Source organism: Periplaneta americana, unplaced genomic scaffold (assembly GCF_040183065.1).
Source record: "Periplaneta americana isolate PAMFEO1 unplaced genomic scaffold, P.americana_PAMFEO1_priV1 scaffold_20, whole genome shotgun sequence".
Taxonomy (NCBI): Eukaryota; Metazoa; Arthropoda; class Insecta; order Blattodea; family Blattidae; genus Periplaneta; species Periplaneta americana.
In genome coordinates, this window is record NW_027185501.1 from 1,971,622 (window position 1) to 2,043,710 (window position 72,089).

At 35.9% G+C, this 72,089-nt stretch overlaps 1 long non-coding RNA gene across 1 annotated transcript; it reads left to right on the plus strand.

The window, feature by feature from the left end:
- Positions 1-14,405: 14,405 nt before the first annotated feature.
- On the plus strand, positions 14,406-56,670 carry LOC138693743 (uncharacterized). The gene is made up of 3 exons (XR_011330431.1): positions 14,406-14,462; positions 39,466-39,513; positions 56,616-56,670. It is a non-coding gene; the product is annotated as an uncharacterized lncRNA (long non-coding RNA).
- The last annotated feature ends 15,419 nt before the right edge of the window (positions 56,671-72,089 follow it).

Consider the following 72,089-nt stretch of genomic DNA (forward strand, 5'->3'; position numbering starts at 1 on the left):
CAGAAAATAATTGAGCGGCAAATAACGTCTTCGTGTGCTTTCTGCGAACGCCAACGAAAGAGCCAAAATGGCGGGCGATTATATTAAGTATTTATCGAGACTTAAGAAATGAATAACGTCTTCATAAGCGAATCACAAGACGCACACGTTTAAATGTAGCCGATCTGCAACGTGATTGGCTGCCGGAAATTAGAGCGACGGGACTATAGAAGTTGAACATAAATTTGTTTAGACACGTTATTCCCACAGATGTAAATAACTGCAGTTCGACAAGTAGTGCGATTTTACTTATCGCTAGAGATGCTATATTTACCAAACTATTTGACAAAAATTTATGATGGGGCCTTTCGTGTTTACTGTAAAAGAAAATAGAATTTATCTAAAGGCCCCTTTTTTACTCAAACTTGCCTAAGATATCGTATGCTAAATGTTTTACCTTTCATCGTGAATCACCCTGTATAACCTCCTTCAATAAAAGTGTCAACTGAAAATTTGCTCTTTAACACTAACGAGGAAATTACACAACTTAAAAAAGCCCTGAAAATTTACTTACGCTTTGAGCCTAACTTCATTACGGAATAATTTATAGTATTAAACCCAAAACGTGACAATTAAAAATGTACATTTGTGACGTCGTTTGATTAAAGAAGAATGTTATAACTAAGCCTCGTATTCCAGCTACCTAATGACTGAAGTTAAAGACACATCAGGTATAGAGTGCGCCGAACACAGGTAATGCAACGGATAAGGATGTAAACAAACAGGTCGTCGCTGCGTGTTCGTGAGTACAGTCAACTCCAGACATTCTGAAGCTATGCTAGTAAACACAGCGGGTATCAGCTGAATGGTACATCGGTGCCACAATGAACACTTGTAAATACCTAGATATATATTTAAGTAACAAACTGGGTTGGGAGGAACAAGTCACTAATACCACAAGGAAAGCCTGGAAAGCACTACATTTCTCTACGCGTATTCTGAAGAAATCTAACCGAAAGTCAAAAGAATTAGCGTGCAAAACCCTTGTTCGCCCAATTATGGAATAGGGAGCAGTAGGTTGGGATCCGTACAGACAAAACCAAATCGATTCAATAGAAAAGGTCCAACGCAAGGCAGCAAAATATATCAAAATGGGAAGGGACATGGTGAGGAGATAGTAAAAGACTTAGGGTGGGAACTTCTCAAGTCAAGGCGACGAAAAACCAGACTCGCCGCATTGTTCAAGGCACAAATAGGACACAAAGCATGGACCGATATCAATGCTAGATTAGCAACACCATCATACTTAGGAAGGGCTGATCATATTAGGAAGTTTATATGTAGAAAACAAAGAACGGACGTGGCAAAATTTTCCTTTGTTAACCGCATAATAGTAGACTGGAACAGCTTACCTGCGGAAATCTTTCAGGGTGGTGCTCTTAAAATCAATACATTTAAGGAAAGGTTGAGAAGATTAGACTGAAAATGTAATTGGAGGTGCAGTGTAATTATTTAAGCTGTGTCATGTACTTAATTGAATTGATATATAATTAACTGAGTTGATATGTAATTATTAAGTTGATATGTAAAATAATTAAGTTGATATATAATTAATTAAGATGATATATGTAAATAAATTAAGGTGATATGTAATTAATTAAGATGATATGTAATTAAGTTCGTATGTAATTAATTATGGTGATATGTAATTATTTACATTGGTAATAGTTGGGTGAAATAGAAGCACTTATAAGTTAGATTTACTTTTGCTTATCGTAGGCATTATTATAGAATAGTTATTAATTATAGTCCTAGGTTTATTGCATCTACTATTTACAGATTTACGTTTATTTTATTTTATTTCATGTAATTGTAATTATTGTATATTATATATCACTGCCACTGGGTGTATACCCAATTGTAGTGTTAATGCATGCATACATACATACATACATACATACATACATACATACATACATACATACATACATACATACATACATACATACACGCGTCAGCAGTGATGTTCATTTTCGTCATGATCTTTGCAGTGAATAATAATGTGCATTCGTAAATTACGGAACTTGAAATGATTTTATATTGTAAGAAATTCTTTCAATGGCACATGACGTTATTGGTGCATGATATAGTACAAGATATTTATATTTTCTGATATTTTTTCGTGTTTTACAAGGATACTGCATGTCGCTCGTCACTGAAAACCCACTAATTTTCTATGTATTTCTCTAGAAATTCTCTAAAATGTAGATTATTTAATTTATTAATTGGATTTTGGCATTGAACATCATGGGAGCCTACACTGAACGTCGAGTTATTATCTTCATAACTTTGAGATGTGATGGTATTGGTCCTTTTGATTACGTTCAACGCACTTTCTGTGTTCTGTATAGCATTGTCTTTCAGTGCACTATTTTTGTCACTTTGACGTTCATTTTACACAATTTATATATAATGTTATCTACGTATTGACAGTGAAAATATTAGTTCAAATATCCTCAACTATGCCCTGCAATATTCCACGCTTGAACATCTCACTTAAGGCATTTTACCTCTACAATGAACCTTGAATCAGCCACAAAGATGTAGTTATTTAAAGAAGTGTTCGATAAGATTGCTCACTATGATTGCGTCCCGATTTTGACTTTCTAGAGGAAGAGGGCAGAGGATGCGTAACCATTTTGTATACGAACGTGCCTGTACCTACGCTGTGACGTCATATATACTTCGAATTAGGCAACGTCTTTCCAGTTTATAGGTAGCTGAAATACGAAGCCTAGTTATAACAAAAATAATACTAAGAACAGAAGGAGATTAGCTATATTTAATCTTAGCAATCAAAAGGTCGCTTTTTACTTATGATTACTACGAACGCAAAAGGCTGCTCATTTCCACAGAAAATAACGTCACAATCTAAAAAGTGTCATTTATTCGGCACAGGATCAGTCTCTGCGAACTCAGACGGCACTTTCCCATAGTCGCGGCGTGCAAATCATGTCAAACAGAAAAGTGACGCAATAGTGTTCTCTATCGGTAAGTTGGAAATATAAATGTGTCGTTTTCTCCATTGTGCTTCATAATCTTCTGCATCCTTCAACAATATTAGCTCAATATTATCGTGTTTTTAGTTGTGTCACTTTTCTATGTCATGTGCGGTACCGTCGGCTTCGAACTCGAGGTAACTTCGATACATTCAGAGGCTCTGGTGTAGTTTCGAAGTGTGTTGAGGTTAGGATCACTGATTCTACTAGTTTTAAATGATGTACTTTGTTGCAGTGTATTGATGTATTACAAATCCATTGTTATTGTGAAATGTGCACTATTGTTTAAAACAACAGGATAGAAACTTTTTGAACTCGAGCTTCTTATATTAATAATAATACTTTAAAAGCTAATTACTTTTTAACACTTCTTTCTGACCATTTTCACTTCATGTTTTGAAAGAAATTGGACCATTTATTGATTTTTATTTCATGTGGGGTGACTTTGATTCCATTGCTGGGGTGGCTTTGATACAACTGCAGGTAATTAATTTTCATGTTGTGTTTGTTTCTTGGGTGACAGAATTGGATGTCTCATGTTTGGTTCTGCTCGTTACGATGCAATTAGTCTGTTAAGTTAGCAAAGTGAATTATGTCATATACATCTGCACCGAAGCCAGGTTCTCGTAGTTACAGTAGTGATGATCTGGAGGATGCTATTAAAAATAAGCGAACATAAATAATCTATCAAACAAGCATCTAAAAGATACAAAATAGTACATGGCACACTCCGTAACAAACTTCATGGCAGGCATATTCGTAAGCCAGGAGGCCACTCAGTACTGTCTGAGACAGAAGAAAAGTGTGTCTAGTCAGGACAATGAAATTGTCAAGTGTGGCGATTGGGTTTCTCTTTGCCGGTGGTTGATGTGCAGACGTTCACAAAATCTTATCTAGATAAAAAGCGAGTAAATATATCAAAATTCAGTAGCAATGCACCAGGCACTGACCGAACCCGAGGCTTCATCAAACGCCACAAGCCCTGATTGCTCAAAGAGTTTCACAGATTATTTCGCATGCTAGGGCAAATGTTTCCGAAGATTCTATCAGGGAATATTTCGCCAAACTGACGCAAACACTTGAAAATGTGCCTTCAACACATATTTTTAACTACGGTGAGAGTAACTTAAATGATGATTCTGGAAAGAAGTTAACTCTACAGGATAGGAATAAAGTACCTGGAAAAAGTGACGAACCACAGCAAATCTTCAACCACCATGTGGTATGTGGTTCATTTTGCAGAACCAAAAGCCGAACAAAGTGGTGATAGATTTAAAGGCAATTTGAAAATAAAATTGATGTGAGAGAAAACTAAACTTCAATCTGAGACTTGGCAGCATAGAAGTATTAAAATTTATGTTATTGTTAAGGTTCAGAGTGCTAATTCTCCATAAAACAAATTCTGTTTATATAAACTTGTTTATATTCACATACGAAGTCACCCCACAGATCTAACATGCTACAGTGTGAGAATGGCCTGTACTGTGGGGCGGGACTGACACATTGGCTATTAAGTGGCTATCAAAGTGGGGTGAATTTGATTTACCATAAATTATTTTTTCTAAGATTTTCTTACATTTTATTGAAATTTCAACAGGTTATAGAGAATCTAGACCAGACGTCTCCAAAAGCGTACTCGCGAGTAAGCCCCTGAACGGAACCGAAACCAGTACGTAATGAGCGCTCTCCGCCTCACCCATCCCCACCTGTACTGTACTCAATGTTTATGCGTAAACGAAGAGCAGTGGCGGACTGCCATTATCATTGTGTTGGTCGGCGTGTTCCACCTTTTCACAATGACTTCTAATCATGGACGTAGTACATTGAAGGATGAATAGGAAGAGAATTTTTTTTTTTTTTTTGAGTTAGTGGGGAGAATGTGAAATGCTTAATTTGTTCGAAAATTCTTAAGGGTGTGTTAAAATTCAACATGCGCCGGCAATACTCGACTCTTCACAAAGAATACCATACAATTACAGGCATGTTGGACATGTGAAAATAATTTATTTTGGGGCTATCTGTACGACTGTTGGTTATACATAATAATCAATATATTACAATACGTTTATACTCAGCTCCGCATGACAAACATATGTTTTTCGTTTCATTTTGGGTGAAATGCGTAGGCCCACAAATATGTTGATACATATAAAACAAGAAAATACAAACACAAATCACACACGTGTCCTCAGTCTTAAACAGAAAAAGCTTCTTGCTAGCTGTGTTCTAGCTTGGAATATTGGAAATCAATAAAGCCCTTTACAGAAGCAGGATTTGTAAAATAGTGCATACAGGACGTTACTAAAATAAAAAAGTCAAAGTTGAAGAAAATTAAAATGTTTCCAATTACGGCTACAGATCAGAGAAGGAATTTCAAGATTGCAGATGTAATTGAATCTGAAGTCGAAACCACAATTAACAGTTTGTAGCTTACTCACTTGCATTGGACGAAAGCACAGATAGAAATGACAAAGCTCACCTAGCCAATTTCATCCGAGGAGTTAATGAACATTTTACTGTCTGAATGTCTTCTACATGTAATTACAAAACACAACTGGAGAAGATCTTTTCAGACACTGAAAGGCACCATAGAACAGAAGAGGTTGAATTTGCAATGGCTTGTGTCAATAGCAACAGAAGGGGCTCCAGCTTCCTAGTATACCAAAATAATACACAAACGTATGATATTTCTTATTCTTTTGATATTATTTGTAAACTTAAACAGACCGTTGGCGTGATCCCCCACTGATAGCTCCCTTCTGTTGAGGTACGAGTCTCTCCCCCTTCCCTAGCCTTACAGCACACTGTGTTCGGCAGGTAGCATCGAGAGCTTTTTGGAGACCTGTGATCTAGACAATCACTTCGCTGTGTTGGAATTTTTTTTTTATCATTTTATAACACAATTTTCTTTTAAACTGCATCACATTAAAGAAAAAAAAAAGCCTATCAAAGTCACCCCAGTTTATGGTAATTGCTATATGCCTAAGATTTAATTTTTCATAGTGTTCTGCTCAAGGGCAGATCTTTGACTGCAAACCCAGCATTCTTGAGTGTTTCCTATTTTCAGCTTTCTCTTAGTGAGCACAAAATGTATTATGATCCATGTATCTTAATGTTATCATGTTTAAGATATACGCGCTTTGTAAATTCGTAAACCATGTTCACTTTTCCACCTTCAAAACAATTTCATAATTATCATCATGTTCAACAACGTCACGTACTTCAAATCATCATTGTCATCATCATCATCATCATCATCATCCATCATTCTGGAGAAAGTGGTGCGTGTTATACAGTATGTTAAAACTTTTGCATGACATAGTTTACGCCTTTTCCGAGGTGAATGGTCAATTATGTATGCGATTAATTTTTATTGTTTCAAAAAAGATTGTTACTCGTAAAACTCGTCCCACTCCCATTCTTCGAGGATTTTTCCGGTGGACTTTCATAATATAAACGTATACAATGTCTGACAACTTGTGTATTGGTGCATTATCTTTTCGTTAATTTGATAGGAATAAGTTGCAATAAAAATCTGCAGCTCCATGTATGCAAGAATATATGTTAATGTATTTAAGAAAGTTGTATTTAATTAATTTAGTAATATAAATATGTCACATAGACTAATTATAGGCGGTATGCTACAAATTTTGGATTGTAACTGTTGGAAACGAAAATAATACGTTTATATGATTTATATTGGAATGCTGAAAAGGAAAATGTAGAATAATGTTACTAATTGGATCCAATTAAAAGTTTCTCTTCCACATATAATTATCATTTTATTTCAATATTAGCCATACCCGTGCGCTTCGCTGCACGTCGTTATAAATAAATATCATTGACTTAACTCTGCTACATTTCCAAATACAGCTCTGTTATTATTAATGAATAGGCCTGATTAGCTTATTATTATTATTATTATTATTATTATTATTATTATTATTATTATTATTATAAGTTATACGTCGTTTGCTCCTGAAGTAATTTCAAAGTTGTGTTTAGAAGTATGATTGAAACTGTTATTGCCATGCAACACACTCTGGAGTTGTTCAATTAATTCTATTTTTAAGCTTGGTATTACGACCTATCAGCGTCTGAAACAATATATTTGTAAGAGCAGAGGATTGTTCTCTCAACTGGAAAAGGGCTTTGTTACCAAGGTGTTGCAATGCCTTATATTATTTAAAACGTGTGTTGATAACGGATGGGCTATTCCATCTCAAATCGACCGAAATATAGAGAAAATTGACCTTGCAATATTTAAATACAATGAAACTTTTTCTGTCCGTTGACAACTGTGATACAACGCTTTGTGCAAAGTTTGAGGCATCAGAACTTCATAGTGTTTAAATTAAAAATATTTAAATTTATCGTATTTTCATAAAACTAGCAAATTTAAACTGTTGCGGCTCCGAAACCCTTTCACTCAATGATCAAAATCATGGTTTATTTTGATGCTGAGAAGTTAAAGTTTATATCGACATGTAAACAGTTTTTTCTTACTTTTTTTTATGGAAATGGAGAAATTTAGGTTTTTCTTCATTAAGACGCCTTTGCCGACGAAAAAATATTTTTAAAATATATGGTTAGATTCCGCATTGAAAGTACAAATAAACACATATTTTTTACTGGTGCAACGTTGATAAGAAGGTATTGAAAATATCAAATAAAGAAAATAAATAGTACGCGCGTGAGCTAACCAGCCGACTGTGAGGCGGGAGCTAGCCGAGGGAAGCAAGGTCAGGAGACAAACACGTGAAGTGTCTAGCAGCGCATAGCTGGGCTAGTTTTATCACAGGTTTTCATAAACACAGGAGTAAAATGACGAAAGAAAGAAGACTGCATCCAAACATTTACTCACCAAATGTTGCTATTTCTTGCAAAGGACTTCCACGCCCCCGTCTGCAGAAGAATATGTTTTTGTCACAAGTTTTGACTTGGAGACAGAAATGCAGGCATGTGTCGACAGAGTCCCTTGTACTGTGCGTGCGCGTTCGAATCTGGGCACCAGCTCCTTAGCCTTTTCTTCTTTTTCACCGGACTCACGCCATTCACAGTGAGTGTTTCGTTTAAAGTAGTGAGGGTTGTTTGTCAACACATTCCGTTTCGCTCTTACCCGATTCTTCATTACTACTGTTGCTGTTATTACCACTACTCTCTACTTGAACACTTTGAACACTACAAGCTGGCTGAACATTTTCTTCTAGGACTTCTCTTGATTGAACTGAGTTATCTAAAGAATGTGATTTATTTACTTTCGATCTGCAATATGTACATAATCGAATTAGCCTATGTTTTGGTACTTTTCAGGTAAGCCAAAATTTTCTGCAATCAAACAGGGTACTTTCCGAAGCCCTTTAACATTAACCCTTTTGTGACGCGTAAGTTGAAGGGGACTGAATTAGCGGTCACCTGAGTAAGATTTGTCCTCCATTTTAAGCAACCTGTGAAATAAATTTTGTTACAATGTAGAAAATGTTTATATTACGGAAGCGCTCACGAAAGACGCGCATTTAACTGAATAATTTGATTGATATTGTTTTGAAATACTTTATCTTACCGTAATGGTTTCACAAATTGCCTTAACGAACACTGATATTAATAAATACAAACTTGAAAATACTGGGTCACAACACTTGCACTTGTAAAATGCACACGCAACTTGGCTACTTTTGCTCGCGTACTGGAGACTAAACATGTCACACCGTTGTCTCAGAGAGTGGCATGACTCATCCTCCCAACGCTCACTTATCTTCATTACTCGGCCAGTGCGTGCGGTACTGCGCCGTTCAAGTCCAGGCTTGTGAAAATAATTTATTTAATACCCTCGAAGCTTATTGTCGTACCACTAAGCAAAGAATGCCGAATCCCTCTTAATAATGTAAGGTTTCTTCTGAATATTTTTTTTTTTACATTTTTGCAAATGGGCAAAAAGCCTAAAAGTAAATAAAATCAGATTATCTGTCTCTCTGTATATAATAAAAATAAGAATTACTTCTTATCATAACCTACCAAATGTCAGCTTCAAAATGAGCTCTAGTTCAATGTTCTGCAGTAAATGGTTCCAGAGTTCTGAGCGCTGAAAGAGGCTTGTTTTTCTAAAATACGCTAAATTTGTCGCTGAACAGTAAGAAAACCGTTTGACTTTCGATAGTACTATATTTAGCACTTTCTATAAATAGGGAAAAAAATTAGAGTATAAAAAATGCGAGATTTTTTACTGATCGATTTCATATGGAATAGCTCGGATGTACTAGTGTAATTTTTGTAATGGTTGTGTGGGATTTTGGGTTCAGAAATAACGTTTCCAGCAGCACAACATAATCCGTTTCATCCTTTACCCCATTTTGCATTTCATTTTACCTGTTTTACCTATTTGAATATCATTAAAATGAGCATAATCGATATTTAGATCGTAATGGTATGCTAACATACGTATTGACATGCGTATTAACTCTCGACTACGCTGTCTAGTTCAGAGGAGCAAGCCGTAGACCGCCTGGCATATGCTAGCAGTCTGGATGGGGTCGACTGGGGAAGATCTCGACTAGTTATGCAGGACCTGTTCGTGTCTATCGCGACACTGGCCGACGGCACAGTCGTGCTTATGTGGCTCCAAACCCAAAGCAGGGGCGCATTAGCGTCAAGTTCTGGGGTGGATGTCTGTAGACAGAGCAGGAATGCTACAGCGGATAGATGGGACTCTGCGCACGGACCAGTTTATTCATATTTCGCAGCACGTGTTTTACCCTTCCGCCCGTGAACGTTATCCAGATGGACCATTATTGCTCCTGCAGGATAATTACGCAGTACACAAATCGATGGGCGTTCAGAGATAGTTGTCGGAGAGGCCAGAGATCGAAGAGATTGCTCTGCCTCCCCTTTCACCTGATATGAACGTTATCGAAAATGCGTGGGCCGACTAAAAGGAAGGACGCGCAAACTGATTGCAGACAGACCACCTGGGAATCGTGACGAGCTCTGGGAACATGTTCTTGACGCCTGGGAGGACATCGCCCAGGATCTGGACTATTTTCGGAGGCTCGTCGATTCCATGCATAGGCGAGCAGAAGTTGTCAGAGAAGCAGAAGGCTATTGGACAAAATATTAGTAGTTCAGTAGCCAATTTTATTTCATTATTTTTTGTATTTTTTTTAAATATATTATATATATATATATATATATATATATATATATATATATATATATATATATATATGCATCTTCCAAATAAATCTTCATTTTTAGGCCAAATATTAAGCCACATTCTGTTTTACTAAAGTGAAATTAAGTCCTGAGCTGTGACAATAAATATTACTGTCGTATACTTAAAAAAAATTGCCTACCACGGGAATCGAACCTGCAACCGTCTACACGATAGCGGCGCGCCCTAAACACTTGTGCTATTCAAGGAAGGCGAAAACAGTAACCAGCTGCGTGGCTGTTGTTCAACTGCACGGGTCCAAGGAATATGCACCGACGCTCTGGAGTGAACAAGGCTCTGAGATCAGCTACAAGGGTCGGTCCGGTTTTTTTGCCACCACTGCACATATGATATTTTCATGCAGGTATTCTGCGCTACTACATGAAGAAGGAAAAATATTATCTCCGGCACCGGGACTCGAACCCCTGTTTGCAACTCTACGTGGTGACGCTTTATCCACTAAGCTACATCGGATTCCAATTCCGATACCGGATTGAATCCCTCTCAGTTTAAGTTCTACCTCTCAGTTTTCCCGGTGCCGGAGAGAATTGTTCTCTGTTCTATCCATCCTTCATCACAGGGTATCGCAGAATTCCTGCACGGAAATATCACATGTACTTCGGTACATCATAATAATAATATGACATACCTAAGTAATTACTGATTCAAGACGGCGCTCATTCCTTCGGATCACAGCCACTTAGTCACTCGTATTGAGTGCACCTCTGTACATAGTGTGTTGGACATTGTGCCACTGTCACATATTCTGTGACACAGTACACGAGGGTAGGCCACCTAAGGGAAACTGAGAGGTGGAAATTAAACTGAGAGGATTCAATTCGGTATCAGAATTGGGATCTGGTGTAGCTTAGTGAATAAAGCGTCAGCACGTAGAGCTGAAAACCCGAGTTCGAGTCCCGGTGCCGGAGAGAATTTTTCTTTCATCAACACATCCTTAATCATATTTTCAAACAGCACAGGCCTGCCTGCCTAATGCTAACGTGCAAAATACTTTGTCACAACACACTATCCAAAATTATTAATATCCAACTCCTATTTATCCATCATATGAACGAAACATCACGTCCACTAGCAGGGAGCGTGATGCTCGGTAGAGCAGGGCACAATAATCTATATAGCGTACAGCTCGACCGGGAGGCTCAACAGTCCATTTCAGTAAGTCTGTTAGAGTGGCTGTGTTGACATTAGATTGCGTGTTGTTCTTCTGATTGTGTTAGTGAAGTGTTTAGATTAGCTCGTTCACATAGCACCACAGAAATTTAAAATTTACATTAAAGCAAATGATTTCTATGTTAGAAACTTATCGGAAAGGTAATAAGACGATTTGCAAGAAGATTTTGTAATGTTACTGCTCCACGTGTCATCACTATACGCAACCTCGTTAAACATTTAAAGATACTGGGTCAATATTGAATAAGAGCGGCAAAACATCACTGGTGTACTTACTGAGGAAAAACTGGATGAAATATGAGAAAGATTGGATCACACCTCTTAAAAATATTTCCGTCATCTCGCGCAATAAATTGGAGTCTCTAAAATCACAGCATATGAAGCCATTAAAATCCTTAAATCCTTAAAAGATATCAGAGATGTGTTGCAGCAGAAGGTCATCATTTCCAACACCTCTTATATTCCAGGTAAGTTCAGTAATAATAAAACTGCCGAGCGTATGCGAGACGGTTTGCCGCGTATTGCATGGCCTTCGTGCCGGTCGCGCGTCATCTACATTTTGTAGGCGAATGCTCTCTAGTATACGAGTATGCCGTTCCTAGCCTATTTGCCTCTACTGAACGAGACGCAAGATTTATTGATGTCCAACCTGCATAACAAAATGAGATGAAACTTCGATATGCTCTCACACCACAACGCAATTAAATCAATGAAAATAACCTCAGAATTATAACAGACTGCAGAGACGATGCGACCACTGAGAAGGGTAATAGGCAAGCGTTCTGCACAGCGCACTATACTTCATGTTGAGTAATGTTAGCACAAGAACATCTCCAGCACGATTTCTGGTGTGCAGGCACCCGGAACCTTCAACTCCATCCCTTTGCGCGCGAGATCTTATGTACTCTCCTTGTTATGGCCTAATTTTATGAGAAAGAACAATTAACAATAAATATCTCACTTTTAACGTCATACAATACCTGATGGAACTATGAAGTAATTACATAATTAAAATACGACTATTTGGCCCAGGGAGCATCTTTTTTGGTGCAAGAATAATTCGTTTAACATGTTTCTAAAAGTTTTGAATACATTCCTTAACAATCCATTCCAAGCCGGTAAGAATATGGAGTGGATTGTGTACGAAGGTAAATTTTGTTGGCCTCATTGCGCATGTTTGTTTACGTAAATAAAAACACATTGAAGTGAACATGGTACATAAGTACCACTTTAAGAACCACAGGAAACAAATGTGAGTAGGCCTACATAATGAGAAAAGAACGCCATTTCACAGCAGTTTGTAAAACGACTCGGATAATTTGGAAAATTAACAGCTCCAGTGAGCTCTAAGATGCAAACACTAATTTTTACTCAAATTCTTTTTATTTTTGGTGCAGATGAATTTGGTCTACTTGCCTTTTACCACAACATTCGTAAAAATACGATTATATTCCATAGACAAAAAAAATGAAATCTAGTAAAAAGTAATATTTTACATGGACCAAATAAAGTTTAAATACAGTATACATTACCGTACGCTACTCAAATAAATAATTAAGCAATAAAAATATGTACCGTTATCTTACTGAATAATTAATAGCCTGTTTAATATGTATGTGTCGCGTGTACAATTCCATCCCTGACTATCATTGGTTCATAAATACACGCACCGCAAAGCAGACGTAACATTTTATTACCTTCTAATATCATTTAATTTAACTACATATCGCTCATTCACCGTTAGTTTCAACAGGCTGTCAAGTTTTCTGCGCGTAAGAGTCTGTTTTAATCGTACCTTATCCTGCATTTGTGCCCAATCCTCGATTCATTCTGGAGCTTCTGTAGTGACGTAAAGTCTACGTATGTCCATCTGAAGGAACTATACTTTCCAATGATGAAAGAATTATTCAAATCCATTACATAATTTCATAAGATTGTCTCATACAAGCATACAAACACACTCTCTTTATAATAATATTTAGTAGAGCCTATATTATAATCACATATAGCCTAAATATTATTTGAATAAAAAGAGTTATTAAATGAATATTAATCCGATTGTTGTCCATGGCCGCTTTAATTAAATGCAGCCATTAGCTTTATCTTTTTTACTCGTATAATCTGAAACGGCAATGACATACAAAGCAGTGTTATATTAAAACTAATGTATGTCGTTAAATACCAGTCCTATCAAACTATTACACAGAATAAAACTTATCGGAAATCATTTTTAAAGAAACCTTTATCATGCAAAATTTTGCATGAAAATCAATAATAAGGGAGATATTTCGATTTATTTAATTCAGGTCCCCTTATAACGCCCTTTTAAATAAAGTATTTTGAATGTCATATAGCCTAAAATCTAACTTACATCGAACTTAAGTTATATTCCACTTACCATATAAATCGGTTCAGCCATTATCGCGTGGAAAGGTAACAAACATCCAGGCAGACAGACAGATATACAAACATAAATTTCAAACAAGCCATTTTCGGTTTCAGGATGGTTAATTGCAGATGTTATCACCAATTATCTTTGGAAAAGAAAAAATTACCAGAAAAAATTTCTTTTACAGATTTATTAGGCCTATTAGTATAGATGTCGTTATGGTAACAATAACTGCTCGGTACCTGGTAACTCCACTGGCAGCCAGAGGGCATATGGCTCCCTTCCCCCTCTGTCCTATATACAAGTGTACAGGCTAGTTATTATAATATCTAGATTGTCTGTGTCAGAAATTTTTTGTCTTGGACATGTTGGGGATTTGAAATTATTAATATCCTTCCAGCCAGCTATTTACCAGAATACATCACTCGAGTAAGGGACTATATTGAGTGTAACGCAACTCAGTTATACTAAAAAGAACACTAAAGCTTAATATATGCTATGAAGAATAGTAAAAGTCATTGGAATATTAGTATAGCCATATCTTTCAAGCGTAAACTATTAATAGTTTATTTTCTTTTTATAGGAGCTGTTGTCTGAGAGCGAGGCCAGCCTCTCCAGCAGCTGGTCCAGCATCAAGGTGAGTAACTCTTCAGTGTACACAGATTAGAGTGCACGAGCCTGTCTGCACCACTCGGACCATACTGCACAAATAAGAGTGGCCGCCGCTGTGGTCCAACATATATATATAATATATATATATATATATATATATATATATATATATATATATATATATATATATATATAGCCTATTAGACGATTCCGTCATATCCTTATGTCAATATCGTTATATTTTTCGTATCTATTAAGTTCAATTATTAAGCTGTGTCTTAAATAAACGTTCAGCGTTAATTCATGAGCAATGTCGGGTTCAATTTCAAAGGCAGACAGCAAGGTAAGTGCGGTACGAGTAGGAACACATTGCCAAGAAGTTATGAACTTGGCAGTGCAAACTGAAAATAGCTTTCAGCAAGTTCAGAATCATACCCTGAACTCCATATAAGTTTCTCAGTAAATGCAAACATTCACTAATAGTTTCTGCGCATACAAACAGATAACACATCCAAAATCAATAACTGAATTAAACAGGATCAGCAAATATTAGGTCTACTAATAATACAATTACTGCTGCTGCTGCTATTATTTTTTACATTACTATATTATTACTACTGTACCACCGATATTACTACCGGTAGTAATAATAATAATAATAATAATAATAATAATAATAATAATAATAATAAATCAGCTTATGTTTTATGTTTTTAATAGGTGGATGTACACAACCTATGGTCTCTGACCTAATTCCCGCTGAATTTAAGTTATTTATGTGTTGCAATTTTTAGACTTATGTGTTATTCTTCATAATCCCCTTTAACTTTTTTCGATAATTGGCTTGAAATATTTCCCAAGTTCAACTTCTTTGTATAACTATTCATTTCTTCTTCACTGTCATCTTTCATATTCAAGAAAACAACAGAGCCGCCTCAAACAACAGTCATAAAAGAAACCACACTTCTTTCCTGACCACGGTATTGAAGCTGATCAAAAGTGCTCATGATGTCCCTCTTACGCCATTCCCTGCAAAATTCTTCTCTCTCCATCTGTCTCCCTTTCCGTTGATCTGTATTCTTTCTGGGTGCTAGAATGACTGACAGTACGGCATGAAGGTTCGTTAGGAAATATGGTTGTTTAGTCATCATTAGTTAGATTCCAAATTTCCCGAGGAATACGAAATGCATCACGATTTACGATAAGAAAAATATATTCCCTAATAACTAATCAGGATTCAAAATATTTTATGTGTAACACTGTGATTTTAGGAGGATAGAAACTGGTCACCTTACCCTATTATCTCCTGGCTTAGTTTCCTCATAAGTGCTGCCCAGTTTGTATCATTTGTGAGGTTCAGACCTGTCTTCGGATAGTTGACTGAACAATAACAAACTGTAATTTCCTTAACTTGGAAACTGTCGCGATTATGCACCTAAACCTTTGTCGCATGAGGTTGCACTTTTCGGGAACTTAAACGTTGAAATATGAGACAGATGCACTATTAGAATTACAATCCGGTACACAACACGAACGACCCATTTCACGACGCAATTAACACCAGAAAACATCATAAGAAAACCGCGTGGTAAACATGCTTCGACCGCCACCGTACCGGCGCCATTTTAGCCCCTATCGATACCTGCATTAAGGTCTAGTATTGAAGATTGTCTTGGATGGGCACTAGGAATTCATCTGCATCGTTTTTCCTGTAAGAGATTACCACAGTGTTCCTAAAACTACTTCGTACACCTCCCATTTAGCTGTCTGTAAGGCTGTAGATACGCACACGGTGTGTTACGAAGGAGTTCTGCCTCTGGGCAAAACCCTATGGCCAGTTTCTCCAATAATGTTTAATTTGGCTTAGCAAATGAAGAGCACAGGAAAAGAACGTGATTTGTCCACTTTACTAAATTTTTCAGGAGAACAATTTCAAAGTTTGAAACCAAATTCCATGGATAGTAACGAGAAATTAATGAACATTTAAGGCAGTATGGAAGAACAGGTTATGTAAATGAAGTTGCATTTAAGTTTGCATCCTTATTATTGAAAATTGTAGTTTTATTGACATTTATGTAAAGTAATGTCATAAGTTACAGGGAAAAAACGTGCTTCTTATTTACGGAGGAATTACTTTTAGATAAAATATTACAAGTAAAGCTGTTTTCTTAGTGAAACGTGTTTGTATGTGTGTTTGTGCATATTATCTGTGTATGAAAATTTTGAATTAACATTCAGAATTTCAAAATCATAGGATTGACAGACATTAAAATGATAACATAACGTTAAACATTTTCTCTTTCCTATTTTAACTTTTTCTATAATGAAGTGGAGTACGGCCTAATAATAATAATTAAAAAATAAATAAATAAATAAATAATAATAATAATAATAATAATAATAATAATAATAATAATAATAATATGCACAGGTCATAATAATAATAAAGATCACTTTTGTCCAATGTTCTCCCTAAATGCACAGGGGCTAATAATAATAATAATAATAATAATAATAATAATAATAATAATAATAATAAAGATTACTTTTGACGCAAAAATACATGCACAGGGGATAATAATAATAATAATAATAATAATAATAATAATAATAATAATAATAATAATAATAAAGATCATTTTTGACACAAAATGCACAGGGGCTAATAATAATAATAATAATAATAATAATAATAATAATAATAATAATAATAAAGATAACTTTTGTCCCAAAATGCACAGGGCATAATAATAAAAAAGATCACTTTTGGCCAATTCTTTTCCAAAATGTATAGGGACTAATAACAATAATAATAATAATAATAATAATAATAATAATAATAATAATAATAATAATAATAATAAAGATTACTTTTGACGCAAAATACATGCACAGGGGATAATAATAATAATAATAATTTATTTATTTATTTATTTATTTAGAATATTAACGTGCAAAACAACAGCACAAGGCCAATTACAGTTTAGCACGATACAAAACAGAACAAAACAACAAATGATGATGAGCATGAATGATAGAAAATAGCAATGAGATGAAATAGAAACAATATAATGGTCTACATAAATCATTGATCAAATAATAATTATAAAATTATAAATTAGTACAATGAGAAAATTGAAATAATGGAATAGTCTACATTAATCAATTGACCAAATGCAAGAAATAAAATGGACAAATAATTATAAAATTAGATCAGTGAGTTAAAAACTCAAAAAGATATACTACACATTAAATGGATCCAAGTTGAATCCATGCAAATTAGCATATTTAATGCATCTGCAGACCGGAGAGAGAGATTTAGGATTCCTATTATAAAACAATTTATGAAATCTTAAACCCTTAGCAGGAATACGAAGACTGATATTGCTTATGAAAGATTCACAATCAATATCACCCTTAATGACTTTGCAAAAAAATAAATAATCAAGATCCTGACGTCTGGTGAACAAACTACTGCAATTGAAATAATTGCATTTAATCTCATAGTTATAATCGGAATTCGGTAAAAATCTATAAGAACACAAGGAAATAAATTTTCTTTGAATATTCTCCAATTTAGCCGAGTCAGTGGAAGTAATGGAGTTCCATACAACAGATGCATATTCAAGCTTGGATCTAACCAACGTATAGTATAAAATTAATAAACACATAGGAGTGGAAAAAGAATAAGTTATAGACCTAATTAGACCAAGCATTCTTAACGAATGGGTATAAATATATTGCACATGATCATGGAAATATAATTTTGAATCAAGTAGGACACCAAGATCTCTAATACAATCTTTCTTAGTAATTACGACATTACTGAGAGAATAGTTAAATTTTTGGGAGATAGTTTTCCGTGAAAAGGAAATAACAACAGTTTTGGATTGATTAATTTTCATTCCATTTTCAACAGACCATTGTGATATTGAATTAATGTCATTTTGAAGAATTTGACAATCGACCAAACTATTAATTTTGCGAAAGATTTTGAGATCATCCGCAAATAAAAGGCAGCTAGAACTTATTCTTTTACTTATATCATTTATATATAACAAAAATAAGAGAGGTCCCAATGTAGACCCTTGAGGAACACCGCATAAACTATTAAATGGAACCGAGAGAGAATTACCTAGTCGAACACAAGACTGCCTATCTGTTAAATAATTTTCAAACCAATTAACGTAGTTAGTGGAGAGTCCAAAATTACTTAATTTATTTAATAAAATTTTGTGAGGAACAACATCAAATGCTTTGCTAAAATTAAAATAAATTGAGTCAATTTGACCTTGATTTTCAACTATAGGCATTATGAGATTAAGATAGGAAACTAAATTAGTAGTAGTAGATTTCCCTCTTGTAAATCCATGTTGGGCCGAATTGATCTTATTTTTGACATAAAATGAAATGTGTTTGTGAATTTTTTTTTTTCAAAAATTTTAGAAAAATTGTTTAGGATAGAAATGGGTCTATAATTAGTAACACTGTTTTTATTACCATTTTTGAAAACTGGAATAATGGATGCTTCCTTCCAAAGTGACGGGTAAATATTAGTTCTGTGGGATTACTATTAGTTTTTCGAAAAGTTTCTACATATTTCCAAAATTTATTTGGTTCGTGCTTTAGGTTATCATCAATTGATTGTAACCATTTGAATTTATCAGATTTAATCATGGCTTTGACTTGTTTTCTATAATTAGAAAAAAATTGATAATGATGATCAGTTTTATATTTTTTGTAATTTGTATTAGCTTTATTTTTTTTTCTTTATAAGCTGACGTAAATCGTTTGAAAACCATTTAGGATAGTGCGATTTGTAACAAAGGTGACAGGGACACAAAGGGATATAACATTGTTTATAATTTGAGACAAGGAATTTGCAGCAGTGTTTACATCAGTAGTCTGATAATAATAATAATAATAATAATAATAATAATAATAATAATAATAATAATAATAATAAAGATCACTTTGTTCCAAAATGCATAAGGCCTAATAAAAATAAAGATCACTTTGTCCCAAAATGCACATCTCATCCTAGAGTGGAAGGTTTGTGTAAAACACTCTAGCTTCGTGTCCGCGAAACTCCTTCAAAATCTGAAGGTCCTAATATTTTTCCTTCGATATTACCAGAGACGTTTTGTTGTTATAAATAATGTTACCAATATTGAAATTATTAACAGATACAAAATAAATTATTCAAAATAATTTGTATTTTACCTCTGTAAGCAGGACATGGGTACTCTTCAGATTGCTGCTCTCGAAGTCACAAGCTCCATTACACGTATCTCGATGTTGAATGAGGCGGGGTGTTCTTTTGTGATGATTGCCTCTGTGATGGGCCTTGTAAGAAATGATCATTTCCTCAAATATTTCTGCTGCAGAAATGACTCCCAACTTCCAATCATAGCTTGATTGACCACCACAACATCAAAAGGCTTAGGTTTACGTCGAGGATCCGCACCCAATCCATTGGGAGTTCTGCTACTGCTTTTGTATTAATCAGTCCTATATTTTATCACGACTGTTCCCTAATGGGAAAAGTTACTTTCGCTGTGTTCAGAAGTTTGCTGTCACTCACGAGATATTAAGATGCCTCAGAACATTATAATTCTTGTTCTGGCCTGAACATGGATCACAAGTAATTTTCAAGATATCCGACTGTCTTGTCCATTATTTCTGTCACAAAGTGATTTAAAAAGGTTATGACTTCTTTTCTACCATTATCTTCAGTACAAGAATAAAACACTCCAGTCGCATCTGAAAGTTGATGAATATTGAAAGAGTAAACAGATAATTGCCTTCTGTAATAGTAATAGACGTCACTACTACTAATGTTCGGTAAGCATACATTTGTAGGTAGTCCATGTAAATTGCTTGTTTCTTCAGACTTCGGACTTCTTTCTGGTATAAAATGTTTCAACTTTGAGTTTGTGGACCTTGTTGTTTTTGGTGATCTTATTAATTTCTTCCGAAACTTGTTTTTTCCATGTCGCCATCTAAATTATTTTCAGACAGTCTTGCATTCAGGATTTTCATCTCAGCTGTGTACTTATCACAGGTTAAGCATATATCACTCCTTGGATACCCAAACGCTATATTGAATTTAGTGTTGAACACTATTCTATATGTTTCATATGAAATTATTAAATTTTTTATACTTTTTTCTTCAACATTTTCACTGATAGTTCTTCTGAGAGATACAATTTCATCGTTGTCATGACTGATCGCCTTGGATAAACTGGAATTATTGTCATAAGGCCAGTCAGATGTAATGATTGTTGATTCCAGTCCTCTAAATCATTAAATTGCCTTATAATACTTGATATTTTTTCAGCACTTTTTTTCTCAAAACGCTTTAACTTACAGTTCCAGTCTTCTCCTACTTCATGTGATTGAACCCTTAATTTCTTCATGAGTGCAGTCATTCTCCCTCGTACTTGTTTTTCTTGAAACTATTAGAAGTTGAAGTCTCTGAGTTTCATCCTCAGATGAGGTACTCATAATTCAATATATATTATTTAATAATAATATTATTATAACTTAAGTGATGAAATTACAACACTATACCGTTAAACTGAAATTCTCAAATTAAAAAGGTTTATGCTTATACTTGAAGTTTACGCAGTAAGAACGAATTTCTCATTATAGCAATAATGCAAAACAATGGAATATTATTTTTACACCAATTCCTTTATTCTTGCTATAACATGCATGCCAATCCGTGAGGAAACTAAAACTGAAATCACAGAAACATCAGTGAGAGGAGTCCATCCAGCTGCAAGCAGGGATACGAACAAGGTGCGCAAGACATGGAAGGGGTTCAGGCGGCGTGCAACATGTGGCGTCCGTGGGAAGACCGTCAAGTGAAATAGTTGTAAATAATAGTGCCAATCAAATGCGGCCCCCATAGGTGGGGAAAGCCTGTTCAGAAACAAGCTGCGCATGTTATTCAAAATGTTTTCACATAATTTAAAAATGCTGGAAACCAATCACCACCAGCAGAGACAGTTAATGCGACAGGAGTACCGTTATCGACAGTGAAAAGAATAATTTCATTAAACTTGTCAAGCTTCGAAACCCCGACAAAGAAATACTGGCTGTGTAAAAAACTGTCCAAAATAGGCGATTTCGATCGTGATTAGATTCGGTCAGCCGTGTGCCAACTTCTTGAACAGACTGCGCTGCCATGGGTAACATTCTTTCTGCGGGGAGAACGAAGACAAACGACACGGGATATGCATTTCCTTATGACAGGACAACGCTACATAAAATTCTACGATCTATGGGTATTAAATTCAAGGCACAGAACAGACGAATACCTGCAATGGAACCCCGAAAAATACAAACATGGCGTTCTGAGTACCTAACTAAAATGGGGTATTATGGACAGAAAGGGTATCAAGACCTTGCTGAGATGAAATATGATACGACACGCATACTACTATGTTTAGTCGATGGACTGATGGTACTAATTTGTGTGACGCAATATTTTCTACCGGATAGGGGGAAAGACTTTTGATTTTGCACATTGAAAGAAGGAAAGGATTCGAATGTATTATTTGTAATGGAACTGGTAATTCATTGTCCTGTAGGCATATCTGTACCCATACATCATAAATTGTAACCTTACTGCCATAAACATGTTTGAATTAAGTGTCATATATATATATATATATATATATATATATATATATATATATATCTGTTAATATCTAATGACGAAGGACACTCACAATAACGATTTGAATTGACTTGATACATTTCACAACAACAATAATCCTACACTAGTATTTAACGATATTGATTCTTGTGACAAGTACTTACTTACAAATGGCTTTTAAGGAACCCGAAGGTTCATTGCCGCCCTCACATAAGCCCGCCAGCGGTCCCTATCCTGTGCAAGATTAATCCAATCTCTATCATCATACCCCACCTCCCTCAAATCCATTTTAATATTGTCCTCCCATCTACGTCTCGGCCTCCCTAAAGGTCTTTTTCCCTCCGGTCTCCCAACTAACACTCTATATGCATTTCTGGATTCGCCCATACGTGCTACATGCCCTGCCCATCTCAAACGTCTGGATTTTAAGTTCCTAATTATGTCAGGTGAAGAATAAAATGCGTGCAGTTCTGTGTTGTGTAAATTCATTCTCCTGTAACTTCATCCCGCTTAGTCCATAATATTTTCCTAAGCAACTTATTCTCAAACACCCTTAACCTATGTTCCTCTCTCAGAGTGAGAGTCCAAGTTTCACAACCATATAGAAGAACCGGTAATATAACTGTTTTTTTTAATTCTAACTTTTAGATTTTTGGACAGCAGACTAGATGATAAGAGCTTCTCAACCGAATAATAACAGGCATTTCCCAAATTTATTCTGCGTTTAATTTCCTCCCAAGTGTCATTTATATTTGTTACTGTTGCTCCAAGATATTTGAATTTTTCCACCTCTTCGAAGGATAAATCTCCAGTTTTTATATTTCCATTTCGTACAATATTCTGGTCACGAGACATAATCATATACTTTGTCTTTTCGGGATTTACTTCCAAACCGATCCCTTTACTTGCTTCAAGTAAAATTTCTGTGTTTTCCCTAATCGTTTGTCGATTTTCTCCTAACATATGCACGTCATCCACATAGACAAGCAGCTGATGTAACCCATTCAATTCCAAACCCTGCCTGTTATCCTGAACTTTCCTAATGGCATATTCTAGAGCGAAGTTAAAAAGTAAAGGTGATAGTGGATCTCCCTGCTTTAGCCCGCAGTGAATTGGAAAAGCATCAGATAGAAACTGACCTTTACGGACTCTGCTGTATGTTTCACTGAGACACATTTTAATTAATCGAACTAGTTTCTTGGGAATACCAAATTCAATAAGAATATCATATAATACTTCCCTCTTAACCGAGTCATATGCCTTTTTGAAATCTATGAATAACTGATGTACTGTACCCTTATACTCCCATTTTTTCTGCAATATCTGTCGAATACAAAAAAAATCTGATCAACAGTCGATCTATTACGCCGGAAACCGCACTGATCTACGTACGGAGTTAATCTTCTCAAAAGAATAGTGGACAAAATTTTGTACGACGTCAACAAGAGTGATATTCCTCGAAAGTTACCACAGTTGGTTTTGTCCCCCTTTTTAAAAATAGGTACGATTATGGACTCCTTCCATTGTTCTGGTACAATTGCCTTTTCCCAGATGGCAAGTACAAGTTTATAAATTTCGCTATATAAATCACTTCCACCCTCTCGTGACAAGTACGCCGACAGTAATGCACTGTGCCAGTTAAACATATTTCAGTTAAATATGCGTAGCATTAATATGAATTTATCTGAATTATGTGTATTACTGCCTGCATCTGTTTGTTATTGTGTTGAATTGTTGGTAACAATCTGTGGATATAAAACAATCCATTTCGGGAAAACACTACACGAGATCTGGCAACGCTGCAAACTCTCTTGGTTACAGGCTGGCACCATAGACTTACTAAATAACCCCTAGACCGCTCACTGGCGCTAGTGTTATGCTCCCAAATTGAACAGCCGACGGGCGGCCATTTGCTTGGTTGAGATGAATAAGTACAGGTTTAGTTCGTGTGCTATTTTTAATTGCAACAATGCACACATATGTAAAGATAAAGAAGGAAGGAATGTTACATTTCACTGATTAGTTAATCTTTAATTTCTACAATATTTTTGGCCCGTATTATGTTACAGAAGACAAACTATTGTACTTATACGGCTGTTTGTGCTTCAGGTTTCCTCTGAGTAAAGATTCCCTTAACCGAAAATGGATAGGTGCAATCAGCAGAGAGAATTTCTACCCTACAATGAATCATTCAGTGTTTCAACTCATTTCGAAGATAGTTGTTACCTCTCAAACTACGTTATTACCGTATACATTGTTATTGTCCTTCATCCACTCCATATCCTTCCCTTTCTTCAAACAGCTGTTGCTTCAGTGCATACATGAGTAATAAAATTATTCGCCGAATTCGAAGATACAGAATTAATAATAATAATAATAATAATAATAATAATAATAATAATAATAATAATAATAATAATCTCTTCTTCTTCCTATCAAGGATGGGTAAATCCCGTTCCGAGACTAACGGAATTGCGAAGTCCATCTTGTTTGTGGCCGACCAATATCTCGTCTGCCTTGGGGTTGATAAAACATGCTTGCATTGGGAAACGATCAGGGGGCATCCGTTGTACATGCATGTACCATTGTTGTTGATAGGTATGAATTTCTTCGACCATATTTGTTGTTTCAGTTGTTTCCGTATGTCTCCGCTTCTCATTCCATCCCTTAATGTGACTCCCAGGGTGTGTCTTAGGGACCTCATTTCTGATGCTTCTATTCTTTTTCGATCTTGTTGTCTTAGCACCCATGTTTCACTTCCATAGCGAAGGGCCGGTTTTGATATAATGTTATGCACCCTGATTTTTAGATCTTGTTTCATATTCTTTCCGAAATACCTGTTTATACATCCATTTAATTTATTGTATTTCTGGACATTTTCTTCTAGATCAGCATTAAATGTAAATGCTGAAATAGTACAGCCAAGATACTTAAATGCATGAACCTGTTCTATTATTTCTAAGTCTATCATTATTTTAACTCTTCGTTGATTCTTTCCTTGCATGGCCATTGATTTTGTCTTTCTAGTAGAAATTTTCATATTATACATCTCTAATATTCTGTTTAAAGTAGTAACATTTGTCTGTAGGCTGTCTTCAGAGTTTGCTATTAGAACCTGGTCACCTGCAAACAAGACTGTAGCTATGTAATTATTATTGCCCAAATATATGCCATTCGGACTCGTCATTTGCCAGTCTTGTAGTATTTTATTGATGTATAAATCAAACAGCAAGGGTGATAACCCACATCCCTGTCTTAGGCCTTGATTTACCACGAGGGGCTTTCCATTTTTATTAAACATAATGCTGGTTGAATCATATAGTGATTTAATAGCATTTATCAAGTTGGGGGGTAAGTTATATTCATCCAAAATGCTCCATAATTTTTGTCGTAGGACTCTGTTATACGCCTTCTCGTAATCTAAGAACAATAAATAAGTTGGCAAGTTAAATTCTTTACGCTTTTCTACAATCTGTTTTATTGTAAAGACTGCATCAATGCAAGACCTTCCTTTTCTAAATCCACACTGGGGTTCTTGCAATATTGGTTCGACTAAAGGTTGCAATTTATTTTTAAGTATTATTGCATAGATTTTGTAAGCAGAGCTCATTAAGGCTATACCTCTATAATTTTCGCATTTATTTCTCTCATTTTTCTTGTGGATATTAATAATTTTTGACACTTTCCAATCTTCTGGGATACGTCCCATGCTCCATATATCATTTAAGAGTTGTATAAGTCTGTTTTTGAGTTTTGTGCTTCCATATTTAAACAATTCTACATTCAATCCATCTATTCCTGGAGCCTTTCTGTTCCTTAGCGTTGTCAATGCATTTTCTAATTCCATCTTAGTAATTGCATTCCACTGGTTTGTATCTGCGTTATAGGGGTCTCTCTGATTATCTAGCAATGTTTTATAGTATTCCTCGGTTGGGATGGTTTCAATCTTTGCCTTATCCCTCTCTTCTGATCTTAAGTTCTTAAAGATTTCAAATCCAAATCTTTGCGGTCCGGTAATGTCATGTTCCAACCTCTTAATGAATTCTTCCCAGATCTTCCTATTTGATTCCCTTGAGAGTTTACGCATAATAGCTCGCTTTCTTTTGTATTCAATATAGTCCTCATTTCTCTTGTTGCTAATATGTTTTCTTTTTATCCTCAATAGCCTCTTTGAGTTCTTCATTCCAAATCTTCAGTCTACAGCTCTTTCTTTTCCTTTGAGACCCTAAAACTTCTGTTGCAGTCTTATTGATAGCTATTTTAATACGCAGCCAGTCTATATTAATATCTCCAGTCCTACCTTTTAAATGGGTGTCTAATCTCTTTTTATATAGATCTTTGATGCTTGGTTGTTCTAACAATTGTATTTCAAATCTTTCTTCGTCAGTTTCTATTGCCTTTCTTTTCTTTATGAATTTCTTCGGTAATCTTATTTTGCGACATACTAAATAATGGTCTGTGACAGCTTCTGCTCCCCTATATGCTCTAGTGTCAAGGACATGTGGCCAGATCTTATCATTTGCGATGATGTAGTCGATTATGGACTTTTTACCTCTTTCTGCCCAAGTGTATTTGTGTATTTCTTTACGTCGAAAAAAGGTATTAGTGATTCTTAGATTGTTGTAGGAGCAAAAATCTCTTAGACATTTTCCATTAACGTTCATAGTGGTTTCTCCATGTGGACCCACTAGCATTGATATGGTCTTATTGCCTATCCTTGCATTTAAATCTCCTCCTATAATTACGTAGTCATTTTTATTTGCTTTATTTACACATTCTTGCAGATTTGCGTAAAATATTTCTGTTTCTTGGAATTGCCCTTCATTTGGGAGCATATGCTCCAATTACATAATAATGAGATCGACCAGATTTAAACTTCAGAGTAATAATATGTTCATTATACCATGAATACCCTATAATTCTTTTCTTTAGTTCTTTTCTTATTAATATTCCAACTCCAGTCGAAGCTCTTCTGTTTTGTTCTACTCCAGAGTATATGAACAAGTAATCATCAATAATGTCAGATCCTTTAGTTTTCTTTTTTGTTTCAGTTACTATTAAAACATCTATTTTCCTCTTTTTTATTTCTAATATTATTTCTGACATCTTCGGAGTTATTCCCCTTATGTTCCAAGCGGCAATTGTCAAATGTTCCATTAGAGTTGTCCGTTGTCGATTAGCATTATCAAAATCCATATTATCCGTCCGGCTATATCCATTAGTCTGTTGAGTAATAAAGTATACCCTTTTAAGCAGTACCAATGCTTAGCAGGGTTGGCCTATGGTGGGGCTGCCACCTCAGATCTGGCAGGCCCAACTCCCTGGTGTATTACCCCACCAGGAAGGGTGCCCCAAAGAGGTCTTTGCCCTTGTTACCCCGGGCATGGATCTTCGTATGTCCCTGAAGATTGGGTGCCTCTTCCGCTTGCCCAGCCATCTGGTAAGCTTGTTCCTTCATGCCTAAACAATCGTTGAGATCTTCACCCTCAACCCTGGGCAGGGGTTCTCGTTATACCCCGAGAAGCTGGGTCCTTAACAGCACAGTCACTAAATAAATTAGTGTTCACCCCCGCGACGAGAACGCGTCTGTTAAGAATTACCCAACTGTATACAGTTACAGACGGAGCACCCTGTGTACGTTGGGCTGGGTTAATAGCCTTGTCTGAAGCCAAGGCTAAAGGCATAATAATAATAATAATAATAATAATAATAATAATAATAATAATAATAATAATAATAATAATAATAATAATCCGTGGCGCTACAGTCATTGAAGGCCCCAGACCGACCAGCCGGCTGCTGGCCTCACGCCCACATGCCGAAGCAGAGGTGGACGATCATCCAACCAGAATAGAGGTATCGTGTGGTTAGCACGATGATCCCCCCAGCCTTTACAGCTGGCTTTTGCAACCGGATTTTGCTACCTATCGTAGCTCCCCAAGTGCATCACGATTCTGGATGGGCACCGGTCCCATACACTGGCCGAAATTTCATGACAAAATTTCTTCCCCATGAGGACTCGAACCAGCGCGCATTCCGTAATGCGAGTCCTAGGCAGTATGCCTTAGACCACCACGCCACGGCGCGGGACGGTAGAAATAGATCCTGTTTAAAAAATATATATAAACAAATTTCAGAGCCTAAAAGTTGAAACATGTTCATTAATACTGCATGTACTAACCACTCATTAAGTAATGGCATAACACATTTCAAATTCATCTCCCAGAACAAGTATTAGGCCACATAGCCTGTTAGAGGAAGGAATTTTCACACCATCGTTCCTTTGGACAACTCAACAGAAACTGTATGAACTACAAAAAGTTAATTTTTTAATATCCCTGATTGAAAGTAACTCTTGTCTTAGTTACGGATTAATGAAACAGTTTTTTATACTACTGCTACTGCTCCCGTTATACTTGCTACTAATACTACTACTACTACTACTACTACTACTACTACTACTACTACTACTAATAATAATAATAATAATAATAATAATAATAATAAATAATAATAATGCTTTTTGATTTTATAGAACAGTTTAACCTACAGATTAAATTAAAAAGTAGACATTATTAACCTTGGTTATGAATATTCACATTCGGAGTTCCTATGAAAATGATGCAAGTCTGACAGCCTGGTTGAATCCTTATAAAGCGGATCGAGATTGATAAAAATCCCGATTTGAGGGATAATAGCCTAGAACGCAATTAAAAGAAGGTAGTCTGCATTTCCTATATCCGATATTTTTATTTATATATTGACTCAGATGGTTACATTGTAAACATAGAGGTAACCTGCGAAAATTTAGTAAGTCTGTGAGGTAATCCAGCTGATTGCCGTAAGGTAACTCTACTCGCAAGATAATAGTTCCCCTAGTTCTACCACATTGTTGATTAATCCGTTTCGGTGCCTAGTTGCTGTTCTGGCAAGTAATCAACATTGTGTATTTTAGGTGCGTTGAGAGCCCAAAAAAAAAAAGAGCGTTTTGATATTGTATTTTACACTAATAACAGATACATACAATTTTGTAGTGCAGTGAACTATGTTTAAACATGGACTCATCGTCGATGTACTGTTGCAGTACCGGTTCCGTAAAAGAAAAGTTGCAAATTTAATTTAGTAGCGAATGGTTAAAACATATTCATGGTTAATAAAAGAAAAAAACGATTAGCCCGTAGTATTCACTGTAGCCTACTGTGTGTCTTTCGTATTTTAGTGTTTCTCAGGGAGGCGAATATTACATTAAAAGCACGCAAATACTACTTTGCAGAAAACAATTATAAATGTCTTTGATAAAGTGATGATAAATATAATGTCTTAAGTTAGCTTCTGATATTCCGATTTCCCTCGCAGGAAACCTAGCAACTCTGGTGACAGGAGACACACGTAATTAAAGATATATCGCAAAGGAAGTATTGTTCCTTTAAACAAAAACATTTAGCTTTCGGATACGCAATACAACACGTATTCAAATAGCGGTTTCGAAATCCCGCGCGTTTTCTAACAAACAAATGGCGGCTTTCTGCCGCTTCAATTTGGGAACATGTTTCTCAGTTGTCCGCTACAGCGTGGTAGGGGCTCGGCCGTGCGCCCGCCTCCTGGAGTATACGAAGCAGGAGGAAGGAGAGTGCAGACTCTTATCCGGCTGAAAGGCAGTGAATGGACTAGGCCTGCAGCACGTTCTTCCCTGTACATCAAATCTAAAATCTCCTGCAGCACTTGGAGCACTCACATTGTCACATTGGTCCATTAATAGCTTTAAACTACAATCAATCCTGGTTCACATAGTATGCATAACTCATTTTTTTTTAAGTGGACAAAGCACGTTCTTTTCCTGTGCTCTTCAAATGTTAAATGAACAATTCCTTTATTAAAAAAAATTAACATGTTTTCCATTTTTTAAACATAATTTTATTTATAATAACCAGCATAACTATAACATTTGTTAGTAATATTTTAACTACTCAACAGCTGTTGGTAATGATTTTACATATGTCAGGCAATTTTTGATTGGCTGAAATTATATATTAAATTCTTTATTGAAGAGAAGTCATGCAACAGGTATAAAATAACAATCTGTTACAGTAGGTCATGATCCATAAACAAAAAATAGACAAATATGAAGTTTGTGCTGAAAGTTATCACAAACGCTGAATAATAATAAATTATAAAGTAAGGTTACAGTTATAAATGTAAAATATGTATTTCTGTTTCGAAAAATCTCAGCATTGTGACTGCCAGGTGACAATAGAGGGATATGGGTGGAGTAACTATACCAAATACTCCAGGAAAATTCCGTACGGTCTCACATAATACCCTCCGATCACTCTTCCTACTTCAGGTCCATGTGAAAATTGTAAGTAATGTCGTCTCAAAGAAGCCGTTATTGCTGAAACATTTTTGGTGTATTTAATCACTGCAAACACTGTTGACACCGGCTACATTTCGCATACTTCAGAATACCGCGTAAGTCCTTATGTACAAAGACTGTCGAAATTAATATAATTAAAACACCTGTTTTTATAATGGCACAAGGGTAGACTAAATAAGAAGTACATAAAAAGATCGGAGTTGCTCGATTCCCTCCCGAAAAGAGGTAAAGGTCTATTCCCTCCCATCTGAAATCAACTTCACGGAGGTTATGAGTCAATTCCCTCCCTCCCATCTGAAATGGAAACAACTTCCCGTCCCACTTACAGACTGCGAACTATCACAAGTTCAAATTAATACCACTTACAAGTACTTATACTAACTTGCACTTATGGTGTGGTTAAAATTATGTTTCCATTGTTTGTAAAATTAATAAAAGAAATAGCAATCATTTCCCACACGTTAACTTGTTGATATTAATAAGGTAAGATAAAATGGAAAATATATTTATGTATTTGGATATCCATGTAGCTTCAAAGGACTTCATTTGGAATATTGCGACAGGTGACTGTAGACATATCCCAGAATAGACAGTTCACCTTTATCACAACTATTGATGATATACTGAAGTGTGTTGATCTTATTAATATTAGGAAGCTTAACCTTTGCAGGCTGTTTCATAGCAGAATTTATTTTTATCTTTGTGTCTATTTGCATCTTCTTTAAAACTTCAATGAAAGTACAAATGTCTGAATGGGCTACATAAAAACATGAATTGAACTTGGCGTGAAAGCTTTCACAGGTATTAGTAGTAAGTTCCGTTGAAGCATTTTTTCCCCCATTTAACTGGTGAATATGTTGATTATTAAGATATATATTTGTCACATAAGTAACAATAAAATATAAGTAGGGTCATTCCATACAAAATTTTAAAATTTGTAACGTCAAGTTCTGGATTTTTTCAATATTCTAGTCAAAGAATGTCATAATAATAAATAGTTAAATGGCCTAATATGAACTTCATCTCACCAATGGTTGAAAAGTAATGAAGGGTGAAATATTCGGGGAGTTGATATGTAGACTATACTTACTTACTTACAAATGGCTTTTAAGGAACCCGAAGGTTCATTGCCGCCCTCACATAAGCCCGCCAGCGGTCCCTATCCTGTGCATGATTAATCCAGTCTCTGTCATCATACCTCACCTCCCCCAAATCCATTTTAATATTATCCTCCCATCTACGTCTCGGCCTCCCTAAAGGTCTTTTTCCCTCCGGTCTCCCAACTAACACTCTATATGCATTTCCGGATTGGCCCATACGTGCTACATGCCCTGCCCATCTCAAACGTCTGGATTTAATGTTCCTAATTATGTCAGGTGAAGAATACAATGCGTGTAGTTCTGTGTTGTGTAACTTTCTCCATTCTCCTGTAACTTCATCCCGCTTAGCCCCAAATATTTTCCTAAGAACCTTATTCTCAAACACCCTTAACCTATGTTCCTCTCTCAGAGTGAGAGTCCAAGCTTCACAACCATACAGAACAACCGGTAATATAACTGTTTTATAAATTCTAACTTTCAGATTTTTGGACAGCAGACTGGATGATAAGAGCTTCTCAACCGAATAATAACACGCATTTCCCATATATATTCTGCGTTTAATTTCCTCCCGAGTGTCATTTATATTTGTTACTGTTGCTCCAAGATATTTGAATTTTTCCACCTCTTCGAAGGATAAATCTCCAATTTTTATATTTCCATTTCGTACAATATTCTGGTCACGAGACATAATCATATACTTCGTCTTTTCGGGATTTACTTCCAAACCGATCGCTTTACTTGCTTCAAGTAAAATTTCCGTGTTTTCCCTAATCGTTTGTGGATTTTCTCCTAACATATTCACGTCATCCGCATAGATAGGAAGCTGATGTAACCCGTTCAATTCCAAACCCTGCCTGTTATCCTGAACTTTCCTAATGGCATATTCTAGAGCGAAGTTAAAAAGTAAAGGTGATAGTGCATCTCCCTGCTTTAGCCCGCAGTGAATTGGAAAAGCATCATAGAAACTGACCTATACGGACTCTGCTGTATGATTCACTGAGACACATTTTAATTAATCGAACTAGTTTCTTGGGAATACCAAATTCAATAAGAATATCATATAATACTTCCCTCTGATATGTAGACTATTGTTAAAAATATCATTAAAATGACATGCTTCATTGTATCAACGTAAAAATTGTGCCAATACAACGACGACTGTATATATTTAAACTTACTTCTGAGTTATTATGGATTTTTACTTCGAGCAATGCAGCAATGCGGAAACGCTTCTCTCAGTGACCAGCAGCAGTGATGGCGCATGGCGCAGCGACATAGATCACCCTTTACACGGCGAGTTGTTTTAATTTGTAACTTCCTTATTTTTCAAGATCCCATTATGAAAATTTGACAGCCTAATGAAAATGCTCAGTAAATTGTACTTTATTTTTTTTATGTGAATTGAAATATTCGATTTCATGTAATGGCGTTTTTTAAATATATTTTTGAATTTCTTTAAACACAATTTTCAGAGCTGCACTGAATTATAGTATCTTAATAACCTATTTTGTAAGCTATCTAACGATATCTTAAAAAAAAAATTAGTAATTATTCTTATGGCCAGAATACAAATTTGAAATAAAAATATTTTAACTGCCTATTACATTTTTTTAACGGTAGCTGTCGCAAACATAATTTTGTACATGATTAATATGATTGTACAATTTTTAACAAATTTGGAGATATGAACGTTTTTCGTCATACTGTTTTGCATGGAATTACCCTGTAGTTTCTCACAGTGCGTTCACGAAATAATATTACTCTGTGTACACAATGAGGAGGGAAGATGGCTACTTGTATTTCTAAATATAAAATAACAGCTGAAATAGGCTGAGTTGTCTGATTCTATTTGTAGGATATTTAAGTCTGGGTTCAATTTACTGCAAAATTTTGAGACATATATTTTTGAAATTTTATTTTATTAATTCGTTTTAGAATTGTTTTTAGTGATTGATTAAATATTTTTCTTTTACTTTTTTCTGGTTTGACACAAATTGAATATCAAACATAGTATAGCATTCATCTTTCCTGGTTACCATGTACGTTCAGGTCCCAAATTTCCTAAATGCTCAATATAATAATAAGTCAGCATCAAAATTAGCAGTCAATGTTATAATCAATTGAGTATTAAACATCATTATCCCTACATTAACACTGATCTATTAACCAGTCCAAAGTATTCTTTAAATGTTATATTACGAGTCATATGCGAAACATTCCCGAAAGGGAGACATAAAATATTAATTTCACAATTTCTGGTTGTACAGCTGTAATATCATCTGCCGTATTTAACTAACTGCTAAATGAGTTAACTTCTTGAAATCCTATATTTGAAGTTAAGGAATAGTTAATAATCTGTTAAGTCAAACTAGCGTTGATGAGATAAAAAACATTTAAGAAACTGTTTAAAGTTTAACAGTCATTAAATGTTCTAACAATACTTGGAGAAACAGGCAACTAGATTACCTTTATCAAAATTGTTGTGGTTTGAACATGTTATAGATCTGAAAATATTAATTTCCTTTCGGCCAGATATTTACCAGGAGGGTCCACTTCAGTAGCGGATTGCCATTTAGAGCAATTGGACAGATGTTGAAAGGCATCCAACAAGGAAAACTCAGTGCGCAGAAACCAGCGGGCGTGACTGTATGACGTATGCTCCCGTTCCTAGCATGCTCTCACGTGTACTGCAGGGGGGTAAGAGGGGTATAGCATGCGCGACGCTGAGTTTGGCTTGTATAACTTTCGATTGAGACATCGCAGGATGTAGGCTATAGTATTCATAACATTTTCCGCCACAGTTTGAATTAAATAGATACTTATTTCTACTTGTAACATTTTCTAGCGGAAGCAATTTACGGTAATAATGTATATTTAAAACTTTTTTCCCACTGAATTTCGTGTTTGACTGGCATTGTCCCAGTTCCAGTACTAGTACGTACGAAACCTCCAACTAAACCTAGACAGATAGAGCCAGTGTTGCCAACTGAACCTAGACAGATAGAGCCAGTGTTGCCAACTTGGGTTTCCAGGGAGAGGTTTAGGGAAATACGTTAGAGGGATTTTCAGGGGAAAGATAAATTTTAGAGTGGTTTTGGGGGTGTTTTTTAAACTACGTCATTCCGCTTCAATTTTAAAATTAATTATAGTGAAACTACTGTGTTGTGTAATTGAACAAAGAATATCATGACCATAAATCCTCTCGTCGGTCGTTCCCGCATCTTACAAGCATGTTTTCTCACTTGCTGTCTTTATTACTCGTATTATATTAATATGACGCTCTCTACCAATCGTCGTCGCTCTGCATTTGTGTTCTCCTAGCCTTGCTTAAGTCATGGCCTACACAACAAAAGTGTCTGCAGTAAAATGCAGTTAAACAATCTCCCCAATATAAATTTATGCTTTTGATACAACTGATTTTCATTTCTTTTATATTCTACATCTATGTTTTTGCACTAAAACCAGACGTAAGTGCAAGTTTGAACCAATAAATTATTGAGATTTGAGATAAATTAATTAGTTTAGGAAATTGTATATTTACTCGTATTATGTATAACTACTTTTGTATATAGATATATTTTTTTAAATTATTAATTTTGTACTTTTGTGAACTAATGTCAATAAATCTATCACATATTAAGCATACAGAGAAATAATTTATTACAGTTGTATGAACACTTTTTGATATTAAAATTAAAATTAATATAATCAGTTAAAAACCAAACATGTTTCGGAGGAATGCTCCTCCATCTTCAGTGGCAATACTTGCATTGTTGTACCGATGCGTCAGGAGCCAACGAGTTCGTAATGCGAGGACGAATTATGAAGAATTCAAAGAAATTAAATCATTAATTTAAAATTATGTAAGTTTTATATTACTAATTTTACGCCTATAAATTTATTTATAAATAAATTACAAGGAATAAATATCTTATTTCAATAATTAAAAGTGCTTGCACATAGGAAATGAAATATTTCTTTTTTGTACTACCACGTAGGCTATATATCAACTCAATAAAATAAGTTTGATACAAAATATTAACCTAGGCCTACCTTTCAACATGGCGTTTGTCTTCCAGAGCTTTGAATATTTTTGAAGATAGCTTCCTTCTTTCCTTGAATGCCTTTGAACACAACTAATGTGCAACTAATGCAAACGCGAACAATTAAAAATCAAATTTTCATGAAATCGTCTTCCAGTGCAAGGACATAGGGAATTGAACTGTGAGTATTCTATTCTATTCCATGTCAGCGTGCATGGCGTGTGAATATTTATATTGAATTGTGTATGTACAGTTACATTCGCTAATTTTTATATTGCGTTTTTCCAAGTACAAATTAAAAAGTTTAAAGGAATTCTCTGAATTTTAGGGGTATTTTTAATATGATGTAGGGGGATTTCTTGTTCCTTAGTTGACAACTCTGGACAGCTGACGGATAGTTCCCTGGCCTGTTCCTGCCGCCATCAGTTAACCTGTATCTCCCCGCCGGGAACTGAACTTCGCAGTTCAGTGATTACCAATAAAATTCCCGTTGTAGGCCTACATCGCAGGGCATCTTTTTTATGGTAAAATATTAATTAAAGCAAGAATTAGAAGAGAAAACTACATGTAATCAAAGTAAATCCGTGGCGCTACAGCCCATGAAGGGCCAAGACCGACCAGCCGGCTGCTGGCCTCACTTCCACATTCCGAAGCAGAGGTGGACGATCATCAAATCAGTATGGAGGTATCGTGTGGTTAGCACGATGATCTCCCCGGCCGTGAAAGCTGGTTTGCGAAACCGAATTTTCGCTACCTTTCGTAGCTCCCCAAGTGCATCACGATGGTGGGTGTGCACCGGTCCCATACACTGACCGAAATTTCGCGCATTCCGTAACGCGAGTCCTGAGCAGGATGCCTTAGACCACAACGTCACGTCTCCTATATACTTTGTTACAATTCTTGTTCTTAAGACAATATCAGACAGAACTGCATGTACCTTAAGTTTCCCTTTCGGTGTTGGACCCGGACTCATTTCACCGGCATTATCACCTTCACCTCATTCAGACGCTAAATAACCTTAGATGTTGATAAAGCGTCGTAAAATAACCTACTGAAATAAAAAAAATAAGTTTCCCTATAGGCATCATTATCAGTAAGTTCGGAACATCTGGCTATCAACGTTACATATTATATTATATAACCTCCTTCAATAAAAGTGTTAACTGAAAATTTGCTCTTTAACAGTAACGGGGAAATTACACAACTTAAAAAAGCCCTGAAAATTTACTTACGCTTTGAGCCTAACTTCATTACGGAATAATTTATAGTATTAAATCCAAAATGTGACAGTTAAAATGTACATTTATGACCAGTCTTAATTAAAGAAGAATGCCATAACAAAAAACAATAATAAGCAGAGAAGGAGATTATTTTTAATCTGAACAATTAAAAAACACGTTTGTTTTTCTTATGACTATCAAGAACGCAAAAAGATGCACATCCCCACAGGAAAAAAAATACCATTTTAAAAATTGTCGTTCATTCAGCACAAGAATGACCATCTAACGAACTCGGAAATGACACTTTTCCAGTCGGGAGTGCAAATCATGCCAAACAGAAAAGTGACACAATAATGTTCTCTATCGGTAAATATTGGAAGTAGAAATGAGTCGTTTTCTCTAGCTGTGTGTCACAATTTTCTGCATCCTTCAACAATGTTAACTCAAAATTGCTATCTTTTTAGTTGTATCACTTTTTATGTCATGTGCGGTAATTGCTATATGTTTAAGATTGCATTTCTCATAGTGTTCAGCTCAAGGGCAGACCTTTCAGTATTCTCCAGTCTTCCCTATTTTTAGCCTTCCTCTTAGCCTGCACATAATTTATTATGATCCATGTATCTTAATGTTTTGTTTAAGATATACGTGCTTTGTAAATTCGTGAAGTATGTTCACTTTTCCACCTTCAAAACAATGTTATCATCATATTCAACATCGTCATCTACATCACCAACGTCATCATCACTGCCATCATCATCCACCATTCTGGAGAAATTGGTGTTAAATCTTTTGCATTACAATGTTTTCCCTTTTCAAAGCTGAAAGGTCAGACATGTGCGTGATTAATTTTTGTTGTTTCAAAAAAGATTGTTGCTTCTAAAACTCCTCCCACTCCCATTCTTTGAGTTTTTTCATAATAGAAACGTACCGTAATTGAGTTTACAAAGTCTGGCTTGTATACTGGTATATTATCTTTTCGTTAATTTGATTGGAATAAACTGCAATGAAAAATGTGCAGCACCATTTATACAGGAATATATATTAATGTATTTAAGAAAGAAGTATTTAATGAATTTAGTAATGTAAGTACGAGGGCTATTCGTAAAGTAAGTTCCGTTTATTTTTCACAAACCTGTGAATGACGTTACAGGATTGGGTTGCAGTACGTTTGAAAGTATACACTCTAATTTATTTTTCCACGAGCTTTGAAATTCCGAAGTCGTAGAATCCGGCCGCCTGCTACTGAAGCCAACCTACGACGCTGATTTTCAACTCTTCGTCATCGTCAAAGCGCTTCGAGCCAAGCCACGTCTTCATGTGCATGAAGAGATGGTAATCGCTAGGCGCAAAATCTGGGCTGCAGGGAGGATGATCCAATACTTTCCAGTTTGGTCGCAGTACGACGCGCTGTATGCGGCCGGGCGTTGTCATGCAGGAAAATCACCCCAGGGTTCTACATGTCACGACGTTTGTTTTGACTGGCCCTTTTCAAGTTTGTTAATGTGTCACAGTGACGCTCAACGTTAATTGTGGCATTCCTCTCCAAGAACTCCACTAGCAAAGTTCCTTTTGTATCCCAGAAGACAGTTGCCATGAGTTTCGTCGTGGAAAGTGTTTGGCAACACTTTGTGGGTTTTTTTTTCAGCAAGTGGGTATGGCCCCACTGCATTGATTGAAGCTTTCTTTCTGCATTCACATACCGCACCCAAGTCTCATCTCCTGTCACAATCTGATCGAGAAAAGCATCACATTTTGCGCCTAGCGATTACCATCTCTTCCTGCACATGAAGACGTGGCTTCGCTCGAAGTGCTTTGACGATGACGAAGAGTTGAAAACCAGCGTCGTAGGTTGGCTTCAGTCACAGGCGGACGAATTCTACGATTGCGGAATTTCAAAGCTCGTCAAGCGCTACGACAAGTGTCTCAATGTGACTGGAAACTATGTGGAAAAATAAATTAGAGTGTATACTTTCAAACGTATTGTAACCCAATTCTCTAACGTCATTCACAAGTTTGTAAAACATAAACGGAAGTTACTTTATGAATAGCCCTCGTATGTTACGTAGACAAATTGCACTATGCAACAAATTTCGGATTGCAACGGTTGAAAACGAACATGATAGGTTTGCATAATTTATATTGAACTGCTGAACAGGAAAATTAATATAAATATTACTAAACTGATGCAATTAAAAATCTCTTTTCCACATATATGATTTTATTTCAGCATGTTATGATAACAACAATAATAAGGAAATTTGCTGGGAAGCAGTCTTCACTGCTCGGCACTTGGATGAAGGGACCTCCACTGGAAGCAGGAGGGCATCTTGGGTCCTGCTTCCCATCTGTCCTGTACATACTGGCTAGTTATAATTTCTAGATTGTCTTTATCAGAATTTTTCTGTTTGGAACATGTTGGAGATTTGAAATTATTAATATCCTTTCTGCCAGCATTTTACCAGAATACGTCAATCGAGTGAAGGGCTGATACTGAGGAATGGAGTTATACTGAAAAGTTCACTACACCTTAATATATGCTATGAAGAATAGTAAAAAGCAGTGGAATATTTAGTACACTCATATCTTTCAAGCGTAAATTATGACATTTTTATTTTCTTTTTATAGGAAGCCAGTTCAAACAGATGCAATAGCAGCTTCAGCAGCTGGGAAGATGTAAGTAACACTTCAATGCACATAGCACAGTGGGCCAGAATTCAAATCTAGCGGGAAAAAATTAAATAAGTATGGAATATAATTTTAAATGATTCTGTTTTACTAAATAATGATTTCTAAGAGCTTATGGAATAATAATAATAATAATAATAATAATAATAATAATAATAATAATAATAATAATAATAATAATAATAATAATAATAAGCCCGTATGGAATTGTTATCCGTAGTAATGAGCTATGAGTGCGAGTTTGAATAACTATTTTCATGGAGCCTACTAGATACTTAAATATATTACTTGTTTTTTTCGTGAACTTATAGTTTCCAATATTCTCTAATAGTAGCAGTCATCGTCTGCATCATCGTCCTCCTTATCTTCCTTCCTCTTTCTCTTCCTCTTCCTCCTCCTCCTCCCCCTCCTCCTCCCCCTCCTCCTCCTCCTCTTCCTCCTCTTCCAGCTGCAGCTGCTCATCGTCCGCTTCATCGTCCTTCCCTCTTGTCACACGCACGTCTTCACGTGTATTGTAAGTATGGAGTTCATTCAACATTTGTTGCACTTCAGCGGGAAAGAAAGTATTCTTATTTTCTTAAAACGGATAAATACTTGATATGATAGGATCAGGAGTTGCAAGAAGATGATTTAAGATATCCTACATTGTTTGAATTCGAGAAAATTTTCTTGAATAATCTTCACAGTACTTTCTAATATTCTAATGTCTAGCTTCTTGGGCAAACCTATAGGTAACACTGCACATTGTATTTATGTTTGGTGACGTTATCTATTAAAATCTGTAATGCTTTCTCTGGTGTATATGGTCTTGGTAAAGTTGAAGATTTATTATGAGCTATCATATACTTTGACGCTCTTCTTGGAGTAATTTGTGGTGATTTGTTTTAGAACGTATGTTGCATCTCTTTTCCCTGAACCCCGCAAAGATAATTGAGTAGCTAGAACTAATTCACTTTAAGAACGCTGATCTTTCAGAGACCGTACCCTACATGTTTAATTCTTGTTTTCATGCCACTTTCTTCAAACAATTTTTCAGGTCTACCTGCTCCTGGAACGGATGGAATTAAATCCTTGGACATTTGACGAGTTTTTATTTATTGTAGAACTCTTTGGGGAAAATTGATATCCCTTTTTCTTTAATTGGGGACACATCAATTAAAGTGAAATTTTAATGGCAAGCAGGTAATTATCTCATGCCTCCATGTTAAATTCTGTACCAGTGCACTTTATTTGAACCAGGTTTGAAGCCGTTAGCCCTGTGAATTTACAGTGTATTTAACTTCCCTTTTAAAAGTTTCAGGTTTTACTAAAATATTGACAATAATTTATTAATGGAGAGAAGAAAGAGTCTGGAGTAATCGGCCAGGCATGTGGGAAAAGTAGAGGGAAGGGAGGAGGATGTCCGTGGTCCATTGATTTCACTAATCATTCCGAATCTTTACGCAAAAACCTGTCATTTTTCCTGGAGCAGTGTGTCAAGCGTTTTTCTAAATTACTTCTAAATGGGCGCACAACTTTTTCGACACACCGTATAATATCCTTGGAACAATGTTGTATTTCTAATTTTGTCACTACGAAATCAGTGAGAGTTTGAGCAGACCCTTTTTTAGTAGTCAACACGTCGTATAAGTCCAGCCGAGTCACAGTGGACTGGATATGGGGATCTACCTCTGAGATAAAAAAGGCAAATATAAGAAAAAGGCAAGCAAACGCAAGCAAATCTTAACTTTTGTAATAAACTGTAAGGATTGCTTTATAATCTGATGCAGATTTTAAGGTGATACCTCGTGCAACATTTTTTTATATCCCTAATTTAAAATGAAGTAAAGACATAATTCCGCAATATTTTAAAGCTATGTTTAACGCATCCCTGGTGATATTTCACGTATACAATTAAAGTATGAATAATGGAAATAGGAAATATGAACCTTCTGTTAACACTTCCATCACAGAAAGACACTTTTCTGCACATCAACAACACACAGATCACCCTCACATCACCCCCGCCATAAACCGTCTGGCGCTCGGGTTCTTAACACTTACCGACTTTTAGCAGCCAGCCCTGTTGGCATTTCGCTCGGTATAAATTGATGGCATACAGATTTATGAAGATCAGTTTTAGTACTTCGAGATTATATAGCGAGAAAACGTTATTTAAAACATTCAACAATGCAATATTTTCCTGCTAGATTTGAATTCTGACCCATTGTGATAGGTTAGAATGCAAGTTGCTTGCAGCAGGGATGGGGACTGGGAATTCACCTGCATCGTTTTGCCTCGTACAGATATGCGTGCGGAGCCCACCCGTATCGCAGCCACGTCCCGAGCCAAGGTCACACGGGGCAATGTTGCGCTACTAGGTTGCGCTGTGAACTTTCCAACCCGCGCTGGAGTCCGCAACACTACGGCCAAGAGGCCTATATATTATTAGTCCGCAACACTACGGCCAAGAGGCCTATATATTATTAGTCCGCAACACTACGGCCAAGAGGCCTATATATTATTAGTCCGCAACACTACGGCCAAGAGGCCTATATATTATTAGTCCGCAACACTACGGCCAAGAGGCCTATATATTATTAGTCCGCAACACTGCGGCCAAGAGGCCTATATATTATTAGTCCGCAACACTACGGCCAAGAGGCCTATATATTATTAGTCCGCAACACTACGGCCAAGAGGCCTATATATTATTAGTCCGCAACACTACGGCCAAGAGGCCTATATATTATTAGTCCGCAACACTACGGCCAAGAGGCCTATATATATTATTAGTCCGCAACACTACGGCCAAGAGGCCTATATATTATTAGTCCGCAACACTACGGCCAAGAGGCCTATATATATTATTAGTCCGCAACACTACAGCCAAGAGGCCTATATATTATTAGTCCGCAACACTACGGCCAAGAGGCCTATATATTATTAGTCCGCAACACTACGGCCAAGAGGCCTATATATATTATTAGTCCGCAACACTACGGCCCAGTTGCACCAACCCTTGTTAAATGTTAAAATGTCGTTAAGGCTGTTTAATGGGAGTGATGATTCATCAACTGTTGTTACTGCTAACATCTTGTTAAACCCGCTGTTAAATTAAAATAGCATACTCCGCAGTTAAATCCTTATTTAGTTATTCAGAATAGATATGTTCATAAGGGCTAAAATGATTCATCCGCAGTAAAGAGACGATATGTGTTTATTAACGTAAGCATTTCTGTGATTATTATTTCGTATTAATACTCAGATATAACTGCAGATTTTCAAAACGATAGTTCTTTATTTCACTGATTTAACAATTCACATATAATTATGACCAATGACGTGTGAAGATGTATTGGATATATATGATATGAAAATAATGTATTATAGTATTCAGCATCGCAATTATTTTCATTTTCTATTGGTTCTATTTGAACCTGGATAATTGAAAGAATCTTCGTACAAATATCAACTTTGAGAGAGAAAGTACCACCGTCAGTTTTCGAATGTTCCACTGTATCTTGTGCATGACCCGTCTTAGCATTTCTTTCAATATTTTCATAACATTGATTTGTTTCGTAGTTCGCGTTTTCACATCCAAATGGCGATTGAAAATATTGGGTTAAGGAGACCCACGCTTGTTCCTTTTCCCTAATGATCACTATGTTTGACTTCGATTACATTCATATAATTGCTAGATCTACTAAAATAATTATAAGCTTGTCCATGAAAACCTTCAGATCATGTGACACATTAATTATCAGTCTGTCCTTACCTCTAAGTTTATATTCAGGAAATTGACATACGAAGTCAAATCCGTTAAAATTGTTAGCATTCCTTACTTGACAATTCTGGTATTGGTTGAGTAGCCCAGTTGCAAAACCAGCTATCTATAAAAAAAATGAAAAATGAGATAGTGGTAACCATGGTTCCAGTTCGTCATTAGCTACGTCATAAGCCATACATTTGGTTCCAAATCCAACTCTAAACCCTATAATCTAGTAAATAAAATTGCATACAGTTGCAAAACCTGCTAAGTGTGGAGAGCTTAAGGATGCAATACCTTCTAACTGCACAATGCCATGTTTACTTTTGCAAAACCTGCTAAATGTTACTGAGACAATATGGCCATATAGAGTTACGGATGCAAAAGCCGCTGTTTCGAGCTCCATAACGATTACATTGAGCATACTAAAATAACGAATAAGATGTTATTACACGCTGATAATAAAGCTACTCTTCGCTCGTATAGTTAAATTGACTATACTGCTGCATTTAAGACATCAGCTGAGAGTTTCTGCCCGCGCTTTACCGAGGACTTCTAACCTTTTATGTTACGCGTGTTGAAGTCTTGTAGTGGTTACTGTGATTATTTTGCAGTTTTTTTTCGAATTTTGCCGAAATAAGTGAGGATGGATATGGTGTATCCAGTTTCAATAACTCTTTTAGTGTTGAAGAAGAAGATACAGATGATGAAGACTACATTTTGTGACTCAGAACGCCAGTGACGCGTTCACGTGCCCATTGCAGTCTGAGGCGTTGGTGGTTTCTGGACAATGGAAGCTGACGCAACGGCATGCAAGCCACTAGTCCAGCCCTCAAAAAAGGCGACGAACCGTTGACGCAGACAGGTCCACACCCGTTGCAGTACTCCAGCATCGACTCAACACTGTACGGTCCTTCACGGCCATGCGGACAAGATGGAGGTCATCCCGTGCCGTGGTCACATTACGTGGTCCAGTACCCGCTCGTCTCTGCTATCCACTGGTTCCACACACGCGTCACTGTCCTAGCAGCATGTCCTGTACGAGCCGAAAAGTCACGGTATGGCAAACCTGCTTCCCGGAGGCCAACCATTTTACCCCGTTCGAACCCACTCACGTGCCGATATCGCTTTCCACGGCGACGAGGCATACCTGCACTAGTTTTCACTTCGTTTGGAAGCTCTGCACTGAATGAGCAAGGCATAACACTGACCTTGCTGGTGACACAAGAGACGTCACTGTTTGGCCTATGTGTACGCCATCTCTCTGGAAACGTAATCAATTATTGGTGGTACTCTTTTCTACACATCTCCCGAGTTTGGAGTTGTTCGAGCCATTCTTTCTGGGTGTTGCACTTTTCACAAACAGTAGTATATAAGGGAACATTCAAACTATAATATTAGTATTCTGTCCTCCTTTTATACTTTTTTATAGTACAATATTTGTTTGTGTGTTTAATAATATTTAGGTATGTAACGAAAATAAGAACGTTCTCTTCTACCGTCAGTTTGTTTTCAAGTTACTCTTGTTAGATAAACTGCTAACATTGATCAAATACAGGTTTTGCAAACTAACGTATCGGTAATATGGCTACCTACACAGTTGCAAATTCTGCTAACTGCTCTATTCGGCTGCAAATTAATACACAAAATACTGTAAGTAATTACCTATTAATCATATATTTCTGAGCTGTAGGAAGACAGACGAAATATTTTTTTTTCCATTATTTAAACTGGAAATCATGCCTCTAGCATCTGAGGATAGGTTTTTACACAACTTTCCTCATTTGCCAAAATTCGTCTCACTTGCAAATAGCTGGTTTTGCAAATTGGCTACTCAGTTGTGAGTTCCTAGGAATGTCTTCATTTCACTGCGAAGATGGAGGAACTTTTCCAGCAATTGTCACGACTAAGCCGTCTGACTTGGCAATGGTAGGATATATCTGAATAATCAGAATTTATATCCTCAAGAAATTGTTGGAACTGTCGATGACGTAAAGCATGTGACCGAATAACATTGTTCAAAGTGACATACTGTGCACACAGATTTTCAGGATGAATAAGGCAGTGAATTATCTTAACCTTGTTTACATTGAACCCTTATTGAGTTAAGAACTTTCGTACTCTCCCCAAAAATCCTGTTTCACGTCCGCTCATAGTAAATGCTCCAGCTGTTGCTATGCACATTAAGTTTTCCCATTGAAGTTGAAATTTGGTCATAGTTTTTGTTAGGATTAAAAAATATCGTCTCCTCAAATTCGATCCTTTAGTGAAACGACATCGACAAGATCTTCTTTAACACTGAAATCTGAATAGACACCCCTTATGAATATAACAAGCTTCGTCTGCCTTTGCGATCGGTTCATCAGACCTAGTGAGCAACAAGTAACAGTTTTTATTTTTGCTATCAATTGTCCCTCCAAGTTATCTCCCATCTACCCTCCACATCGCATTTCTCGCATGCGCTCTGCAACAATATTGTGGGACAAACTTACAGATTTAAAAGCTTTAACGGTTTCCGGACACATTTCTTTTGCAACAGTTCTCGACAGTCTTTCACAAGTTCTCCTTCAGTAAATGGCTTTGAAGCCGTTGCAATTTTTCACAAATTTTGTAGTTAGCACGAACAATGTTTGTTCTACTAACACCCGATGATGATGGACAGTTTTCTGAATTTAATCTCGATTTAATTCCTCTACAGCCTTTTCACGAGCGGAGCCGGTTAATTTCTCTGGTCCATAAGCTTCGGCATTTGTTGAATTAATATTATGATGGCTTATACCATCCAGGTTCCTTTCTACATAAAGAGCAATATGCCTTCCGTCCTTTCAGATAAATAAGTAAATACTTATCTATCCACACACTATTGAAACGTCGTTGATATCCGTACCAGCCGCTGCATACAGAACACTGCTACAGCGAGGGCAGGCTGACTTCGTGGCAAACAGTAGTAATGAGAGCGCTGTTCGACATCCCTGCTCCAAGAGATTTCCGCAGTTCATAAGCAACTGTGTGTTCGTTACAAGGCTCTCTTGCTTGGTCCTGTTGTCGAACTGGACGGCGTACTTAACCAAAGCGAACCCAACTTATCCCTTTATTAACATTTTACTATAAATATTTCAAGGGAGAAGTATTATTTGGAGATATATTTTAATTGTGGTAAATTTAAAGGCATAATCATAATAATTTTACCATAAACATAATTTAGTTTTTGAAAAGAACTGCATGAATATTTTTTGAGTTGTATGTGGTTATTTTCACTCATTTCATAAATTTTAATGAACTAGTACTTCACATATGAAACCAAGAAAAAGATCATGGATCTGGGAATACTTTGAAGAAACTAGCCCAGCCAAGACCAAATGTAAACTTCTAATCTAAGACCCGTCAGTTATAAGTGACCAAGATAACTAATTTAAGATCACATATTAAAAATCCGGCACTGCAGTGCGTTGAAACCTGTGGTAATGGATGAGGAAGATCCACCTAAAATAATCCATGTTTGCCACGCAAGGAAGCTGACGAGGTTCATCTGACTGCAGTAGGATTGTGCTGCTTTCTTATACGAAGAAATCATTACAATGAAATTTAAAAATACACTTTGAGCAACTTTAATGATCTAAATACCTTATGAAATTAACGAATGAATTATCCAAATACATCAAATGAACGACGGCACCCTATATAACGTTTGAATGTTAATAAAATCGTGCTTCTTATTATTTCGGTGTAGACTATTAACCGAAAATATAACGGCTTCAGGAGTAAAATACAATTTCTCGTGGTTAATACAGGAAGTCCCTCCACACTGCAGACCGCGGAATGTACTCAATTGCTGTTATGTGAGAAAACGTAAACCGTACACTCACCACAATCATAACAGATGCTGGAGATGTCTTCCTCGTTCTTGAAGGCACAGTTCGACTCTCATACACTAATTTGCAAACACTTTTACTAATTTTTCTTGCGTAATCGATTGCACATAATTAATTATATTCGGCTTATGTCCATTGATTGTTTTACCATGTACAGTACACAGACCCAGAATAATAATAAATAATAATACTAGTTACGTTGTGAAATACTATTATTGGAACTTGAAAAAATCGCTTAATCTGAATACACCAGAAATGTGAAGAAAATTACTTAGAAACGTTATCATTTATAAAGTAAGATACAAGAAGGAAACCTCAGAATATTAAATGTTGCTTATGAATATTATATTTAAGAGCGAATGCAATTTACCATGCCTATTGAATTAGATAACTGTTGATTTAGATTTTTAGATTTAGATTTATTTAATAACTAGCCGTACCCGTGCGCTCCGCTGCACCCGTTAGAAATAAATATAAAGTAATTACATAATTAAAATAGGACGTTTGATCCAGGGAACAACTATTACAACAGCGCAAGATAATCTGCTTCGCTCATTACCCAATTTTTTTGCATTGCATTTATTGCGTATATATATTTTATGTATTTTAACACGATTCAATTGAGCATAGTTAAAATTTTAATTATAAAATAATGGATTGCTAAGCTAACGTACTATTACTGCTTACTAAATCAATACACTCTCGTTGTTAGTTAATTCTCTGAGATTAAAATGAATGTACATAAATATTATTTTAAGAAATACAGAAAACGAATGTACAAAATAGCGTATCGAATTTTCTGTGCATAAGAAGCTATTTTAATCTTACCTGTCCTCGATTTACTCAGACGTTACTGTAATAACATTATAGCATTATTTACATCTAGAGAAACTACACTTTCCAATGATGAAATAATAATTAATTATGCAAATCGGTTAATTTAGCTTCTGATATTACTTCATACAAGCACAGAAACATTCTCTGTAGGCTATGTTTAATAGCTTTCGATTGTTGATGTCCAAGGCCCCTGTTTCGATTGTTGTTGTCCAAGGCTCCTTATAGACGAAGTCATTTGTTCTTAATTCATTGCACCGTCTTAGATGGCGTTATTTTAATTTTAAAACTCATTTATCTCATTAAATATCAGTCCTATCAAAATTTTGTAAAGAATAAAACGTATCGGAAATCATTTTTAAAGAAGCTTTTGTTATGTAACATTTTTCACAAAAATCAATAATAAGCGAGAAATTTCGATTTATTTAATTCAGGCCCCCTTATAACCTCCCTTTTAAATAAAGGATTTTGAATGCCATATATCCTAAAATCTAAGTTACAACGAACTTAATTTATATTCCAATTTTCATATAAATCGGTTCAGCCATTATCACGTGAAAAGGTAACAAACATACAGACAGACATACAAACAAAAATTTCAAAAATGCGATTTTCGGTTTCAGGGTGGTTAATTATATATGTTAGGACCAATTATTTTTGGAAAATCGAAAATTACCAGAAAAATTTCGGCTACAGATTTATTATTAGTATAGATAACATATACAGTACATAAAAAAACGCTACATTAAAGTACCCCGAAAGAGCAAAGCTCTTGTTCGGAGACAGTTCCGTTTTGATGGAACGAATTGAAATTAACATACAGTTTTAAATTTTTCACCAAACATACCTATTTTTTCTGATTTAAAATTTGAGATTCTGATTAGGCCTACATAGATTATACATACCGGTAATTCACAAAAATAGAAATCTCTACTGTTTCTAAAAGAAAATTTAAAATTCTTGCAATAAGATCACATTCTTAAGAAGAGTAGATAGAAACATACATACATACATACATACATACATACATACATACATACATACATACATACATACATACATACATACATACATACATACATACATACATACATACATACATACATACATACATACATACATATACATACTTGGTAGACAAAATACTTAAGAAGAAAGGTCACATAAAGATGATGATAATAATAAAGTTAGTAATAATAATACTAGTAATAACTGAGTGAAAACAGAGATGATGTTGAGATTGGTGGATTAATATTATTATTAGTAGTATAGTTAGTACAGGCCATGTTGATATAGTAACCAATATAAGATAGAAAAAAATACACTTAGGATAGAAATAAACTTGTTTTACAATACATGGTACATAATATAAATACAGGGAAGTCTGTCATATAAATTTGTTAATTCTGGATCTGAAAATTTCATTGCTTGAAGTAGTCAATTCTGGATGAAATTTTATATCGAATTATATAGCCGTGGACCATAATTTGTACTGCGTAGTAAAGCAGCAGATGTGAAACATTTAGGTTCAACTAATTTAAGAATTTCATTTCGTCTTGTATTATGATCATGTGGCTGAGCTACAAATTTCATTCTATTCTTATGATAGAATTTCATTAAAGAGTATCTATAAATTTGGTCAATTCTAAAAGCATTCAATTCGGAATGGATCAAATTTGTTGGATAATCCAGTCGCCTTTTCGAACACATTTTGATTATACTTTTTTGCAACATAATTAGAGGAAGAAGAGCAGTTTTTGTAATGCCTCCCCATCCAGTTATACCATATTGGATGACAGATTCAACTATAGCCAAATAAACCAAACGTAATACATGAGTAGGCAAGTAATGGCGAAGGTTTACAAATTTGAAAATTGTTTCACTGATCCTGTTACATAAAAAGGAGATTTGTCTATCCCATTCAAGTGCTGATCAACAATAATTCCCAGGTATTTCACATCTACAGATTTTTTTCAGGCAAGGGCATTTACAGGTTGTAGGGAGTTTACAAACTGAGTTGTGGATTATTAATTTTAAAAGAGAAAGTGAATGCAATTTGTTCAATCCAAAGACTGTTAAAGAAAATGGAACCAAAGTAGTTTTAGTTATATTTAGAGATAGCAAATTTGCATCAAACCAGTTTTTGATCAAATTTATACCTACATTGGCATGTTTATAAGTGTCCTCCCAAGTTAAACCACTGAAAATCTCCATCGTATTATCAGCGTAATAATAACAGGAGCCATTATGTACTTTCAAAGCAATGTTTAATAAATCATGAATGTATATTAAAAATTGAATAGGACCTAAAATTGTTCCCTGAGGGACACCTCTATCAATATTTACATTTTCACTGATATTGTCATCAGTTTTGATTACCTGATTTCTTTTAAGTATGATTGTAGTAACTTATGTGCAATATGTCTGACTCCTAAATGAAATAATTTGTCCAGAAGTAAACGATGGTTAACCGTGTCAAAAGCTTTCCTTAAATCTAAGAAAATCCCTAAACATTTTTAAGTTAATACTGTATACTAGGTGTATTTTCCTGTTTGTGATTATGTATTCAGTCTCTTTTTTATTATATATTATTATTATTATTATTATTATTATTATTATTATTATTATTATTTTAAAGTTAATACTGATTGTGTATATGTATTCAATCTCTCTTTTTTACTTAATTATGTTTATTATTATTTTTAAGTTAATATTTGTACACCGGTATGTATTTTTTGTATGTGATTTGATCCTGGTTGAGTGGAAGAGAAGGCCTGATGGCCTTAACTTTGCCAGGGAAAATAAAACTATTATTATTATACAAATCGGCACTCTTTCTGATCAGTTCTCACGGGTAGCAGTCGGCCTCCCGTTGTAGTGGCATTCCTGGGCCTTGTGAGTGTTTCCTCGCTTCCAACTTGAATTTCTGGAGCCATGTGTCTCGACTAATTCTTTTGTTAACTCTGACGACAATAGGCTGCGCCTTGCCGGGTTTTGCAGGTTGCCTATATACCACGCCTAAGTCAGCGACAAGCTCCGGTCCTCCGATGCCTTCCGAAATATTTTCGACAATCTTAGGAACGGATTCTTCCGGAGTTTCCGAAATCCCGAACACCAGTAGATTGTCCCTACGCGTATACTGCTGTAGTTCATTTACTTGTTTATTTTCCTTTTTAGACCACGCATTTCCCCTTGTGTTGTTTTCAGATCTTCGTTCGTTTCACATAGCTCTTCGTTGAATGCACCAAACTTGTTTGACATGAACTGAACTGATTGCTGTCATGCACTTATCTCCGATTAAATCAACTGTTTGCTAAGTTCATTGGAAGTTCAAATTAAAATGTTTCAAATTTATTTTCAATGAAGAATACCCGACATTTTGAAAGTTATTTGCTTCCATAATAATGAAACATACCCCTCTGAATGGTTTTCTTCATGCTAAATACTTTTTATTGAACCTATACGTCATCAGTTCTTGAGTTTCAATGAGAAAACGCAAGTAACAATGTCGGGACGATCAGTCCGTTTTTCATGTGGGAGTGAAGCAATAGATATTTCAGGTCATTGCGGATTGTAGCTTAGAGTTATGAAAATATCTGATTTGCCATGCTTTCCAACAATAGACATAGCGTCTTGGTGTAGCTGCTGCATGTTTCGTGAACTACCTTGAAATGGAGAAGGTAGAATCATTTTCTCCTGCCAAGTATCTTGCTGAAGTGATCGGGACATTTTGCAGGCCTCTTATTTTATCAGTAAGTAATACCTTTTGGTCTTCCCTTAGACATTATAGTTTTTACGCTTCCTCCAGACAATACTGAAGGGAATCACACATATAAATATCTACATCACTTACTTACAAATGGCTTTTAAGGAACCCGGAGGTTCATTGCCGCCCTCATATAAGCCTACTATCGGTCCCTATCCTGAGCAAGATTAATCCAGTTACTACCATCATATCCCACCTCTCTCAAATCCATTTTAATATTACCCTCCCATTTACATCTGCCTCCCTCAAGGTCTTTTCAGGTCTTCCAACTAATACTCTATATGCATTTCAAGATTAACCCATACGTGCTACATGAGCTGCCATCTCAAACACCTGGATTTAATGTTCCTAATTATGTTAGGTGAAGACTACAATGCGTGTAGTTCTGCGTTGTGTAATTTTCTTCATTCTCCTATGACTTCATTCCTCTTAGCCCCAAATATTTTCCTAAGCATCTTATTTTCGTACACATTTAATCTCTGTCCCTCTCTCAAAGTGAGAATCCAACTTTCACAACCATAAAGAACAACCAGTAGCATAACTGTTTTATAAATTCTAACTTTCAGATTTAAATATCAACATCACACATTAAATAATATAATATCGGAAAGACCCATACCGCTTGATTAATAACTATAAAAATATTTCATTTTTAATAACAATATTGTTATTTTATGTACGTTTTTTATAGACTACTATATAGCCGTCACTCAGTAAATATTATAGAAATGAAGATCTAACTTCAAATATTCTCTACGCCTACTTATATAACCCCAAAAATTTTCACTTTCATATAATCAATAAAGCATTAATGTGTAGGGTAAACATTGGTAATTTCGTGGCAGTGGTTATTTCGTGATACTTTTTCTTTGCTCTTTCGTGAACTAACAAATGGTGTTATGAGATTCAGATTTCCGCCACGGGATTGCATAAGTTGTCCGGTTTCCAGAAACATACAGCTACGCTTTGTGTGACTATTGTAGTTGCTTCAGTGAGTTTTTATGTTTGGAGAGAGCAATTTAACGTCGACTTCTCAGGCGTACAAATTTTGTGGATGTTTGTAATTAAATTACAGGCTTATTCCTAAAGGTAAGCATATGATATTTGATACAAATATCTATTGTATTTTCATGAAATTTTAGGAAATGTTTTTGGAATTTTAGATACAGATGTAGTCGCCATATAGGCTTAGCTTTACTGATAGAAATCTTAGCTGTTTGAGGCGAAATTTTGTTGAGCATTAAGCGTTACTTTTTATACTTTTTAAAAATTGTATTACAATACGAATTTTAGAAATCTGAAGATAAGATGTGATAACAAAAAGAAAAGGGGGACGCAGTGGGTTCAGTGTAGCTTCTGTTTGATTTGTTATCATGCTAAGTGCCAGTGATAAGTGCTAGATGACTTACTTGCAAGAATTGTGACAGAAGACGAAACATGGCTCCACCATTTTGGACCGGAGACAGAAGCAGACAATGGAGTGGCATCATGCAAATTCACCAAAGAAATAGAAATTCAAAAGTACACCTTCGGCAGGAAAAGTTATGGCTACTGTGTTTTTCGATTCAGAAGGACTCTTGCGTGTGGACATCATGCCACACAGAACCACCATTAATTCTAACATGTATGTGGCAACTCTCAAGAAACTTCAAGCTCGACTGAGTCGTGTTCGACGACGTCGGGAGAAGCATGATGTTCTGCTATTGCACGACAACGCACAGCCATATGTCAGTCACAAGACCACAGACCAGATCAGAAAATTCGGATAGACAACACTGAAACATCCGCCTTACAGTCCTGAACTGGCATCATGCGATTACCATCTCTTTGATAAATTGAAGGATCCCTTCGCGGAACGAGGCTAGAAGATGACTCCCTTGTGCACACCGCTAAAGAGTGGCTCAGACATGTTGGTCCAGACTTTTAACCGTGCTGGTCTACTGGCCCTCGTCCCTAGATTACGTAAAGCAGTTGGAAGGGACGGGATTATGTGGAAAAGTGACATTTTGTTCCTAAAGGATGCATCTATATTCTGTGAAAATAGCAAAGGCGTAGGATAAAAATAAAATTTTTAAACAAATGTTATGCATTACTTTTGGAATTACCCTAGTAGGCTATAGTAAAGTCCGTAATAAAAGTGTTCATCCTTTCAGACAAAGAAGATTCCTTCTCAATTTCAATCCGTACTTTGATTTCATTCTTATTATGTGTTGATATGTATTTCTATGTTTTCTTGCAATGAATATTAGACGGAATTACTATGTTTGAAGTCCTGTAACAATAAATGAGAATTTCATTTCAATTTAATGAATTTTTCCACAATTCTTCTACCTCTCACGAAATTATCAATGCAGTATCACGAAATTACCAAGGTTATCACGAAATAACCAACCTTTGAGCTTAAGTTGTAAAAGTGGTTTTTGGCACTTGTTCAAGAACGTGTCCAATCTTTTATGTCTCCAGATTTGTAAAGCAAATTATCGTCTTTTAGATGAAAAAATCGGAATAAGGATATATTTACACATTTGCATTTTAAATTAATTTTCATGACATTATCACGAAATTACCAATGTTTACCCTGTAATTAGTGACAAATACATCATGCTATTCACTATAATATTTCATTTTTAATGGTAATAATGTCATCAAACATTCTTAAGTTTTGTAATTTTAATATTCAATACACAGACAGCCTCACTCAGAAAATCACACACCAGAGAATCTGAGCTGTAAATTCTTTTTATGCTCGACCATCCCGAAATGTAGTAATTATACACCTGGTTGCAGTCCTTTAATGCATGTCATTAAAGTACACCTAATCATTAAAGTACAGGTGTTTTCAGCCAATGACAACTCAGCTTACAGGTGTTCAGTCAATGACAAGTCAGTTTTGTACCGTTATAAAACCGCAAGTATCGATTGTTCTCGGATATGCAATCGAAAGAGAATTAGCGAAAAGTCACGGAGGCTGGAAAGCCAATACTCTCGCAGAAGGTTATGTTCTGTTACTATAATAATTAGGGTTAATTGTAAATAATATTCATATAAATTCAATTGTCATCTCGTTTTTCAATGTCGAATTCAATAATCAAGGTTATACGAAGTTTAACGGGATTACACAATGTCAATGACATTATTGTTCCTCGGAAAAATCAATACTTTCGCGTCTGCGCACATCTCACAATTCACGACCTAGAACAAGGTCACTTTCGATCTTGCCAGATACAAATAAAATGTACACATCTGAATAATTTCAAGTTAGAAATATGGTCGAGCATAAAAAGTCGTATGAAACTCGCCTATAATGGTAATTAAGAAGCTCGTATGAAAATTATGAAACTCGCTTGCGCTCGTTTCATAATCATCCATACTCGCTTCTTAATTACTATCATTATAGGCTCGTTGCATAATGTAGCCTACTATTAATAAGTCATGAAGGTTTTAATAACCAATATTACAAAAACGTTCTGAAAGAGTTACACAAATGAAGATCGACATATTGGAATTGTGATGTCAGAGAATCTCAGCCATTTGAACTCTAAATAGCCTATGTCAGGAATCCAGCGGGTCGTAGCCTTCGTGTGATATTGTTTATTGTAGTGCGTTTGTGTTTTGTTTTATTCTGAAAACCCAATACGTATTTATCAAAACTGACGACAGATGGATTTTTAAAAATACGAAAATGATGTAGAAAAATTGACATTTCACTGAAAACTACTATTTTTCTGAAAAACTTTGGCATTCAAGCTTCAGAATGAGGTATCATTTATTAAAATCCGTTCGGCCGTTTTCCCGTAATTTCCATTATCTTTCAAATTATATATACACAGAAATTATATATATATATATATTATAATCACATATGAATATCATCCGTATAAAAAGAGTTATTAAATGAATATTAATCCGATTGTTGTCCATGGCCGCTTTAATTAAATGCAGCCATTTGCTTTATCTTTATTACTCGTATAATCTGAAACGGCAATGACTAGAAACTAGTGTTATATTAAAACTAATTTATGTCGTTAAATATCAGTCCTATCAAACTATTACACAGAATAAAACTTATCAGAAATCATTTTTAAAGAAACGTTTGTTATGTGACATTTTTCATGAAAAACATTTTTCATGAAAAAAGGGAGATAATTCGATTTATTTAATTCAGGCCCTCTTATAACGCCCCTTTTAATAAAGTATTTCAAATGTCACATAGCCAAAAATCTAAGTTACAACGTACTTAAGTTATATTCCACTTACCATATAAATCGGTTCAGCCATTATTGCGTGAAAAGGTAACAAACATCTAGACAGACAGACAGAGAGACAGATATACAAACATAAATTTCAAAAAAGGCGGTTTTCGGTTTCAGGATGATTAATTGTACATATTGTCACCAATTATTTGTGGCAAACAAAAATTACCAGAAAAAATTATTTTACAGATTTATTATTAGTATAGATGACGTTATGGTAACAATAATAGCTAATAAGGTAATTTGCTAGGAAGCAGCCTTCACTGCTCGGTACCTGGTAACTCCACTGGCAGCTAGAAGGTATCATCGGTCCCGTTCCCCCTCTGTCCTATATACAAGTGTACAGGCTAGTTATTATAAAATCTAGATTGTCTTTGTCAGAAATTTTTTGCCTTGGACATGTTGGAGATTTGAAATTATTAATATCCTTCCAGCCAGCTATTTACCAGAATACATCACTCGAGTAAGGGACTATATTGACTGTAACGCAACTCAGTTATACTAAAAAGAACACTAAAGCTTAATATATGCTATGAAGAATAGTAAAAGGCATTGGAATATTAGTATAGCCATATCTTTCAAGCGTAAACTATTAATAGTTTATTTTCTTTTTACAGGAGCTGTTGTCTGATAGCGAGGCCAGCCTCTCCAGCAGCTGGTCCAGCATCAAGGTGAGTAACTCTTCAGTGTACACAGATTAGAGTGCACGAGCCTGTCTGCACTACTCGGACCATATCCTTATATCCATATCCGTCATATCCTTATGTCAATATCGTTATATTTTTCGTATCTATTAAGTTCAATTATTAAGCTGTGTCTTAAATAAACGTTCAGCGTTAATTCATGAGCAATGTCGGGTTCAATTTCAAAGGCAGACAGCAAGGTAAGTGCGGTACGAGTAGGAACACATTGCCAAGAAGTTATGAACTTGGCAGTGCAAACTGAAAATAGCTTTCAGCAAGTTCAGAATCATACCCTGAACTCCGTATAAGTTTCTCAGTAAATGCAAACATTCACTAATAGTTTCTGCGCATACAAACAGATAACACATCCAAAATCAATAACTGAATTAAACAGGATCAGCAAATATTAGGTCTACTAATAATACAATTACTGCTGCTGCTGCTATTATTTTTTACATTACTATATTATTACTACTGTACCACCGATATTACTACCGGTAGTAATAATAATAATAATAATAATAATAATAATAATAATAATAATAATAAATCAGCTTATGTTTTATGTTTTTAATAGGTGGATGTACACAACCTATGGTCTCTGACCTAATTCCCGCTGAATTTAAGTTATTTATGTGTTGCAATTTTTAGACTTATGTGTTATTCTTCATAATCCCCTTTAACTTTTTTCGATAATTGGCTTGAAATATTTCCCAAGTTCAACTTCTTTGTATAACTATTCATTTCTTCTTCACTGTCATCTTTCATATTCAAGAAAACAACAGAGCCGCCTCAAACAACAGTCATAAAAGAAACCACACTTCTTTCCTGACCACGGTATTGAAGCTGATCAAAAGTGCTCATGATGTCCCTCTTACGCCATTCCCTGCAAAATTCTTCTCTCTCCATCTGTCTCCCTTTCCGTTGATCTGTATTCTTTCTGGGTGCTAGAATGACTGACAGTACGGCATGAAGGTTCGTTAGGAAATATGGTTGTTTAGTCATCATTAGTTAGATTCCAAATTTCCCGAGGAATACGAAATGCATCACGATTTACGATAAGAAAAATATATTCCCTAATAACTAATCAGGATTCAAAATATTTTATGTGTAACACTGTGATTTTAGGAGGATAGAAACTGGTCACCTTACCCTATTATCTCCTGGCTTAGTTTCCTCATAAGTGCTGCCCAGTTTGTATCATTTGTGAGGTTCAGACCTGTCTTCGGATAGTTGACTGAACAATAACAAACTGTAATTTCCTTAACTTGGAAACTGTCGCGATTATGCACCTAAACCTTTGTCGCATGAGGTTGCACTTTTCGGGAACTTAAACGTTGAAATATGAGACAGATGCACTATTAGAATTACAATCCGGTACACAACACGAACGACCCATTTCACGACGCAATTAACACCAGAAAACATCATAAGAAAACCGCGTGGTAAACATGCTTCGACCGCCACCGTACCGGCGCCATTTTAGCCCCTATCGATACCTGCATTAAGGTCTGATTATTGAAGATTGTCTTGGATGGGCACTAGAAATTATCTGCATCCTTTTTTCCTCTACAGAGATTTCTACAGTTTTCCTATAACTTTTTCGTACACCTCCCATTTAGCTTTCCATAGGACTGTAGAAATAGAAGAAACGCACACGGTGGAGTTCTCCCTTTGGGCAAAATCCTATGGCCAGTTTCTCCAAGTTATGTTTAATTTGGCTTAACAAATGTTAAATTAATAATTCGTTTATTAAAAAAATTAACGTGTTTTCCATTTCTTTAACATGATTTTGTTTAAAATAACCAGCATAATTATAACATTTGTTAGTAATATTTTAGCTATTCAACAGCTGTTGGTATTGATTTTACATATGTCAGGCAATTTTTGATTGGCTGAAATTATACAGTATATTCTTTAGTGAAGAGAAGTCATGAAACGGGTATAAAATAACAATTTGTTACAGTAGGCCATGACCCATAAGCAAAAAGTTGACATATGAAGTTTGTGCTGAAAGTTATTACAAACGCTGAATAATAATAAATTATAAAGTAAGGTTACAGTTATAAATGTAAAATATGTATTTCTGTTTCGAAAAATCTCAGCATTGTGACTGCCAGGTGACAATAGAGGGATATGGGTGAAGTAACTATACCCAATACTCCAGGAAAATTCCGTACGGTCTCACATAATACTCTCCGATCATTGTTCCTACTTCAGGTCCATGTGAAAATTGTAAGTAATGTCGTCTCAAAGAAGCCGTTATTGCTGAAACATTTTTGGTGTATTTAATCACTGCAAACCCTGTTGACACCGGCTACATTTCGCTATACTTCAGAAATACCGCGTAAGTGCTTATGTGCAAAGACTGTACAAATTAAAATAACTAAAACACCTGTTTTTCTGGTGGCACAAGGGTAGACTAAATAAGAAGTACATAAAAAGATCGGAGTTGCTCGATTCCCTCCCAAATGCGTGGCCCTGTTCCCTCCCGAAGAGGTAAAGGTCTATTCCCTCCCATCTGAAATCAACTTCACGGAGGTTATGGGTCAATTCCCTCCCTCCCATCTGAAGTGGAAACAACTTCCCGTCCCACTTACAGACTACGAACTGCCATAAGTTTAAATAAATACCACTTATAAGTACTTATACTAACTTGCACTTATGGTGTGGTTAAAATTATGTTTCCATTGTTTGTAAAATTAATAAAAGAAATAGCATTCATTTCCCACACGTTAACTTGTTGATATTAATAAGGTAAGATAAAATGGAAAATATATTTATGTATTTGGATATCCATGTAGCTTCAAAGGACTTCATTTGGAATATTACGACAGGCGACTGCAGACATATCCCAGAATAGACAGTTCACCTTTATCAGAACTATTGATGATATACTGAAGTGTGTTGATCTTATTAATATTAGGAAGCCTTTGCAGGCTGTTTCATAGCAGAATTTATTTTTATCTTTGTGTCTATTTGCATCTTCTTTAAAACTTCAATGAAAGTATAAATGTCTGAATGGGCTACATAAAAACATGAATTGAACTTGGCGTGAAAGCTTTCACAAGTATTAGTAGTAAGTTCCGTAGAAGCACTTTTATTTGCCCATTTAACTGGTGAATATGTTGATTATTCAGATATATAATTGCCACATAAGTAACCATAAGATATATATAGTTTCTCACAGTGTGTTCACAAAATAATATTACTCCGTGTACATAATGAGGAGGGAAGATGGCTACTTGCATTTTTAAATAATATTACTCCGTGTACAGTAATGAGGAGGGAAGATGGCTACTTGTATTTTTAAATAATATTACTCCGTGTACAGTAATGAGGAGGGAAGATGGCTACTTGTATTTATAAATAATATTACTCCGTGTACAGTAATGAGGAGGGAAGATGGCTACTTGCATTTTTAAATAATATTACTCCGTGTACAGTAATGAGGAGGGAAGATGGCTACTTGTATTTTTAAATAATATTACTCCGTGTACAGTAATGAGGAGGGAAGATGGCTACTTGCATTTTTAAATAATATTACTCCGTGTACAGTAATGAGGAGGGAAGATGGCTACTTGTATTTTTAAATAATATTACTCCGTGTACAGTAATGAGGAGGGAAGATGGCTACTTGTATTTATAAATAAAATTACTCCGTGTACAGTAATGAGGATGGAAGATGGCTACTTGTATTTTTAAATAATATTACTCCGTGTACAGTAATGAGGAGGGAAGATGGCTACTTGTATTTTTAAATAATATTACTCCGTGTACAGTAATGAGGATGGAAGATGGCTACTTGTATTTTTAAATAATATTACTCCGTGTACAGTAATGAGGAGGGAAGATGGCTACTTGTATTTTTAAATAATATTACTCCGTGTACAGTAATGAGGATGGAAGATGGCTACTTGTATTTTTAAATAATATTACTCCGTGTACAGTAATGAGGAGGGAAGATGGCTACTTGTATTTTTAAATAATATTACTCCGTGTACAGTAATGAGGAGGGAAGATGGCTACTTGTATTTTTAAATAATATTACTCCGTGTACAGTAATGAGGAGGGAAGATGGCTACTTGTATTTTTAAATAATATTACTCCGTGTACAGTAATGAGGAGGGAAGATGGCTACTTGTATTTTTAAATAATATTACTCCGTGTACAGTAATGAGGAGGGAAGATGGCTACTTGTATTTATAAATAATATTACTCCGTGTACAGTAATGAGGAGGGAAGATGGCTACTTGTATTTTTAAATATAATTTAGCCTGGAGGAAGTGGGAATATTATCATCTTAGGACTTTAATCGACCAGAAGGCAATTCATCTGTGGAAACTGACCGCGGAAGGGAACTGACTCACACGGAAAAATATGTCCTCTGGACCAAAAATAAATAATTCTACAAAGCAATAACGACATATGTACTTATGCGGAATTCTGAAGTCGTTCCCTTTATTTAGTTGAAAAGAAACAGTATAGCATATAATCTGAGAGTTAAAATAACAGCTGAAATAGACTGAGTTGTCTGATTTCTATTTGTAGGATATTTAAGTCTGGGTACAATTGAGACATTTTGAGACCTATATATTTTTAAAATCTTATTTTATTAATTCGTTTTAGAATTGTTTTTAATGATTGATTAAATATTTTTCTTTTACTTCTTTCCGGTTTGACACAAATTGAATATCAAACATAGTATAGCATTCATCTTTCCTGGTTACCATGTACGTTCAGGTCCCATATTTTCTAAATGTTCAATATAATAATAAGTCAGCATCAAAATTAACAGTCAATGTTATAATCAATTGAGTATTAAACATCATTATCCCTACATTAACACTGATCTATTAAACAGTCCAAAGTATTCTTTAAATGTTATATTACGAGTCATATGCGAAACATTCCCGAAAGGGAGACACAAAATTTTAATTTCACAATTTCTGGTTGTACAGCTGTAATATCATCTGCCATATTTAACTAACTGTTAAATGAATTAACTCCTTGTAATCATATATTTGAAGTTAAGGAATAGTTAACTATCTGTGAAGCCAAACTGGCGTTGAAGAGATAAAAAACATTTAAGAAACTGTTTAAAGTTTAACAGTCATTAAATGTTCTAACAATACTTGGAGAAACAGGCAACTAGATTACCTTTATCAAAATTGTTGTGGGTTGAACATGTTATAGATCTGAAAATATTAATTTCCTTTCGGCCAGGTATTTACCAGGAGGGTCCACTTCAGTAGCGGGTTGCCACTCACAAGGGACACCTTTGACCTCGAACGATCGAAACCGCACGAAAACATGCTTAGAATAACAATCGATCATAAACAAAATAGTGGTGTGTGTCATTTCCATGCTAAACGTTGCATTCTACCTCAAGTGACATTTTAATAGACAGAAACAAAGTAACAAGATATCAATACCATGGGAGGGAAATTATACGTAATTCAATGACGTCAGTGTATCATTTACATTTTCAATCAACAGTGCCAAAAACTCTCTGCTTAAAGTACTTATAACAGCGCATATACAGCAGTGCCACGCCTGACAGCGCTTATATTAGTCCTTGAAGTGCAGAGCGGGATTTCGATGAAATGGTTAAAAAAAGTGGAAGAGAACAATGTGCACGCCTCACAAAAGCCACGTTATCACATCCAAATCACTTTCGCATTCACGCAGACCAATATCAAAAGCCACACTAATTACATTTTCAAATGATGATGTTGGTATGTCACTGTCATAACCTGGCTTTAACTAAGAATACTGCAACATAGGCTTATACGTAGGTGCAGCAAATTGGTTGTAAATCACAGAGTGAAGTTTCATGATGAAATAACGATCATGTATCTTCACTTGTGGTTTGGCACATTGAAGTCTTACAAAATCAGTAATCCTTCTGGTATAGAGTTTATATTGTGAACGAAGTAAACATCTAGGGGTTGGCAATATTTTGTTGTTTTCGGTGGCAGTATCTTCAGCATACCATCTTTGTTTGGAAAACTTGCACCCAGAAGGGTACGATCTGCATGACCTGACCAGGAATCACACAACAATAGGCTCTTTTCACTTGTTACATGTTCGCCAAGGACTGAAGTTAGAAAACGTTTCATGTGTTCTTTAGTCATTTTTCCACTTTTGCTTGCCTCCACATGAATGTTTCGTGGACAGGTTGTTTCAAGTTTCTTTCAAATATTTGGGCCGAAAGTGTCTTGCATCTCTTAAAAACAGACGTACAACTTGTTTGCTAGTCTGCCCGTCATTGATAAGCCACATCAATTGTGTAGCTGTGGGCAGAGCTATGTACAGACTGCAACACACTAGCTGTAGTTTTCTCTCCTCTGTGGGATAGTGTTAATGCTGAAGACATTTCATTGACTCTGATCACTGTTCCAAACATCACCTTTCTCACACCCTCCTCTCTTATAAACATGTTCACTTCCTCCACAAACTGTTGTGCCTTCTGACGTGTATTATTATCGTCCTCTACGTCCTTACGTGTGACAAATGCAGTAATATGCCCGGATGAAATGCCATATTCACGCTTGAGATGGTCCGTAAAGGAAATGGAAGCTTTGAAATTGTCCAAGCCAACCATTTTAGCCGCTTCCAGTGCCCACATCTGCAGATGCCAATAGTGAACTGTAGATCCTTGCACTATCAAATTGCGGTATTACATGTAGCTTGTAATTGCGACAGTCTGTTTCCTTTGAAACGAGCTCCTGCTCGCCGTTTGTTAGGCACATAATTTAGAATTAATGAGCAATTTGATTTACTTTTAATGCACTTATAGCGCTTCATTAGTTTGCTATAGAAATTTAAGCCACGATTGTAGTAGTCTTCATAAATGTTCTCTAGTACGCTGTCATCAGTATCTTGTAATACACTGGACCTCGACTTTTTGGGTGGAGAGAGTTCGTTTGACTTGGCTGTTCCTGTTGCTCTGGACATGAACGTCGTGTACTGCTTGAACAGCCACCTTCGGGTTCAGGTTCCTCCTCTCCTTCAAAATTAATATATCTATCCAGCGTAATGTCATGTATTTCTGTGTCATCCCCATTATATTTCTGAATTATTATGGTATATAATATATCCGCGAACTCCATATCCTCGGCCCCGATGTCATTTCCATATTCAGCACGTCGCAACTTTGCCCCTAATATTTGGACCACATTCGTAGGATTAATCCTCTTCATGACATCACTGCACTGTACACAGTAACCCGCTTGCGAACACTCCAAGAGACAGATACGTGCTGCAGTGATACCGTTCAGCAACTGCAGCACTGGTCAGTGCAGCTTCAATATGCCACTGTCTAATGGCGCTAGCGGAGTTTTGCATGGAAATGACACACACCACTACTGTTGTGTTTATGATCGATTGCTATTCTAAGCATGTTTTCGTGCGGTTCCGATCGTTCGAGGTCAAAGGTGTCCCTTGTGAGAGCAATTGGACAGATATTGAAAGTGACACAATTAGCTTATACTAAGGAGACCAATAACACGTTGAGAAGATTAATATAAACAGTTGAATATTAGACCTTATATAGTTCTTCAGACGAAACATGGTTGTAGATTGTTTTCTTTGTTTGTTCTTATTAGCATTAGTGCTAAAGCAGTAGGCCTAAGTCCTGCTGATGCTGTGCTGTGTTTGCAGGATAATTTTTAATACTTTATTTTCCTTTTCTAGGAGAATGATGAAAAAGGTTACCTGTTCCTCGTGCAGAAAGTCGTAAGTAACTGAACACTGAATATAAGTAATAATACCTATATTGTGTTGCTTAGAGGATCGTCCTAAATAGTAGCACCACTAAGCCTCTAAATGAAAAAAAAAGTATTTTGGAAGACAGATTTAATTTTTGAAGAGAGATGTTGCTGCCAGTTTCGGACTATATACCTTACTTTAAGAGTTCAATTTTGATCCACAATGGATAATACGAGTTATTGTATCCTGTTTATCCACCTTCCTCAATTCATAATCATTCATAGATACACATTCTCTTCAATTATTACAATTTGTTATTCGAGAACGAATTGACAGCAATATAATTTAGTTTGATGAAAAGGCATGTGGCAGCAGTATTGATAAAAATGTTTAGGGCTTATAGTCTTTAATTTAAAACTAAATTTTGAAAAAAGACAACCTTGTTATGCCCAATATTGGAAACATACCATGTATCTCCAGGAAATTATGATAAATAGATCAATTTATTGAGCAATGTTATAAACACAGGCATAAAGGTGTCTAATTCAGTAGTTACTATTGTCCCTTCGTCAGTTCGCATCACAAACTTCAACAGCTGAAGTTCTAATCTATCTCGCCCTCACGAGGAATAATGCAGTCTTTTGTTCACATACTCTATTCCCCATGAGGTCAAGACATGCAAGCGAACTCCTATTCTGAGTTAGTATCGAGATTGGTAGATATTTCCTCCGGAATAAAATGTGTCTCCAGGAGTCCTTTTCCTCGCACAGTGGACAAAGACACTCCCCTTCTTCGTTGACAATTTTATTACCCTTCCATGCCCCCAATCTTAGCCACGCTAAACCTCCCCCAGTTAAGCATGAGATCTAATAGGAAATTATATTAAATGTGGTGGGATAATTCAGGTCGTGTTATGGAATGTAATATTGCAAATTCATTAATTATGTCGGGTTACAAACGTTATAAGTTACCTCACTAGCTTTTAATAAACGTTATTTTCATAGTCGTTCCCATAATAATTATCAGCATAACCTAAAATATTACGGCTTCAGGATAAACGTAACCCTTAAGCAGTCGCGCGGGGTGTTCTCAACAGACACGGAGCTGTTACTACATGTTGAGTACGCCTGTACTTCTGAAGCTTCAGAACCTTTCTTACAATTGGTAAGGCGACAATAACCGAAAACATGTTCGAAATCGGTATTCGCACACTTGAGATAATAACGGTTTAAGTAGTGAGGGGTGGCGCCAACACCCCGCGCTCCTGTTGTAAAAATCGGTGGCTTGCTTTTAGGCAAATTGGTACTGCTAATCCGCAAAATTCCATACTTTCTTTCCCGCAAAACGACGGATTACAAATGCGCAAAATATTTCAAGCCCCCAAATTAATAGATCCTTAAATAAAATTAATTCATGTACAGTTGTAAAAAAAAAAAAAAAAAAAGTGGCCGCACTCGTGAACAGTGAATATTTTCAAAGTCCACTTCGGGTCGCGGCGATGTTACACGATGCATGTGTTTGTACAAGCAGTTCCGGAACTATGAAAGTGTTCCATATCTGCGCCTCGTAGACCAGCGGTAGAGTGCTTGTTTAATGATTCAAAGGTCGTGGGTTCGAGCCTTCTTCAAGTTTTCATTTAATTTTTTAATCATTCTTTAGCGATGTAAATGATATTCAAATTATCATTTATATCCAGTTATCGTTCTTTATGGATATCTCGTTATTTAATTTTGTTATCATTCTTTAGAGATATGAATAAAATTCAAGTCATCATTTGTATTCTGTTATCGTTTTATAACGATATGAATAATAATAATTATTATTGTATCTCCAATGGGGGTTAGCCCCATTTTACATATGTATGTTAGGGCTATAGTTTTATACATAAAAAGATAACCATAAAGACAAATAGAAAAGAAAATTAAATTAGCTTACGCGATGTAAACAAAACATAAACAATCCGTAAATTAGGCGTTGCGATTGCAAAACAAATATCAGTTACCAATTTGAAACATACAAAAACATTAACAACACACATACGTAACACTTCTATAACACAAATATGCAGCTTTCCGTACCATACATCATAAATTAATACACAACAGTCACACAAACACAATCAAACTATAATTACGACATTGCGACGACATCAAGCATCCCATAACTGACTCACATACATAACAAATCAAGCATCCGTTGCAACACATACACTTCAACATAGTAACCACACTTTTAAAAGTTACAAATTTGGCTCCAAGAAGAATAAATAGGACACTGTTGCAAATTACTATTTTTCTACAATTTCTTAAATACATCTGTAATAAATCTGTGAAATTCCGATATGAATAATATTCACGTTTTTTATATTGTTATCGTTCTTTAGCGATATATATAATATTCAAGATATCATTTATATTCTGTTTTTCTTCATTAGCATTATAAAATAATATTCAAGTTATTTATATTGTTATTGTTCTTTCGCAATATAAATAATCTGTATTTTATGTAAGTAATTATAACACAAATAACCATCTTTATTTGTAAAATAGGTTATTTTATTGAGATAATTAAATACGTATCATATAATATCATATATTAATTAAACAAACCGATATTTATCATTTATATTCTGTTATCGTTCTTTAGTGATATTGTATAAATAATATTCAAGTTATTTATATTGTAATCGTTCTTTAGCGATATAAATAACATAAATTTAATATTAGGTTTGGAAAAATCCAGTTGCATAATAATGGTATTAGTTTTTCTTTTTATATTATTACATTATACTATCTTGAACCACAATAAAATGAAAAGGAGTAACGAGGAATTGAACCTGAGACGTTGACATCTAAATTCCAACGTTCGTCCGCTGAGCTACGAGGGCAAAAGTGTGGAAACATTTTCGGAAAAATTGCCCCAATCACACTCTAAGATTTTCTGATGATTCGTAGAAGCTAGTCCAGGATGCGGGGGGCAAGGGCTAATTGAGATTTCCCGGTCTCTGATCGGGTCAAACATCCTGATAGAATTAATATTTAACCCATGCCGTGAGTTTCGGTGAAGTCCGGAGGGCCCAATTAGTCAAATCCACTCTCCTCATCTCCACGCTTGGGCCCCCTGGAATTTAATAAGATGCGAAAGAGATAGTGGTGTGCGGAAAGCAACGGGAAGTTACCGCATTTATCCTTCCCAAGAAGAACTGCTAACATGAACAAAGGAAGCTTTGCATAGAAGAAGAAGGATCTTCTGCGGACCTCTGGAAAAAGAACTAAGGAATAGACTAGGGAAGTGCTTTGTGTGGAGTGTGGCATTGTATGGGGAAGGAACATGGACATTACGACGAAATGAAGAGAAACGAATTGAAGCATTTGAAATGTGGATGTGGAGAAGAACGATGCGTGTGAAGTGGGCAGACAGAATAAGAAATAAAATCGTGTTTGAAAAAGTGAGTGAAGAAAGAATGATGCTGAAAATGATTAGAAAGAGAAAAAGGAATTGGTTGGCTCTCTGGTTGAAAAGAATAATAGACGACATTAGGATATGTGGATCATATGCGGAGACTAAGAGGAAGGCAGAAAATAGGAAAGATTGGAGATTGCTGGGTTTGCAATGAAAGACCTGCCCATGGACAGAACACTTATGTATGTATGTTCAGAATGCCTGGAATATCGTGTCTAAGAACAGTCGCTATTTGCAAAGACTAGTCAATTCCATGCCCACTCGACTGCAAGATGATCGAGATAAGAGGAAGATAGACTAAATAGTGAATTGTGACTTTTTGTTTTGTTTTTTGAACGCTTAATTGTTTGAATGTTTTAAGGCCGACGTTTTGTTTATGCCACGAAAGATATTTTTATTGAGAATAAAATATTTTTTCTTTCCATTTGCAGCCACAATATCATAATGATAAAGTCATGGCATAATATATTAATGAACCTGATGTTAATTACTAAAACAATCGTAAAAGAGAAAAGAGAGCCATTATGTATAGTTTGTCTCTCTCAAAAACAGAACAAAAAAGAACATAAAAAGCACGTGGTTGTAGTCGAACGCAAGACCTCATGAATAAGAGGCCTGAACGCTACCATTACGCTGTCGAATAATACACAGAATACTTCAATTATAACTGTAGATATCAGGCAACGTGGTCCAACAACATGTAACATCGCCTGTCTCCGAATTGTAGCGAAGATACCCGAAGGGAACTTTGTTTCAGGAGAGCGGCCACTTTTTCTTTTGACACCTGTACAACAACTTACCTTTAAAGCACACTGTGCAGTAGCTTTAGCACTCCGTAAATTCATGGATACAGGGATGAGGTTTGTAAAATTGTCGCTTCAAATGACGATGGAACGATTCTGCCCCATTTGTTGTTCTGATATCTGGCCCACAATGTAGCATCTTCACTTACATAGTTTTCAAGTAGTACATAGTCTAGGAATCTCGTTAACTGTTTGTGATTAGGAGCAATGCTATGTAACTCAAACGCGTCCCCTACTCTGCATGGAGGTACATATTTTAAACCAAACGTATATTCCAGGAACTTACCTACTTCTGAATTAGGATTGGTATATTCATAGCGAAGTCCCAAGGCTAGTACCTTCCTATACCACGTCTCATCTAAATGAAAACTGCAGCCTTTAATGGTTATGTTAGTAAACACTTCTTTGACTGCATTATGAGCAGCAACTTCAAAATCTAAAATTATGATTTCAGGATTAAAATCAACACTACACAAATCACGAATGCGATTCTACATACATTCGTAAACTGATACAGTTTTCGATATCAGTAAACAAAAAGCAACTTGGACGTACCCAATGCAGTATAAGTATGTATATATAAACCTGATGAAAGTGTTTTGGTGAGATGCAGAATGTTCCATCCGCTAATATATTACGCGAATTACTACAAAGAAACTGAACATTTCGTTCACAAGTTGTTTTCGATATCTACAAAACAGAACTTTTCGCTTCGATTTGTTAAAATATTTAAATTGTTTAACTGTTCTAATCCCTTATTTACATTGCAGAGTGAGTGGACATTGGTTCCTCCGGGCTCCGTGCAACGCTAGTCGTAGTTTGAGTATTAAAATTATCTGACCTCGATAATTCTGTTCGTATTATTTTACTGTGTTGTAAAGTAATTTCTTCACGTGCTTTTCTTTTACAATTTGCCCGCAAAATATTCGATTCAACAGCCCTAGCGCTTCGTGCAAGTCTCCTTATTTCACTAACTCCTGCATTAGTCTGTAAAATTGCGGCATATTTCTTTTCCGTGCCCTCCACGAAATATTTCCCGTACTCATTTTACGCTGTTTTCTATATTTGAAAATGTCCTTAACAATGCATTCCACGCCACGATTTGTGACCCTTCTTATGAATGACATTTCACTTTAAATTCACTTCCTATCACAGCCAACACTTCCTTCCAACAACAACAACAACACTTCCTTTCAACTGTGGTTATGGAGACATCGAACCCCCGCCCCTGTTCAGCGCCATCTACACCGAACATCGAACACATTCATCAGCGCCATCTTCACCAGTACAGAATGGGTTAGAATAAATTTGGTATCAGATGAATTGTGCGGTATTCTAAATGTTGTATTTGCGGTATCGAAATAAAATGTTTAACTATAATGTTTGGTTATTTTGCGAATTAGCTATCCAGCCGTAAAAAATAGTGACAGTCAGTGGCGTAGCATGAAATTTTGAGCAGGGGAAGCTAATTCAAGTTGTCTTTCGTGCAATATGAGGAAACGTATTACAAAAATATAGTCTTAAAATAAATAGTAGTCAATGTCAAGTCAGCAGTCGAAGATTGGTTGGAACCTCTTGAGTAACCAATAAGGCATGACCTCAAATGGTATGTAGTAAAATATGATTTCACGGTTTACACATATCTCTAACAAATAGACACGTATACGTATAGCATTAGCTCACTCCCTGTCATACTTAGAGAAATCACAATATTAACGGTCAATAGATACAGTATTAGTATCATTACGTAAGTATGCATGTGTCTTTCGGTTTTGTCCTTCATTGACAGCAAGGGAGTCGGTCATTTGTTTCTTAGATCACACTTTTGTTCGTAAGTCAGTCTTGATAATAGAATTGTCCTAAAAATTCAAGTAAATTAGTGTCAGGAACTGTTATTTCGCTCATTATTTATTATATCAGCCACAACTGACGAAAAGGGATAACTCGGAAACTACTTATTTTCAGTGTCAAAGCTAGCTTCTTGAGAGCCTTGCGACCAGGGTAGTTTAGTTAGAAAGAGATGGAAAATCTGCGGGGTGGGTTACACAGAAGAAACCAGTCTGCTTGGAAGCTGGTGTGTGCAGGCTTCTTGTTTACTGCTGCATCACAAATCATCCTGATCTGCCGCATCACAATATTTAACGCGTAAATATAAATTCTATTAAAATTAATAAATAATTTTGTCCATAGACTGCAGGTTTACTATTAAATTATTATTAACTGGGGAACCTGAGCTTTTTAGCTTACATTGACGCTACTTCACTGGTGACAGTGACTAAACTGACCATATTTGTGTAACAAATGATAGCAATTGATGTTAAACAATGACTGTACGCACAGAAAAATCAAGAAAGTGGTCTGGAAAGAAAGATGAAAAGTAAATTCTGATTAGAAGTACTCGTTATAATATTACGTGTGCGCCAATATTGAAATATTACCATTACTGTACAGTAATTATAACATTGTGATAGGAATTAAAGTATTTCATATAATTGTATAAAAATAATAAAAGAGCGATATTTTAATTGTTCACTAAGAAGATAGTCCATGAGAACCCATTATTATATTTGGGGTGTCAGCAACATTCCGCACGACTCTTAATGTTAGGTGCGACTGTTTAAGGGTTAATTTCTCGTAGTTATTTTCTGCTATATTAATAACTACAGAGCGTCTTTAGAGCGCTAATAACTCGATTAAGTCATTGCAGACCACCTCTTAACTCCTTCCCTGGCTGAGACAGAAATGTTTTGGTGCGATACTAGTAGACAGGAAGGTCAGCGGGCATCAAAGCTTTTACGAACTTTCGGCTCTCGCTGGTCGGCTAAAATCCACCAGTAATACACAGAGCATTTTTTTTCTTGTTAGGAGGGAGGGAGGGAACACCCCACGCACTGCGACCTGAGGTCTATTGTAGACCTCCCTGAATGGGATGAGTTGCGTGCCCACCGATCCTCTACGCGCACCGACCTAAGCACTTGACCGCCTTAACGACCGGTCCCTACAGCCAACAGGGTCCATGTGCCACTCCTGCTCCTTAACGGTCCCAGGCGGAAGTCCTCCCCCGAGAAGGTCTGCCCCTGGTTCCGTTGCAGAAGATATCCATCATCACTTGAATACAATCCACGGGGGCCGGTCCAGAGAGCCAGCAGCTTCTGAGGGCCGCCTGTAGAGCGATCTGAAAACCAGAAGAAGTAACGGATGATGAATGAAAGGATGGTACGGGAGGGAAGAAGTGGCGAAGATGAGTGGGGTTCCAATCGTCTGATAAAGTTACCTGATATTCGTCCATAGGGGTGAGGGAAAAACCCTGAAATAAACCTCACCTAGGCAACTCGTCCCGACCGGGGATCGAATCCGGGCCCGGAGTTAGACTCGCTAATCCCTCAGCCACAACGGTGGACTTATTGTAATAAGCGAAGAGGACATGGGC